The sequence below is a fragment of the Gopherus flavomarginatus genome, chromosome 4 (genome assembly GCF_025201925.1).
Source record: "Gopherus flavomarginatus isolate rGopFla2 chromosome 4, rGopFla2.mat.asm, whole genome shotgun sequence".
NCBI classification, from domain to species: Eukaryota; Metazoa; Chordata; order Testudines; family Testudinidae; genus Gopherus; species Gopherus flavomarginatus.
The window spans coordinates 108,658,321-108,730,409 of record NC_066620.1 but is presented as its reverse complement, the minus strand read 5'-3'; the positions used below and the strand labels follow the sequence as shown (position 1 = coordinate 108,730,409).

The 72,089-nt window shown below is 40.5% G+C and overlaps 2 protein-coding genes across 2 annotated transcripts; one reads left to right on the top strand and one right to left on the bottom strand.

The window, feature by feature from the left end:
- Positions 1–28,379: 28,379 nt before the first annotated feature.
- NMBR (neuromedin B receptor) lies at positions 28,380–53,311 on the bottom strand. Its single transcript, XM_050949798.1, has 3 exons — positions 52,271–53,311; positions 31,774–32,122; positions 28,380–29,038 (listed from the first exon to the last, which is right to left on the bottom strand). Exons 1-3 carry the CDS (start codon positions 52,696–52,698, stop codon positions 28,637–28,639), a joined length of 1,179 nt encoding a protein of 392 aa, XP_050805755.1. The 5' UTR covers positions 52,699–53,311; the 3' UTR covers positions 28,380–28,636.
- A 13,693-nt stretch (positions 53,312–67,004) lies between these two features.
- Positions 67,005–70,165, top strand: GJE1 (gap junction protein epsilon 1). The gene is made up of 3 exons (XM_050951605.1): positions 67,005–67,043; positions 67,791–67,973; positions 69,770–70,165. The coding sequence occupies exons 1-3, from the start codon at positions 67,005–67,007 to the stop codon at positions 70,163–70,165; spliced, it is 618 nt and encodes a 205-aa protein (XP_050807562.1).
- The last annotated feature ends 1,924 nt before the right edge of the window (positions 70,166–72,089 follow it).

Genomic DNA, 72,089 nt, shown 5'->3' with positions numbered 1-72,089 from the left:
TTAGACACTGTGTATGGTTTTCTACTGTAGTAATACGTCCCACCTCTTCAGTTCGAGGAATTGCATACACAAAAGTAATCAGACTTCTGTAAAAGCCTGTAAAGGAGAAGGAAGTGTGTGCTTCAACTAAAGAGATGATAACTGAAGCTCTCATGTCCCATGTAAGACGCCCACATATCTTTAAAGCAGGATGTTAGAGGGTGTTGTAGTGCTGAAGACACCCCCTTTCAGATGAGACTGAAAAGTGAGTCCTGACAGTTATCATTAAAAAGTTCCTTTTGTATTTTTCACAAAAGTAAAATAATTGTGTCTATGGCAGTTACCCCTAGGTGAGTGAAGATAGAATTGGGCCTATTCTCTCTGGTGTTCCAGCCAAATTCCAGTTTAAGTACTTCATATATATTCATAGGATTTAAAGCCAGGAGGGACCATTATGAGCATATATTCTGAACTCATGCACAACACAGACCATAGAATTTTATCCAATAATTCCTGCATCAAGTCCATATCTTATACAGTAACTCCTAATTTAACATTGTCCGAGTTAACGTTTTTTCAATGTTACATCCCTGCTCAATTAGGGAACATGTGCATTTAAAGTTGTGCAGTGCTCCCTTATAATGTTGTTTGGCTGCATGATTGTAAGATTCTGTGGAAGAACAACAACTTTACAAGGGAGCATTGCACAAGTTCCACTTCTCTGCCTCCTCCCCCTCCCTCTCAACACTTCCCCCACTGCCAAACAGCTGTTTGGTGGCACTTACGACTTTCTAGGAAAGAGGGGCAGGAGCAGAGACACGGCATTCCCCGCTTCTGCCCCTCCCTCCCAGAAAGTCCTAAGCACCGCCAAACAGCGGTGGGCCTGGAGCATTCCTAGCAAAATCCGAGCCTGTTCTCTGTGGAAGCTGCTGCTGCTGCTGCAGCAAAGGTGCTTCCTAGCATCCTTGCCTGCAGTGGGCTGTGCCTGTGGGGGGTAAGCCAGGGCACTTCCCAACCAGAGTACTGTACAGGATACAGTATAATGCATTTTGTCTGCCCCCCCAAAAAATTTCCTTGGAACCTAACTCCCCACATTTACATTAAATCTTATGGGACAATTGGATTCATTTAACATTGTTTCACTTATAAGTTGCATTTTTCAGGAACATAACTACAATGTTAAGTGAGGAGTTACTGTAGTTGAACAAGGAAATTATTTTTAGAAAGACAACCAAGACTGAAAGTGCGGAAGAATCCTGCATCCCTTGGTAAATTGTTCTAAGTACATTCCAATTTGCACATATTGTAACCACAGGGGAAACATGCCTAGTTAGGTGATGTTAGATGGTTGTTGCAGTGCATCCTGGAGGTGATTATAATATTGGTTATGAGCAGGTATGTGTCATGTAAGCCTTATTGTACCATGTTTCAGAGGAGCTATTTATTTTTGAGCCTGCCAGAAGTTTTTTAAACAAGTTATAGTCCAAATGTGAGACATGTCATGTGAGAACACCAAATGAAGGACACCAAACAATGATTAATTCGGGAAATTTAGAGTGCTGGGAGAATCCATCCTTTTAGTGTAAGGAACTTTTTCAATAACCTCACTGTTTTGGTTTTGTATTTCTGATATAGATAGTTTTCAACAATAATAGCAAGAGTGCACCAAATTTTCATGGAACACAGTCAACTATGGGACTAAAATGAATGAAATTAGGTGTTTCAGAGATATGGCTTTTGTTGCCAAGCTGCTGGCTGTTCCCAGTTAAGGGCACACTCTATGTAAGGGTGGTGTGACGGGGCCAGTCACCTCATGTGAGTGCCCCTGCTTGCCAGTGTGTCTGCACCTGCACTCTCAGGTTTGCTCCACCTGCAGTGACACCTGTTGATAAACTTCTCAAGCAGATTTTCAGTGACTCGGCCCCCTGAGTCACACACAGTTTGTAGGTGTACAAACAAAACAGCCCTTTTCCAGGGTACAAGTCCAATAGGGCCTCTCATGGTGCCCCTGTAATGTCTCAGTCCGTAGCTGTCCCTGCCTCAGTTCTCAGTCAGTCCAACAGGTCCTATCACAGCATCCTGTTTAGCCTCAACCCCTCCTAGGCTAGCTTCCAATGGTACCTTCTCTGTTATGGAGCAGTGCCTCTCCTTGGTGACTCTTCACTCTGTAGCAATCCTGCCTGACCCCAGCTCTCCAGCAGAGTCAGTAGTTCAGTTCAATCCCCTTCCAGGGTTAATGCAGATAAATTAAATGCTGACCGTCTTTGGGGTCTTCTGCCCCCTTCTCTGAATGTAGTCCTCTCTGCCTGTAGGTTGGGGGCGGGGGGAGATCTGGGCCTATCTACTATGACAGGTCCTAACCCAGGAACCCTATAAGTAGCAGGTGACAGCTGTTTCCCTTTAGCTACTTGCTGCTGCATTTCCCTGGACCACTTCCCTTCTTAGCCCCAGCACTTTCAACTTCACCCTTACCTCAGGGCTGAAGTCTTGCCTGCGTCCCAATCATCAGCAAGGAACAGACCGGTCAGCCTCACCTCAGTCCCTGGAAAAATCATGAAGCAAGTCCTCAAGGAATCCATTTTGAAGCACTTGGAGGAGAGGAAGGTGATCAGGAATAGTTAACATGGATTCACCAAGGGCAAGTCATGCCTGACCAGCCTGATTGCCTTCTATGATGAGATAATTGGCTCTGTGGATATGGTGAAAATGGTGGATGTCATTTATCTTGACTTTAGCAAAGCTTTTGATACCACCTCCCACAGTATTCTTGCCAGCAAGTTAAAAAAGTATGGATTGGATGAATGGACTATAAGGTGGATAGAAAGCTGGCTAGATTGTTGGGCTCAACATGTAGTGATCAATGGATCGATGTCTAGTTGGCAACTGGTATCAAACGGAGTGCCCCAGGGGTCGATCCTGGGGCTGGTTTTGTTCAACATCTTTATTAATGATCTGGATAATGGGATGGATTGCACCTTCAGCAAGTTCGCAGATGACACTAAGCTGGGGGGAGAGGTAGATATGCTGGAGGGTAGGGGTAGGATCCAAAGTGACCTAGACATATTGGATTGAGCCAAAAGAAATCTGATGAGGTTCAACAAGCACAAGTGCAGAGTCCTGCACTTAGGAAGGAAGAATCCCATGCAATGCTACAGGCTGGGGACTGACTGGCTAAGCAGCAGTTGTGCAGAAAAGAACCTGGGGATTACAGTTGATAAGAAGCGGTATATGAGTCAGCAGTGTGCCCTTGTTGCCAAGAAGGCTAACGGCATATTGGGCTGCATTAGTAGGAGCATTGCCAGCAGATCAAGGGAAGTGATTATTCCCCTCTATTCGGCACTGGTGGGACCACACCTGAAGTACTGTGTCCAGTTTTGGACCCCCCACTACAAAAAGGATGTGAACAAACTGGAGAGAGTCCAGCCAAGGGCAACAAAAATGATCAGGGGGCTGGGGCACATGACTTATGAGGAGAGGCTGAGGAAACTGGACTTGTTTAGTCTGCAGAAGAGACGAGTGACCGGGGATTTGATAGCAGCCTTCAATTACCTGAAGGGGGGTTCCAAAGAGGATGGAGCTTGGCTGTTCTCAGTGGTGGCAGATGACAGAACAAGAAGCAATGGTCTCAAGTTGCAGTGGGGGAGGTCTAGATTGGATATTACAAAAAGCTATTTCACTAGGAGGCTGATGAAGCACTGGAAGGGGTTATCTAAGGAAGTGGTAGAATCTCCATCCTTAGAGGTTTTTAAGGACCAGCTTGACAAAGCCCTGGCTGGGATGATTTAGTTGGTGTTGGTCCTGCTTTGAGCAGGGGGTTGCAGTAGATGACCTCCTGGGGTCTCTTCCAACCCCAATTTTCTATGATTATATGATTCTTACTCCTCTGGCTCTAGCCAACAACTGGTCTGTCCAGGTACTGCAACTCCCGTAACTAGCCAGGAGCACCAACCTTGCTCCCCTGGCTCCAGCCAGCAACTGATCTTCTCTGTTCAGCAGGTCCTTTTAAATGAGCCTGCTGGGCTCTGACTGGTTGTTCCATACAGCCTCTGTTTGATTGGCTGCTTCCTCACAGCCTCACTAGGCAGTGTTGAGGACCCAGTTCTACTGCTCTTTTCTGGGGCTGGGTGTGGTAGGACCATGAAGTCTCCAGCATTGGGCCTGATACACCCCATCACAGGTGGGTATGCATTCGAATATTTGTGTACAAGCTTTGGGATAGAGTAATGAGGGATGTAAAAATTTCAGATTGCCAACTCCACTCCTGGCTGCACTTCAGTGACTCCTTAGGAAATCAAATGTACTGCACTTTGGGACCCTTGTACATGAAAGATGCCAGCTAAGTCATGGTCAGCTTTGTTGGTTTCCCCTAAACTGTTTCTCTTCAGTTAAATTCAAGCTGATGAAATGTGAGTCTAATCACCTAAAAACCACTTCCAATAAAACTTGCTTTCGTAGAGTAACATCTAGGGGTGGAAAAACGCTCTGAAGTTTGCAATTTTGTTAACCACACCGATTATGTTTGAGAGTTGAAGTTCACAGCATTAAATCAAGTGTGCAAAACTTTCCTTCTTGTAATATACACATAGGCTCAAATCAGGCATAAATTGTCATAGCTCCATTGATACTGAAGAAGCTATGCTGATTTTCACCACTAAGAATCAGGCCATTATATATAGATTATTTCTCTCTCCCACTCAGTTCCTTTTTTCTACACAATCTCTCTCTCCCTCCCTGTGCTTTTTCATTCTGTTCACTCTCTGCAGTTACAATAACAATAATGTTGATATACTTAAGCTCTTTCGAATATGACTTGACTTGACTTATGCCTCTCTATTCCATGTGGAACATAGGGCTTTCACCACTGCTTTCCATCTTTGATAGCTTCTTGCTGTAGTCATTGCTTTTTCTAGTATCGTTTTGACACCTTTCAATTCTGCTTATACTGAGAATTTCCAGGTTATCCTTGGTCTACCTTGTCATCAAATATGGTGCAGTATTAATGTGACTAACAACATAATTAACAAAGCTGTTACAATATCTCGATTGTGCATAGGAAAAAAGTGTTTCTCTAAATACATTGTGCTGTGTTACTGTGCATAGAAATAACAATACTATATGGCAACTGTGTGGTATTAATATGCAGGAGATACAATGGAATAGAGTAGAATCAGCATTGTATTTAATGTGCCTGTGATTAGGGTTTGTTTTATTCCCAGCCAAAGAAATCAAATGCCCTTAATTTGATTACAAACCAATGTTCTGTTGAAAAGCCAATGGTTTTTGCAAATTCATCAAAGTGCTCCTACTTCTTTTGATCTAAATGAAAGATATTTCATTTAAAACCATGAAACATTTGTCCTTTGCTATAATTACATGTTCTGTAATCAGAAGTATTTGACTTCTTATTACATTACACAAAATGAGTTTACCTAACCCTTTTATCATCATTTATAAGTCATCTGGTGGAGGAAATAGGTTTCATTTCTCATGTTCAGGTTAGGAGTGACTCAGGCCTTGTCTTCACAGGGGAATAAGATGTATTTTTGCCTTGTACTAGCTAAGATGGAATAACTAACACAAGGTAAAATCCTAGTGAAGACAGAACTGCTGTAGTTTTCTCACAAGTTAACAGATCAAGGTAAACCCAAGACTTCTCTATAGTCTTTTTACCTTGACCGGCTGATATATGAAAAATACAAACTGCCTTTTCTTCGCTGGGGTTTTTCTAGGATTTAGTTATCATGTGATAGCTAATATGTGGCAAGAACACATCTTTTTTTGTTAGGGAAGATGCACTGAAAAAGCCATTAGTACCATATCCTGGTTCTTTGGTGGCCTACATGAAATAGATTGGGGGTTTTATTCTAAGTCCTCTGATATAAGAATCCACATTACAGGGGATGCTATCAAGGAATGAATGGGGCAAAACCCTTTTAACATTAGACGTGATTCCTCCAAGTTAGGGTTGAGAATCATTGAGAAGCTTGCACTGCCACTGCCCTGTGCTAGCCCTGGATGGAAATTTTCAGATAAAACAGTTTATTCTGAAAATGCCATCTCATTGAATCCAACATTTCTCATCAGACTCAAGTCAGGTTTGATGAACTCCGGCTGAATCACAGGCAGGGTTCCAGCCAAACCCTATTGATTTTCATGGTTCCATGCCTGCTTGCCTTGCAGCTGGTACTACTACTATCCAAATGATGTATACAACATACCATGTATTGTTTGTACGTATAGTATAAGACTTGATACTTTGTAACTGGTGACTGAACTCTCATAATTACTGTTCTGGCAATACATCTTGTGAACATCACATAGTTTTAATCAGATAATTGAAGCTTGCTAAACTGTGAGAATAATAGATTTTTATAATATTCTTAGTTTAAGAAACAGGAAGCAATTATTACTGGGCTGTTACCAGTATATATTTACTGTTTTAGTAACAATTATTCTTTGACACTTATAACACTTTAAGGGACAACATCTCCCCTGCACCAAGATCCACTCTTGCAGAAAGTGGGTATAGCATGCATCAGGGTGTTGCTTATGGCTACAGCTGGCCAGAAAATAGAATTTCCTTCCCCTGGAAAACTTAGATTTTTTTATTATTTTATTTTAATCAATCCCAAATCAAGTTAAAAAAGTAAAAATATTGAATGGAAAGGCTTGCTCCCAGCTGCTCGGATCCTTGGGCAGCTGTCTCCCAGGGCTGCCTGGATCCTCAGGGAGATGAAAGCCTGGAGACTTGGATGGACCCAGGAGGCACCAGTGAAGAAGTCAGAGAGATGGAGGAGACTGGGCTGTCAGAAAATCAGGCAAGGAGGTCTCAGCCTCACTGACATGGAAAGTTTTGACGGAATCAACACATTCTCATGGAAGGGCTTCCATTCCTTCCAACATTTTCTGGTGGAAAAGGGTAGCATTGGAAAATTTTCAGCTAGCTCTGCTTATGGGTCCCTTTTTCTGTGGGCTGATCTGTGCCAGCCCTAAGATCCCACACACCAGATAAGCACTGAGAGAGCAAAACTGTGCTCTCCTCCTAGCCCCAGCATGCCCCGCTACACCAACATGGGAGAGGAGGCTGGTTCTGGAGCTGGCTAGGCCAGCTTTATGCTAGCATATAGATCTCCTATGGGGGGGAATTATCAGCTAACTAGCAACAGTCAGCTTCTACTGAGCCATCTGAGCAAAAAGGTTTAAGCTAGACAAATTCAGCCAGGAAATAAGAACACACATTTTTAACAGTTTGTGTAATTGACCATTGGAACAACTTATCAAGGGTTGTGGTGGAGTCTCCATCACTGACAACTTTTAAAGCAAGTTATTAAAAATATATGCTAAGGTTCAAAAGGAATTATCTTGAGGACGTTCTGTGGCCTGTGGCATATTAGATGATCAGAGTGGTTCCTTCTGGCCTTGGAATCTATGAGCCTAGGAAATGGGCTGAATTGGAGTGGAGAATCTGACCCTAAATCTGCAAAGCACGGTACAAACCTAAACTAATCAGTCCTCACTTCATCTGTGAGGTGCTTATTGATCAGATACATTTATAAGGTGCTTGTTTCTCTGTAATAGCTAGATCAGGGATAGGCAACTTTTGCCATGCTGCTCACCAGGGTAAGCCCCCTGGCAGGTCAGGCTAGTTTGTTTACCTGCTGCATCCGCAGGTTCAGGCGATCACGGCTCCCACTGGCCACGGTTCACCGCTTCAAGCCAATGGGGCGGCAGGAAGCGGCACGGGCCAAGGGATGTGCTGGCCGCCACTTCCCACAGCCCCCATTGGCCTGGAGTGGCAAACTGCAGCCAGTGGGAGCCACGATCGGCCGAACCTGTGGACTTGGCAGGGAAACAAACCAGCCCGGCCAGCCAGGGTGCTTACCCTGGCAAGCGGCGTGCCAAAGGTTACTGATCCCTGAGCTAGATAAATATAACGTTATCATTGCTAAGAATGACTGAGCTACGGACCAGTGCAGGAAGGAGCTGCAGTATTGCCATACAGTGTTGTGTATATTAGGCCTTATGCATTCAGAATGGATTGTGCTAAACACTGTGCTATTATACACTTTCTTCTGTAATAAAGTCATGATTTGTAGGTATCCTCTGTTTTTTTTCTCTCTCATGTTTCTGGAATACTATTGGGTTTGGGGTTGCTGTATTTTGTTGTTTGTTTGTTTGTTTGTTAATGCTATTATATTGATAGCAACTTTCAAAATAATGCCAAGCACAAGTAACATATAAGAAATATTTCAGAATATTGTTGGTGCTTATACAATCCTGATTTAACAAGCTTTTCTTATCTGTTGGCCCTAGAATGATATTGAAGCAAAGGTGGGTGAGATAATATACCTTATTGGACCAGCTTCTGTTGGTGAAAGAGACAAACCTTTGAGCTTAGGTAAAGCTCTTCATCAGGTCTGGGAACTCTGTATAATCTCAAAGGCTTATCTTTTTCAACAATAGCAGTTGGTCCAATAAAATATTATCTCACCCACTTTGTCTATCTCATATCCTGGATCCACCACAGCTACAACAACACTGCAAATATCAATATCTTTGGGGCATTTAAGTATTTGAGTATGCATTGCAGACTTCATTTGGGATACATTTAATTAACCAAATGGATTTACTTAAAGGAAACAAGGATCTTTTATCTGTAGCCAGTGATTAAGAACTGTCTTTCTCTAGTCTTCCATCAGTGCGAAGACAGAGAGGGAGAGATTGGGATACATTTAATTAACCAAATGGACTTACTTAAAGGAAGCAAGGATCTTTAATCTGTAGCCAGTGATTAAGAACTGTCTTTCTCTAGTCTTCCATCAGTGCGGGGACAGAGAAGGAGAGATTGGGTAAGGCCTTCTGAAAACTGATGCCTCCCACTCTGTATCACTTAAAAAGTTGACTCCTTTAACTGCTTGCTAACATTTGCAGCACAAGATGAAATCTTGTGCATAATACTGCCATCTGGGAACAGCAGAGCTTTCATCCAACCTGTCACTTTCTCCTGTTTTAGCCTTGGCTCAAACTAATATTTCAGCATATCCCTTGACAAATTCCACTCTGGCATGCTTTTCTTTTGCCTATTGAAAGAGAGAAAGAAAGATCATGTGCCTAGTCCAGGGGTCAGCAACCTTTCAAAGTGGTGTGCCGAGTCTTCATTTATTCTCTCTAACTTAAGGTTTCACATGCCGGTAATACATTTTAACATTTTTAAATGGTCTCTTTCTCCAAGTCTATAATATATAACTAAACTATTGTTGTATGTAAAGTAAATAAGGTTTTTAAAATGTTTAAGAAGCTTCATTTAAAATTAAACTAAAATGCAGAGCCCCCCGGACCAGTGGCCAGGACCCAGGCAGTGAGTGCCACTGAAAATCATCTCACGTGCTGCCTTTGGCACATGTGCCATAGGTTGCCTACCCCTGGCCTAGTCCATTCTCTATTCAATTTGGCATGGATTAAAAACATCTTATTGCATCAAGCAAGATGCCCTCTTCATTGTTGCTTGTGAATCTGCAGCCTTTTCATTTCTTGAGTGATAGATTGTGGAACTCAACCCTGCAGTCATTATTACTTACAATCCTTCACATTTTGAATGTATACTGGTATCATCACAAAGCTCAGACAACAAGTGTATCCATCCTACCCAAGGAAGAGAAGTTCCTTCTGCCGCCACACTAAACTATAGAGCTCCAATTTTCCCTTTCAGGAAGCTTGAGTCTTCTCCATATTGACAGGAATTAACATGTTTAGCATAACAATTAGTCATGCCAGAGTAACAATCATGTTTCTGAAGTGAATCTGCAGGGAAGATTATTGAATGAATCCTCACCAAACTATCTTGTCAACTCTTTGGGGCAGGAACAATGTCATCTTTTGTGTTTGTACAGCACCTAGCACAATGGGGACCTGATCCTGGTTGGAGCTTCTGGGCACTGTCTGTCACAAAACAAATAATAGGTGAAGATGATCCTGATAAGACCACACCTGTGCCCTAACCTTCTTGAAAAAAAGAATGAATAACTGTATGTCAGTCTGTTATGTATGTTGTTAGAAGTAGTGCTGGAAAAGGGAGCAGCCAGAATGTAGGGCTGTCATGGTATAATTCCCCACTCTGAACCTTAGCATCCAAAAGATGGGGTACCAGCATGAATTCCTCTAAGCTCAATTACCAGCTTAGTACTTGTAGTGCTGCCACCAACCAGGAATTCCAGTGCCTGGTACATTCTGGTCCCCCCAAAACCTTGCCCGGGGACCCCCAAGACCCAGTCCCTCTGGATCTTAACACAAGGAAAGTAAACCCTTTCCCTCACCGTTGTCTCTCCCAGGCTTCCCCTTCCTGGGTTACCCTGGAAGATCACTGTGATTCAATCTCCTTGAATCTTAAAACAGAGAGGAAAATCCACCTTCCCCCCTCCTTCTCTCTCCCCCTCCCAGACTCTCCCTGAGAGAGAAAGTAATCCTGACACAGAGAGAAATTAACCTTTCTCTCCCCCTTCCCTCCTTTCTCCCGACCAATTCCCTGGTGAATCCAGACCCCATCTCCTGGGGTCTCACACCAGAATAAAAAAACAATCAGGTTCTTAAACAAGAAAAGCTTTTAATTAAAGAAAGAAAAAACAGCAAAAATTATCTTTGTAAATTTAAGATGGAATATGTACAGGGACTTTCAGCTACAGACACTGGGAATACCCTCCCAGCCTAAGTATACAAGTACAAAGTAAAATCCTTTCAGCAAAATACAAATTTGAACTCCTTCCAGCCAAATACACATTTGAACTCCTCCTAGCCAAATACACATTTGCAAATAAAGAAAACAAACATAAGCCTAACTCGCCTTATCACCTAGTACTTACTATTTTGAATCTATAAGAACCTGTATCAGGGAGATTGGAGAGAAATCTGGTTGCACATCTGGTCACTCTCAGAACCCAGAGGGAACAACAACCAAACACTAACAGCACACACAAAGACTTCCCTTCCTCAAGATTTGAAAGTATCCTGTCCCTTGATTGGTCCTCTGGTCAGGTGACCGCCAGGCTCACTGAACTTGTTAACCCTTTACAGGCAAAAGAAATATAAAGTACTTCTGTTCTATTAACTCTTACTTATCTGTTTATGACAAGGGCCAGATGCTCAGAGGATGTAAATCAGCACTGACTTCAGTGTAGCTCTGCTGCTATACACCAGCAAGGGATCTGGTCCATTATATTTCCTTATAGGAGAACATGAAGAGGATACACTGTTAAAGAATAGACTGTCACTAGGACTGCCATCATAATGGGCATTAATCAACACATCCCTGCTGGCAGCTGTTGCTGTTAAGTCACTGACTGACTGAGTATGAAATCTCGCAACCACAGAGCTGCTAACAACTTTCTGAACTGAATATTGCAATGCATACCCAGCTGTTGAATCTACAGATTATTTATTATATTGTTAGAATGGGAGGAGTGTAGAAATGTGCATATAGTAGTTATGTTTTTGGTATGTCATCTTCTTTTCCCAATATATATTTCATTTATACTGAAATGTTCTCATGCATGTCAGTTTCCTACTTCTCTGTACAGTGGTGATCTCAGCCAAATTAGATCATTTTAGATAAAGATATTGGGAAACTATGCACCACACTGGTTGCCTCTCTCATCAAAGAGGACAAGGACTGAATGGCCATGACTGGGCTACTCTACAGCCCAGAGATACACTTCCAGATCAAGAGTAAGGCACATTGCTGAGGCCAGCACTGTTCATTTTAAAAAGTCTCAATCCAAACTGCTTAACGAGATTAAATATAGGAAGTACAGTTAGAAAAATACCCGAGGCTATTTCTCATTGGAAAAGAACAAAATAAAGCAATGTGTATGAGTTAACAGTGTATCCATTCCTCTGAGAACTACTGCAGACAATAAATCTGAGTTTATAAAATATTGTCTTAGAAATAAACTGCAAGACCAGTAAACTCAGGCTCACACACCTCACTGTGGTATTGTCATGAATATTAGACCACTGAGACCCATAAAATACCCCAAATGTAGGCATTCTGCACACTAACTTTTACAGAGTAAAATACATTCAGAAAACACACACTTGGAGTAGGATGCAATGAAAACACCTGTCTCACAATATTAATCCCAGAATTCAGAAGTAGGTACCATTATTTATCTATTTATTTCTTATTTCAGAAGAGCCTAGAGGACCCCCACTGAGGCTTTGTCCATACATACAGTTCCTACCCCCAAAGAGTTTGCAGACTAAATAGATAAAACAGACAAAGTCAGGGAAATGAAACAGAGGCACTGAGCAGTGAAGTCACTTTCCTAAGGTCACATGACAGAGCCTGAAATAGCCCCTCCCAGTTGTGACTCCAAGTCCAGCATCCTATGAACTGGACCATACTGCTTCTCTATGGAAGATTGTATCTATATCCATAACCAAAACTTGCTAGAGGCTTGGGAGAATGCCTAACTGAGGTCAGGTTTCAGTGGTAGCCACATCAGTCTGTATCAGCAAAAAAAGACGAGGCGTCCTTGTGGCACCTTAGAGACTAACACATTTATTTGGGCTTAAGCTTTCATGGGCTAGAACTTACTTCATCAGCTGTATGAAGTAAAAAATACTGGAGTAGGTATAAATACTTGAAAGGATGGGGGTGCTTTACCAAGTGTGAGGTCAGTCTAATGAGATCAATCAAATAACAGCAGGATACCAAGGGAGAAAAACAACTTTTGAAGTGGTAAGAGAGTGGCCCATTACAGACAGTTGACAAGAAGATGTGAGTAACAGTAGGGAGAAATTAGAATTGGGGAAATTAAGTTTAGGTTTTGTAATAACCCAACCACTCCCAGTCTTTATTGGAGCATTTTTCTCACAACGTGCTATAACAATAAACACAATTTTTAAAAAATAGGGATTAAAACCTCATTAGATTAGAGCGAAATCCATCATTTTAACTGCTATGGCAGGCATTTAATATGGCTCAGGGTACTAAAATACCTGAATCTGAATTTTGGATTGAAAATCCCTAGTGCGACCACAGGGATGAACCTTGGAGATTTTTAAATGAGATCATTCTTTTGTACTGTTATTTACATAAATCTTTGCCTTCACATACAATATTTGTTATGGTTCCAGTGGAGATATTTGTCTTATTATGTCATCCCTGCTTTGTTTATATATGTAATTATTAAATCAGTAGGTTGTTATCAATTTATCTTTTATTTTTGGCATACAGCCTGATTGCTTGGCCTTGTCACTTGCATAGCATGTATAGCCCACAGGTGAATGTGTTTTATGAGTCCCCCGTCTGTGTCAATTCACACAGGAGATGAGTTGTTACAGCCCCCAGCTACAGAGGCTTGGTTCTTCAGTGCCATTTGTAGCAGCTCATGCTTTTAGCTCTGGAGGTCCCTAGTTCATCCCTAATGCACTGGCCAAAAGGGTAGCTACCACTTTAGCAATTTTATCTCCCATCTAAAAGGCAACACTTCCACTGGTAGTGTCCTTTATGTAGCTGGGGCACTACTTCAGTATTATCTCAGAAATTAGATTTATAGCTACTGCCTTCAGAACGTTACGTGTAGGGCCCTACCAAATTCATATCCATTTTGGTCAATTTCACAGTCATAAGATTTTAAAACCATAAATGTCTCGATTTCAGCTATTTAAATCTGAAATTTCACAGTGTTGTAATAGTAGGGTTCAAAGTGCAAAGGAAGTGCAAAGTGTGTACAGTGTTACAAAATCAGAATTCTCCACCCATTGACACCAGAAGCAACATTTTCCACTCACTAGGCAGGGGTGTAAATGATTATAGAAGGTGCAAGACATTGGAAGTTTATGTCTATGTTGTTCCCAGGTTCAAAAACTGTTCATGAACTGGGGCTGATTTTGGCACACAAAGAAGCACTCAAACTCACCCTGGTTTGAAATCAATTCCTGGTCCTATATGAAACCACATTACATTACGTCCAACAAGAATTACTGAAAGGTACTTGTGTAATGAGGAAACATCGTAAAGATTTGGATCTCTAGATATAGTTTAAAGTTGTATCCAAGTGCCACCTACTTGATATGTTCATACTTATGCCATTATCAAGGGAAATTGTTCTTTCCATTCAAAACTGACTCATAGCACTGCTATGTGGCAAGCTCTGCAAGCAAACTCAAAGGTTTTGATAGGTCTGTGTCCACTGAATTCACTTCTACGGTGTTCTTTGCAAGTAAGAATTAAAATTGGAATCAAAACAAAATTGTTTTTCTTTTGAATTGATTCAAGATGAAAATTTTAATTTCAAATTATCTGCAGAAATTTTTGAAAAAAATAGTTTTTTAAAATGTTGTTCAGATGTTTTCCTGGAAAAGAATTCCCATCTTTACAGACTATCCTACTGTAAACTCTGTACCCAGAGTAATACACCTGGCCTGGGATACCCTGGTTCCATTTTCAGATGCTATTTGTTGTAGCTGAACCAGATATGGGAATTCTAGCAGCCAAGTGGTATGAATCAATGGATTTTAAACAGATTTATGACAGCGAACATTTGCCAACATTAACTCATCTCAAAAAATAAAGCATCTAAAATTTAATTCTGTGAACATCCATTTTCCAAAAGCAAAATTTAATTAGAGCTTAATTATACAAAAATTGGCATCGCTGCTGAGGTAGTGCAATGAATACTTAATCCCATCTGGTCTGGTTTATTATCCACAGACACTATGAGATCACTTATTGTCCTCTCTGTATGTGCATGCAGCTCCTATTAATATTAATGAGAATTATGACTGTTTATGAAAAGAATACACGCTATTGTACTGTATGTTTATTTGAGAAGAATTTTAAATAGAGTAAGTTGTTGAAGAATCTTTGTTCTATTCCGTGTTCATTACAGCTATATGCACCCAAGAATGAACCTGCATAATTTACTGTTAAATGTCAGTGCTTCAAAGCTCACATTAATAAGTTCAATGGAAGAGGAAAGGAATCTGTTAGAAACAATAGCTTCTTTTTAGGTGTGCAGTACATATAGTTCTTCTTACAAAATTACAATATATAGGCCAAATTCTCTGCTCAGTTACAGCAGTGTGAATCCAAAGTAACTCTGCTGACTTCATGACTTCAGTGGAGTTACTCCAGTATTATGTTGGAATAATTGTATGTAGTTCCATGTAAGACCAAGCACAATCTTAGTTCCTGATTCTGCACTCATCAAGAGCAACAGTAATGTCGCCATGCAACATGGATAGCCACTTCCCTGACCGTTGATTATTCACATAAACTTATGCAAAGTGGGTGTAAGATATTATGGGACCTAAGCCTCTTCTCATGAAAATCAGATCTAACTCCATCAAACAGCAAATAAAATTATACCTAGGACTAGCTGGAAACAGTTTTCCCATCCTGCACATATTTTTGAGATCTCAAAAAATAAAAATCCCATCCTGAATCGGGACAAAAAGTCAATCTCAAAATTTTTCACAAATCAACAAACAAAAAAAATCAAACAAAACAGGACAATCAGAATGTTTCACCTGAGATGATTTTGAGATATTTTGTTTCTATTTCAACCTTTCTGGTTGTTTTAACCTTTTTTCAGTCTAAATATACTAAAATTTTGAAACAAAAAAATCATTCTCACTTGAGAAAACAGAACTTTTCCCCCCAAACATTTTTTTTAAGTTGGGCGACTTTTCAAAACTGATGTTTCATAAACAATTTTGACAAGTAAGCTTTTTGGGAGATGCAAAACAGTTAACTAACCAGCTTGAAGTATACTAGTGTCTTTTATTTTAATTTGATATATTTCACATCCACTTTACATTCACTTTGCATGGATGTAAATGAATCTGGGCCAATAGCAGCAGTACCCAAACTGTGGGTCATGACCCCAAATTGAATTGCACAATCAGAAGATGGAGTTGTGGTAATCCATAAGGTGTGGAGGATGCCATTTTGCTCTGTCCAGCATGACCTTGCATGTACAATGTATGCGAGGTCATGATGCCTGGAGGACACCATTTTACTTTACAAAATGGCATCTTAACACGGCATGACCTTGCACTCAGCATACATATGAGGTCACACAGTGCTCCGGATGCCATTTTGTAGAGCAAAATAGTGTCCTCTACACAACATGACCTCACACATATGGTGTGTGCAAGGTCACACTGTTCAGAGGACACTCATTTTGCTCTTCAGAATGGTGTCCACTGTCCTCTATGATGTCTGGGGTCCCAGCAGGAAATACTTTATTCAAATGGGGTCATACTGGCAAAAAGTTTGGGTATCCCTGCCCTATAGGAACAGGAATGGGCTTGTAGACAGAGTCCTTCTTGACACATGCTCAATACTGTTTTCATTGAAAGATGAGGTTAGAAGTAGCTGTCATTATTAATTCTTTCGCATTGAACAGACTGTTCTTCTTGTAAAGTTTATCCTTAAGAGATAAGAGTTTCTTATGAATAAATCAGTTTTGTTTGGCAGTCTTATGTTAGCTGTGCACTATTGAGATATTGTCTATGGAGAAGGTTGTCTTGTGTTTGTACATTTTGAAACAAGGTGAGTGAGGGAGGTATATCTAAAAACAAGCTAGTTTTATGTCAGTGGTCAGGCGACACAAGGAAGCAAGCTGGCAAGATGATATGTTTATGATATTAAATCTGTGTTTTGCCAAGATAACAGGTTCTAACAAAGCCCTTTACCTCTTGCTCTAGCTTTCTGGAGGTACATAGTCTTCTCCAAGAAATAAGACTCTTGAAAATGTACTTTTCATTTTATTCAGTTTTTCCAATTGCATCTCTAAGCACTGTCCTCTGAAGAGATACAGTATAGCTCAACAGAAATGATCATATCACACATACTCTGTGGGCCACACAACACTGCAGAATGCTAATGGATGCTCTTAATGAAAGATGGTATCATAGAGCTTCCCCATAAATCATTATTGACCTGGAGTGATGCATTCTTGATTAGAGCTTGTCAAAAACTAGAGCAGAAAAAAAATCGGTTTTTTTATCCTTTTTTAATCCAGGCCAAAATGTCATTGAAATTTGAATTGGTTTTATTAGCTCTATAGTCAGTTCAAAAATGAGAAGCACATGAGGGAGATTGCAAATACTGGTAAACTATGTGTCCTATGTTTTCCCATGTAGAAAAGACCAGAAGGTTCCAGTAGTGATACTGAAGTTGTCAGTATCAAAAGAGGTCTCCCTCTCCTCCCCATGTGTCCTTCCCCTCCCTTCTTCCAGGCAAGAAGAACCACACTTTGTGAATGTGCCTTTTTAGGGGGTTAATAATTTTACTACTTGGAAGTAGATCTCCTCAGTCTGTATTATCTGGTCTAAAATGAATGCTCACCTAGTGAGAGATTCTTTGCCATCACTGCTGAGTTCTGGCTGTGTATAAACTGGCTTGGAAATTTGAGTGTGTTGTTGGCATTGGCCAGCTTACTGGAATATGTCTTGACTTCTTGTGAAACAAGCAGTTTATCTGTGAGCCATCTTGCCTGAATAATGGCTAAAGGAACTGTGTGGTATAAATATCAATTGTAACAGTCAAAAATATATTAAAAGAATAGAATTTAGTGCAAAGTGAAGCACACAAAAGTTATCAAATGCCAGATTTACAGTTACCTATACAATCTTAATTCACTCCCATCTATACTGGACATGGAATAAATGGCAATCCTATGGATGCATCCACACAAAGAAACAGAATTAGAAGTTCATGAGCAACCATAAATCTATCATTTCCTAATGTCTGAGTGCTTAATTATGCAACATAAATAATGTTGTTTTAGCATAATTTTGATGTAATTTCCCAGCTATGTGTTTTTAAATGAAAAAGGTAAAAAAATTGTATTATGTGAAGAGGGGGTACAGGCCACTAGGGAAGTGTGCTGGGCCTGAAGTGGTGATATAGAGGAGCCTAACTTTTATCTTACTCTTGTATTAATGGTATTTGCAGTATTTTAAGCACCATGTGAAGCCCCCAAAGGAAGTAGGAATGGGCCAGTGGGTCCACATGCCTGGTCTGCAGGAATGCTTACAGAGGGAGCAGCCGGCCCATCACTTTCTCTCTCATATACCCCCACTCCCCAATGTGGTTCCCCCAGAATGGAAAATGGGCCTTCGGAGTCATGTGCCAGGTCGCATGATGAAGAGGGACTCCAGCCTAGCTTTCTTTTCCCCTTCTCCATCCACCTATTACAGCTGCTCCAGCAGCCCCCAGATGTTCTCAGAGGATGCTTCTGCTTTGACATCGGAGTCAGCTGGCCTTCAGAATTTTGGTGTGTTAAGTTGGTATTGTTTAGTTATTAATTGTCAAGCTGCCAAAATTTTCCCAAGGAGCACAAGCCAGAGAAGGGAAATAATTTTTAACAGTTTATATCTCAGCAAAAGTTGAATGGAATTTCCTGGGACAAAAAAAAAGGCACTCTTGTAGCCTGTGGTGTTCTCACTGCTGAATGTCAAAGCTTCTACTGCAAGCAGTGGAGGTGTGAGTGCTATTCAAAGAAAAGGTTGCAAGAATTCTTCACAATAGAAAATGTTAGACAAAGTAAGGGCTAGTCTACATTAGAGCTCTCCTGTTGGCATAATAAAATCACCTCCAGTAGAGGCGGTAGCTATGTTGGCGGGAAAAGTTCTCCCATTGACATACACTGTCCACACCAGCACTTAGATCTGTGTAACTTACATCGCTCAGGAAGTGGCTTATTGACACCAATGAGCAACATAAGTTATACCTATGTAAGTGGTAGTGTGTCCAAGTCTCACCCAGTTCCCAGCCCTGGAAGTTGTTTATCTGTCCAGGGCAATGTAGATCAGCTCTAAATAATTAACTATTGGAACAATTTACCAAGTGTCATGGTGGATTCGCCATCACTGACAACTTTTTAATCAAGATTGGATGTTTTTCTAAAAGATGTGGTCTATGTCTAGGAATTATTTTGAGGAGGTTCCATGGCCTGTGATATACAAGAGGTCAGACTGATCACAATGGTCCCTTCTGGCCTTGGAATCTATGACTCTGTTAGGCAATGTTAAGCTGTAACAGGGACTGGACTGCCCCAAAATATGAAAAGGTACAAAGGTGGCATAAAGCCACCTCTGCCTTTCCACACCATTCTTGTACAGAGAGGATTAATGTAGAATCTGGCACCCTGTTCCTTTGCTGAGAATGTAGAGAAATGTTAGTGGTAATTTATGGTGAATGTGTCTATTTTTGTCTGTTGAGTTAATGAAAACAAACAGTATCTAGACACGGGAAAACATCCAAGACAGCTTGGTGCACAATAAAGTATGTAATAATAACCTTTTCCAAATGGGGAATTTTATGCTGTTAATACAGTTGCTGTTATCAGCAGCACAGTAGCCTGTGGCTCTGGAATCAAGTCAGAGAAGCTGCTTTAGAATCACAGATATGTGCTCAACCGAAGACTCATTGCATTCTGCTGACGGGGCTGCTTAGATGTAGAAACCAGATGGTAACTATGCTCTCAGATCAGCAAAGCATCGTGAGCTGACAGCATTTGATTTGGAAATTACTTGACAGGTCACTTTGTGATGTTTTTAGTTCTGAACTGATGATCTCTTATACAGTCTTTATTTATCAGAATGTCTTCAAAAAGCCTATCCCTAGCTCAGAATGCCTTTACAATCATTAAAATATTTGTCACCTAAAGCAAAACAATTACGTAGGGCTGGTTTGCAATCCCACAGTCCAGCCTGAGTGAGGGGCAGTAACCAGACTGTGACAGTGTGAATCCCAGTCTGATACTTCCCCCTCTCTACCAGCTCCAGCCCTTTGGAGAACATGGGATTGGAGAGAGGGAAGAGGGAGAAGGGCCATGGCTCCACCCACTCCCTACCCCTATTTGCCTACTGTGTGGGATGGGGGAGTAGCAGCCCAGTAATGATTTTCCTCCATGTGCAGGCTCCAGCAATAGAAAGCCTGCTCAGGGAAGTAAGGGGGCTTCTAATGTCCCACTACTTTGCATGGTTGTGGAGAAAAGCTGAAATATATCTGAGTATATCCTAAAAACTCTCAAGACAAATAAAAATGATCCACAATCATTGTTTTTAAAATCTCATGATTTTTGAACCAATCGCATGCTTTGGGGGTCTGACTCATAACTTTTGAATGCTTGGGGTTGGCAATATTGCACTGTAGGCTCCTGCTCCCTCCCCTCCAGGGAATGCAAATTCTGTGTGGCAGCTCTTTGTGAGCCTTAAGCGTGTGCATAAAATTAAGCACATGCTTGTGAGTTTTGTTGACTAGAGATGGGATTATTCACACACTTACAATTAAACAAGAGCATAAGTGCTTTGGTAAATCAGGGCTATGATGCAGCCAAACCTATCTGGCTTAAAATAACCTCTTTTGTTTTATGCTTTAACTCCAGAGCTTTTCTGTGTTATTGCTGGAAATTCCATGCAAACAACCTTGCAGTAAAAGCACTACTGGAACACCTTCGCAGACAGAGTTAACTCTAGATCTAACCCTTCAGCAGCTGAAGGTTAGGTAATCAGGCAGAGTTGCTAGTGAACTCATAAAGACCAATCAGGTGCTCAAAGTTAAAGCTGGGAGCTCTATAAAGGCAATTTATGGAAACCAGAAGTGGAGAGTTTCAGGTGTGTTAGGGAAAATGAGAGACCTAATCTTGTTCTCAGGGATTCTGATTAAAGAAGGGCTGGGCCTTAGGTTTGTAGTCTGAACTGGCATTCCATTTTGCCTGGTTGGCTCATATAAAAACCTTTTATTGTGGTTACAACCTGTGAACCCTCAAACCCAGAAATAGAACCTGTTTGGGAAGGGGGCACTTGTGTAGAAGAACTTTGGGTTGGTATTGGATAGCTTGGTGCACAGTAGTATTGAGAGGTCCATGAAAGACACTAAACCAAAAGCTAACAGCTCTTTGATCCTCAGGGGCATTGTAGGTTCAGTTTTGATTTGACTTTGGACAAAGGCTTGAGTTCGGTCTTAACTTATCTTGCTTGCCCATCCCTAAAGGCAACTAAGATTGATGGTAACAAAAGTTGTTAAAGAGCATAATTAAGTAGCAAAACTGCACAGGACTTTTTGGTGTCCATTCATTATTACTAAATCGACCAGCTGCTATACAAATTTCTAATGCTACTGAGTTCAATGAGCTCCAGGGTTAGCTTATTGATATATTGCTGCTTTAAAAACAAACCATGATATGCATTCTGAGAGCAGTACTGTGTCCCAGGGAAGAGAGATGATGTCAGAAACCCCAGATAAACTACAAATGAATCAAGAAGCAAAAGCAGGGAGATGTCTTGATATTAAGACTTAATTGTCTGTCTGTATGACAGACAAATGGCTCTGTCTGTTTAACAAGTGAACCAGCAAACAGTGTCTCCTTTTAGACTAAAATATCTCCATTTTTAGAGTCACTATAAAGCAGTTGAGTTAATTACTTACTGCTGTGGCTGATACTCTGTGTTACACCAGAGCCTGCTGTGATGGGGCAAGGCCAGATGGCTACAGTAAAGTACTGAGAAACAGGTATGTTAGCCCCAGGCTAAACAAATCCCTAGGACCCTGGTAACCAAATGGCAGTTGCTTCAGGTTAATCAAGGCACCTGGGGCCAATTAAGATCTTTCTAGAAGGCAGTGGAGATAGCTACTTTAATTAGCAGGCTAATCAAGGCACCTGGGTTTAAAAAGGAGCTCACTCCAGTCAGGCAGGGAGGAGCTGGGAGCAAAAGGGCAAGGAGCTGAGAGTGAGAGAGTGTACTGCTGGAGGATTGAGGAGGACAAGCATTATCAGACATGAGGAGGAAGGTCCTGTGGTGAGGATAAAGAAGGTGTTTGGAGGAGGCCATGGGGAAGTAGCCTAGGGAGTTGTAGCTGTCATGCAGCTGTTACAGGAGGCACTATAGACAGCTGTGATCCACAGGGCCCTGGGCTGGAACCCGGAGTAGAGTGTGGGCCCAGGTTCCCCCCCAAACCTCCTAACTCCTGATCAGACACAGGAGGAGCTGACCCAGACTGTGGGTTCCACAACAGGGGAAGATCATTGAGGTGAGCAAATCTGCCAATAAGCACAGGACCCACCAAGGTAGAGGAGGAATTTTGTCACACTGCACAAAAGCAATATTACAGCACTTGCTAGCTCAATTATGCCACATTCTAGTACTGAATCCAGAGCTGTCAAATCTATTAAACTTCTTATCTGTAACAATGATGCCTAACTGTATCCAGTTAAAGAGAAAATCCTAAATTTAATAAATGCTTGCAATTTCTGCCTTTTTATTCTGATATTTCTTCTGATCGCTTAGGTTTTATATGCAAGCAACACTGTGTCATATTCTCGCTCTCTAAGAGAAGTCAAAGTAACAGAGGAAATTAACTATTCACCTTACTTGGCTGGAGCAAACAGACTCCTTTAGCACCACTGCTATTTAAGGACAATCCCAGCCCTATGCTCAATGCATTAGACCGGTGATATTCAGATCACAGTGGTTCAGGAGTCAAATTAGCGATGAACATTACCCAAAAGAGGCACCGTAGTGTGATTGGTTAACAACACAATAAAAGCATCCTGATTGGTTAATAACTTAGATTAATTATTAATCAAATATTTTAATGTCATGTGCTGCAAAGAACTGCAGGAGACCCATTAAAGAGCCCCTTGCGGCTTGCGAGCCTCAGTCTGAGTATATCTGCATTACACTGTGTGATTATCACTAGTCACAGGCCCAGTGGTTTTTGAGCAAAAGGGGCTTTTCTTTCTGTTTCACAAGCACCCAGAGAGTGAGAGGTAGTAGACACTGACATTTGCTTAAAGGCTCCAGACATTGAAAACCATCTTGCCAAATGCTGTGAATTTGTTCCAGTAACACAAATTCCATAACAAGCAAATGTCATTTTTAAAAAAATCTTTTTTGAGAAGAATATTTTACACAGCTCTCTCCATGAGCTATCCTCTCCTGTCTGCTCCATCTCGCATAGTTGAAGTGCTACATCCTGCCTTTCTCAGATTGGAGCACTGAGACTCGATGCAATGGGAGTAATTAGGGAGATTCTATAGAATCCTCTTTACTCCTTCCCAAAAGAACAGTACAACTGCTATAGGTAACATTCAGGCAAAGATTTTCAGAAGTGACTAGTGATTTTGTGTGCCTCTATTTTTGAGTGCCCAATTTCAGACACTGGTAAAGGGCCTAATTTTCAGAAGGTAGGTGCTCACCATTTTCTGAAAATCAAGCCACTTAAGGTTACCTCAAGTTGTGCCTCCAAAACCAAAGTGATCCAAAATCAATAGTCATGTGTAAAAAACTTCAGTTTACCATATATGCAACTTTTCTGAACAATTAAAAGAATATTCTGGTCTCCTCCCTGTGTTTACAATCTCCAGGAGTCCATTTCAATAGAGTCTGGAGAAAAAAGGATAATTGGGTTGGGTAGGACCTCAAAAAGAGTTATCTTTCTGCATTGTGGCAATGATGGTATTCACTGAAGAGCAAATTGCCCTATAAAATATAAGATTAAACAGAATACACTGTTTGGTGTGATTGTTGAGAGCTCAGAAGTGTCAAGGATTCAATGTAATTCTTTCTGTTACTGGCACAATGGGATGACAGAGTGCTGTAAAGACTGCTTTTGCACAGGCTCCATTGTGGCAGAGAAAGTGTTCTCCACAGAAGGATATGTAACCAATTCTGCTCTGTCATTTCTCAGGAACGGTGAAATAGCAGCGCTTTTCTTAAGCGTTTAGAACAATACTGTTCCAAGTAACCACTCAAAGCTCTAGTGAGCCAGAAAAAAAAAATCCTTCTGAAACAGAAAAGAACTGTTTCCACTACAGAAATAAAGGAGTCGAATAGATATCCTTTAAGAAGTGTTTCAACATTGACCTCAGGTATTATCCGATGACAATTTCATTCCGAACAGAGGCACTCTCTATTACATTTTTTCTCTTTTTTTCCCATGTGGTTTAGAAGAGAATACTCCATACACAGCATTCTGTAATGGTCATTTTAATTATTACAATAGCAAGCCACATGGAAATAGCACAAAACACATAATTATACATGTTTACAATGTTTATTGAAGCACAGGAATAGAAACAATCAAAATACTTTTGTGCGGTACATCTTGCCATAGCAAAAAACCTAGCAAAGCTTGAAGAGAGTCAAATAACTCTCTATGGCTACATAGAGAGAATGGCCAAGGAGAACCTGCTGGTTTATTCGTCAAGCTTTGAGCACTAAGTCTGAGGAATATGAGCTGAAGATCTGCTTTTCTTCTGTCAGTAAGGAGCTGCGTGTTGTCCCAGTGTGCCTTCTCCACACAACTGAAACCGCAAGGCTGTAGCTTGGTGTTTTACCCAAAAGCAAGGTTCATGCTGCCTATGCCACACAAAGCAATTTAAAGCAGTTACATGGAAAAGAATACAAGTCAAATGTAAGTGTCAAATAATCCATTATAAAGCAGGCTGTTCCTTTGCAGTAGGATAGTGGTGTCATTAAGTAATCTCTGCACCAGAAGAGTGCTGCTACAGATTAATAAGTGTGATACACTTCAACGGTCCGTGAAATGCTATGCTGTACAGTGACACTGTCTAGCTTAGATGAGAAAGGCTAAATAGGTGCACTAGTAAAGGAGGCTAAATAGATGCACTGGAAAAGCTGAGAGAGGACCAAGGCCAGTGATGGGCACTGGAGATAGAAAAGGGGGCCCTGGGAGTTAAAATGAAGTGTTCATCTTTTGGCATGGTGGGGTGAGATGGTAGGGGTGGACAAAAATATGAGACTAATGGAAGAAGCCAGGCTATCATTGGTATTTGGGAGTAATTAGCATAAAGTTATAAGAGAGGAGGTGAAGTCACCCAGGGATGGAGGATGTAGGGAGACAAGGAGAGGACTCAGGAGAGGGAACATTAACAGAACACAGGAGAGGAGAGTAGAATGAGCTGCAATGGGAGAAAGAAGACTTGCAGTTGAGGAGGTAGGATAAGACAGAATAAAGAATTTGGAGTTCTGTCTGTGAAGATGATAGTTCTTTACAGAATAAAGAAGGAGACATAGTTCTGTCATACATTCCTACTGGATCAGAATTCCTCTGGCTCAATCATTCCAGTAGTCTGTAAATGGCCAAATACGTACCTCCCAAAGAGCTACTGTAGACACCTGGGATAGGCAGTCATTCCCAGTGCTGCCACTGATCCACAATTTTGCTTAACTTCGTGAGTTTCTCAGTTTGAATCAGGGTATAATTGTACCTATCTCAGAGGGGTGTTGAGTTTCAGGTAACCTTTGTAGTGATACTTGGACTGAAGGTACTGAGGGAAAATTCTTTCTTTTTTCTTTTCTTTCTACTTGGATACCCAGACCTCTTTTACACATTTCAATGCATCTCTCAATACAATTATTTTATATATAAACTCCAGATGTGAAATCCTGTCCCCACCGAAGTGAATGGTAAAATCCCATCGACTTCAAAGGAGCTAAGATTTCACTTTAAGTTTCTAATCGTACTGCTGCCTACTTTCTCCTGGGTAAATCCTCTCTCTCTCTCTAGCACAGCTGCCCCTATGTGGGAAATAGGGATACAATTTTTACCTCCTCATTCCTTCAGAGTGGTAAGTATACACCCCAATACATTGGCCCTGCTCCAGCAGAGCACTTAGGCATTGAAATCAGTTGGACTACTCACGTGGTTGGCTACACATATGCTGCGGTCTTTAGAACCAGGATCTAAATCACCATGTTATTTAGTACAATAATCTGATAACTAAAAGAGAAGTAGTGTTACATTTCTTTGGGTATGTGAACAGAAGATTGCTTCTTCAGTCCTCATGAAAGCAATTTTCTTCTTGCTGTAGGAGCATGTTAAGTATCAAGTGTTCAGCCCAAAAGAGACAGTTAAAACAAGGACATATTTCTCTTTGTTCATTGCTCTTGGTTTTAATTAACATCAGTTTGTTATTTTAATTATTGCACACTAAAGAGTTGGGTTCTGATGATTTTAGATAAATAGCTTAATCTAATAATACATTTGAACTACATTTCATTCTAAAAAGTTTGAGAGATTTGAAAATATGATCAATTGCAGGGTTGTATTAAAATATCTCCAATGCTTTTAAAAGTGGAGGGAACTATTGTTGTGCCTTGATGATCAGAGACTGGGAAAGGGAATTGTAGTTTGATGCTTTAACTGGTTCTACCGACCCACAAGTAGCTTGTACTTAATTGTAGCACAACCGTAACAGTAGCTTAAAGGAACTGTAACACAGAGGCATTGGTTCCTTTGAAATTATGAGCGACCCTAAATATGAGGACTTGATTTAGATTGTGTTGTGTTATTGATTCATTAAGTGTAAGATGGCCTACTTCTACAAATGTCTGCATGTGCAGTCCTGAGAGGCTTTGTGGCTGGTCCACTGAGTCCTGGCTGGTCACATGGTACTGTTCATCTTTTGCCGTTAATTGCACTAAAATAAGTACAAAGTTTTAAAATCCCTGCTTGAGGGATTTAAGGTAAAATCTTCAAGAGTGCATCAGTGACTTAGGTCCCACTGACTTTCAGTGAGAGAGTGAGACTTCTATGTGTCTAAGACACTTTTGAAAATAGGATTTGGCTCCTACCTCTCTTAGGGATCTTTGAAAACATTTTCCTTAATCTTGCCATACTGCATGTTCAAAATTTCCATTAACATTTATAGTAGTTTTAAGCCAACAATGGCAGTTGGTAGTAGGAAATGAGAAGTGAAATATAATGAGCAATAGATACAGTAGAAACCACTGAATACATCTACACTGTAATTAAACACCTGTGGCTGGCCCATGTCAGCTGACTCAGGCTCATAGGGCTCAGGCTGCAGGGTTGTAAAATTCCAATGTATGTGTTAAGGCTTGGGCTGGAGCCCAAGCTCTGGGATCCCATGACGGGGGTGGGGCCCAGAGCTCAGAATCCAGCCTGAGTCCTAACACCACACTGCAAATGTGTAGCCCCACCAGGGCCGGCTCCAGGCCACAGCGCGCCAAGCGCATGCTTGGGGGGGCACGCTGCGGGGGGTGGTCTGCCGGTCACCGGGAGGGCGGCAGACTGCTCCGGTGGATCTCCTGCAGGCGTGCCTGTGGAGGGTCCGCTGGTCCCGCGGCTTCGGTGGAGCATCCATAGGCACGCCTGCGGCAGGTCCACTGGAGCCGCGGGACCACCAGACCCCCCGCAGGAAAGCCTGCAGGAGGTCCACCAGAGCCACAGGACCGGCGAGAGGCAGAGCGCCCCCCGCGGCATGCTGCCGTGCTTGGGGAGGCGAAATTGCTAGAGCCAGCCCTGAGCCCCACAGTCCAAGTCCGGTTGGACTGAGTCAGCTGACACAGGCCAGAGGCAGGTATTTAATTGCAAGGTAGACATACCCAGTGGGGTTACAGGCTTCACAAAACCATAGAATTTTATTTTGAAATTTTGGTTTCTGAGAAACTTTTGCGTTTCAGAAAATGCTTTTTCCCCTGACATTAGCTAACTAATTTTCAAAGGAACTGTCATTTTCAAAATTCTAACTAAATGGAATTCTGTGCTATGCAAGTGACAAAGATTCTGGCTGCCTAGTAATTCTTGCCTTGCTTCTAGGACTATAATACAGAGGAATAACATTTTAAAAATGTAGCCTCCCAGAACTCATGGTCTGCCAGAGCCAAACAGAGCTTGGATTTCAAAAAACAAACTTATATTTGTCGTTAATTGCTGTAGGTCCATTCATGTGAATGGAACTACATAGATTTGCACAACTGCAGATCCAGCCTTCACAACATTTTGATTACTCTTCTGAATCTAGAACTTATGGCTTTGGAAAAACCACCTCTCCCAGCTCTAATGAACAAAGTGTGTGCATCATTTTTAGTTGTGTTCCTCATACACTCTATTAGAACAAGACAAGAGCAATGAGCAATAGTCATAAAATGTCACCTATCATCAGAAGTGGAAGTGGGCCGATATGGCGTACCAGTAAGAAGTGGCCACTGGTACCACCCTGTACACAGTAGACGTTAAAGCACTGCCACGGCAGCACTTTAAGGACCTTCAGTAAAGTGCTGCTCCGGCAGCACTTAAACATCGCTGCCCCTTTTGGGACAGCTGCCCGGGCCTGGTGATTTAAAAGAGCCTAGAGCTCCTGGCCACTTCTGCTGTAGCAGTGGCCAGAGCCCCAGGCAACAGGCCAGGCAGCATGGAAGGGCTGGCTGGGAGAGGCTGACCCTCACTCCTTCCACCCAAAGCCCTGCCCCCTCCAGGGGCCCGGATCAGGGCTCCATACCAGTAAGTAATTTATCTTACTTTCATCGCTACCTACCGTAAATTGTTCAGCTAAGTGAATCAATTTCTTTTTTAAATAACATCAGATGAGTTACACCACTATTAACACCATACCTTTGTTATCCTGTATATTAAGTGCACAGAATTGTGCCCCTTAACAAATAGTCTTAGAAACACTCATTCTTTTTTTCTCACTCAGTAATATCATTCATTTCTGTCTGAAAGTAATTAGAAGTTAGATATGCAATAGTCCCAAACTGAGAGACTGTTTCAAGGACTCTGTTTCAAGGACTAGTGAAAGCATCTTAAGCTATTGGCATAGCTGTGAAATAAAGGCCCAGATTTATTCCCAGGTAAAGTGCTGCACTGATGAAATCATAATGACATTTCCTGTTTTAGGTTGTGCCCATTCAGTAGAGTCAAGGTAGTCACGGTGTTCTTGGCATTGCTTTTCAGAGAAGTCATTCGTATGGCAGAGGAGCTGAGCAGATAACTGGTGGATTTCTCTCGATGAGATTTCCTCCTGCAGCAAAGTTGACTGTTGAAATGTCTCCTAAAGCTCTCACTCAGAAAATACAGTGCAAATGGGTTGACGCAGGAGTTGCAGAAACTCAATACTCGGGCCACTAAGGTAATGATCATATGTCCTAGCGATGGGTCGATCTCACTGTAATTAAAGGACCGGTACATGTACAATACATGGTTAGGGAACCAGCAGATGGCAAAACAGCCAACGAAGACCAGAACAATTTTTGCCAGACGCTTTCGAGTTTCCATCTAAAATGATAAATCAACAGAACCCAAATTAACAACACAGAATAGAACTAATCCATATAACAGACTTAACTAAAACATGTGACATTTCACTATAATAACTCTAACAATGAATTCAGATAAGATCAGTAAAATTACTCCCTTTAAGGACTAAATTACTTTTGCTATCTCATTTGCTTTCATTTCTCATTTACAGTTCATTTTCATTAACCAATCCTTAGCTGCTGGCAGCTACAGTAGATAGACTGGCCTTTATATTTGGGTCTGTTACATAGATAAGTACACCGAGATGGACTTAGATTCCAAGTATACATTGTCTTTCAGTCACCATAGTAAGCTGGTAAAATAGTTTCCTTTGGAATATATCTCAACACTTGGCTAATTTGAAAAAAGGTTTGAAATTCAGAGACATTATTAGTCTGATGCATGGAGTTTTAGTTCTGCAATGGTACTTACATCCCATTATTTCCCTCTGAGGTTGAAATGCCACAGTTTGTACCATTCTCTTAGGAAATCCCCAGAATAGGTGCTCTTAGCACATAGTGGTGTCTCAGATACATACTGAGGTAAAAGATCTGGCAAAGCATCCAAAGTAACACTAGAGAAGCAGTTCCCAATTGCATTGCTGTAGGATAGTGGGAGTTGCAGCCCACCTCTTCCTCCAAAGACATTTACAGGGCTTAATGTGGGGGAATATGGCCTACATACTGGTCCTCACAAAAAACAGGATGAGGGGAACAGGCCAGATGGTCAACCCCTGAAAACAGTGAAGATAGAAAGCCACTGTGTGTTCCCTTCATTGTAGGAAGAGCCAGGGCCTGCTGTGGGGAGGAGGGCTTATGCGGAGGATTCATGCTTTCTGGCTCTATTTTTTACTAGAAAAACTCAAATGAACTTGGGGGTGTTGGAGGGTTGCAAAACCCTGTGAACTAAACCAGTAAATATAGTTCATCACTACCTATCCAAACCCAAACCAGTAGGCTTCCCACAGCCGTAGAGAGCAGGCTGTTTTCTGTCTCTGCAAAGTTTGTGCCATGAGAGGCACACACTCTAGGACTATGGATCTCTTCCTGCTTCTACTCAGACTGATTCTCCACTGCCTTACCCTTATGCAACCATGTACACTTGTGCAAAATGAGTTGGAAATTGGCTATAAATGCCACCATTCTGATCTTGCAGGATTTTACACCCATTTTGCATTCACTGTTCATAGCTGTAAATTGCAAAGATAGCAGAAAATATGAGATGCGTATGTTCCCCGTCTATACTCTTTCTTAGAGAAACTCTGGTTGGCATCAGGAAGCTGAATCCTTTACCATTTGTCAAGTGATATGTACATTGGTCAGGCTGTCCTCCCCTTTTTAATCTAATTTAACTCAACAAATAATGAAAGCAAAAATCTGTTTTGTTTTTTAAAGAATCTCTAACAGTTTAGGAAATGTGATGTAAATTAGCTTTACTTTCATTGAGGTCAGACAAATGGCTCTTTACATTTCACAGAATAAGAAAATGGTCCATGCAGTGCTGGTAAGTGTGTGTTTTTAATAAGAAACAGGCTAGAATAGGAACAAAATGTTGAGTAGAGAGGACACCAGGAAATGTTTTCATTATTCTGTTAAATGATTTGCCATCTAAAAATATGTTTCTCTCTTATCAGGGGGTGAACAGGTAACAGTCTAAAATATGGCAGCAAATACCCTACCTAATTCTTTTCATCAGCATTGGTCTTTTATTAAGCAATCTAAGTTGCTGTAAAGTGGATGTATGATTTTGAGGCACTTTCCCTCAGAAAGATTTACTTTATTGAACAGTAAAACTGTTGTGTCATTTACATTGATGAGTCGGCTTCTGATATGGCCTGCTGATATGTCACACTAATTTGAGTTGGCTGTTAAAATGCTCTGGCTCAAAGATTTGTAGCATATTGTAATATACAGGATGCCAAGAAGGCTGGTACTACTAAATTTGGATTGTGGAGAACCTTGGTAGATTCAGCATTTCTAGTCAGAGAAATACCCTCAGAATTTGACTGCTTATCCAAGCCATATTTTTCTAGAAACAAGGAGAAACCCTTACAATTACAAGTTTTCTCAAGGGATTTTTAGTACTTCATGGTTTCAGCTAGACTAGATATCATACAAGAACTGCCTTTTCTGATGTATTTCAATACTTAGTTTCCAGTCACAAGGTTTTTTTACACCTTTGATGAATCTGGCCCTTTATCGTTTGTTTCCACAGATTAATCTGTAATGCACTGGATTTCTTTCAGGAAGAGATGAGTATATAGAGGTCAGAAAGCTACAACTGGTTGCCCCAGCAAATGCTGCTTCTTAACATATACAAAAGTGATTGCTAAATCAACAACACATGCAAATACTCAAGTCACCAATACCATACATCAGTATAAATAGTAATTCATATCATCAGTTGAATCATTTTTGTTTCTTACTAAAAGGCTAAGACAGAAAAGAAATAAACTTACTCTTCGGCTTGTTTTCCTTTGTATTTCTTATGTAACAGAGTAAAAATACTCATTCCAAACTAGTCTTAGAGCTGATGTAAAATAAGATTTAAAACAGGGAGTTTTTTGATGTAATACTAGACCTGGGTCCATGCCTATGAATATTTTAATATAATCCTACGCCTATACTAGTTATGTTATAGCTTTTGTGCTTTTATTTTAAAATGTGTACAGCAGACAAATCTTTCACCATACAAGTGCACTGCAAATAGCTTACCTGTCTTTTAGAATGCTCACTATATTCTCCAGGGATATTGTGTGCACTCTTAATTAAAGTCTTAGCAATATGATAGTAGTAGATACTAATGATAGTGAGAGGGATAAGGAAATATACTAAGAATATCAGCACAGAGTGGATCTTCGGGTGCATGTCATCTGTCTTGGGATACGGTATGCATGCCCTGAAACTGACATTATCTGTGCCATTGATGTGGGCCACTTCAGAGAAAACTGCTTCAGGAACTGCTAACATCATGGAGATTATCCAGATGGCAAAAGCTTTAAAACACGTCCACAGAACTGCATTTGATGTTTGGATATCCATGGGATTTACAATTGCTTTGTACCTGGAGAGGGGCAAAAATTATTAATTAATACTAATAAACATTCTATGTCTGATGGAAAAAGGCAATACAAGCCTCTGATTAAAGTAACATATAACACTTCAATTTTTCTGATGTGATGTGTCAAGATTTACATATAATCTATTTTTATTACAATATACTATATTTAGTAATGTATATTACTTTTGCCAGGATTGATAATTTAACAAACAATATAGGATACAAAAGGCAAGCACTTATAAAAGAACACAAATATCATTCCACAGTAAAGTAAAATAAAAGAAAGAGAAATACAGCTGGTCAGGATTGTTTTTCACAAAACTGGTTCATCAAAACCAAATTTTTTGGCTGGAAAGGGTCGGTTTGAATAAATTTCTCAACTCATAGACTCATAGACTCATAGACTCATAGGTCAGAAGGGACCAATCTGATCATCTAGTCTGACCTCCTGCACAAGGCAGGCCACAGAACCCCACCCATCCAATTTTATACAACCCCTATCCCAGGACCGAGTTATTGAAATCCTCAAAAATGGTTTGAAGAACTCAAACATTTTTGAAAAAACAACACATTTTTGAACTTGTTGAAATGTTTCAGTTCTACATTATCAAAATGAAAAAAATCTAGTTTTCTGGTTCATAACAACCTTACGTTAATTATAGTAAAAAAATTAAGAAACAACAAATATTCAAAAGCAAAACAAAACTTCAGAAATTATTGAAATGAAATGGTTTGATTGACTCAAACTGATTTTTTTTCCAGATTTTTAGGTTTTGACATTTTGAATTTGTCCCAATTCAGGATGGGAATTTCTTTTTTTTTTTAAATCTTGAAAATTCTCACAGGATGTTTCCCACTCAGCTCTAAGCAGAAGTCAACATACAGCTAAGTGGATACCAAGGGCTGGTTTGTGGCTGCATCTAACTCAGCCACACAAGGGAGTAGAGTGGAGTGAAGCTGTGATCCAGTGGCAGATTAGCCACCGGGCTAAGGGGCAGGGGCTGCTCTAGACATTACGCCACCCCAAGCATGGTGGCATGCCGCTGGGGGTGCTCTGCCGATCACCGGTCCCACAGCTCCGGTGGACCTCCCGCAGGCATGCCTGCGGAGGATCCGCTGGTCCCGCGGCTCCACAGAGCGACCGGCAGAGCGCCCCCCATGGCATGCCACCCCAAGCACGCGCTTGGCGTGCTGGGGCCTGGAGCCACCCCTGCCAAGGGGTCTCATGCCCTGGGGTCCCAGCCAATTGTGAGGCCCTGGAAAAATGGGCTCCCCTGCGCCCCAACCAGCTCAGCAAACCAGTGTTCCTGCTGTGGGGGGAGAGGGATCAGGACCCAGGGGCTTGCCCCACTCTGCCTGCCTGTCCAGCACTCCTGCCGGGAAGCAGGGGAAGACCCTGCACCCTGACCATGCTCTCCCCCCAGCAGGAGCACCAGTAAGGTGGGGTGGAGCAAGCTCCCGTGCTCTGACCCTGTTCCCTCCAGCAGAAGGGGTTGGGAGGGGCCCCCTATTATTCTAGCACCCAGCACCACATGGCTGCATTAGATGTCCCTAAACTGCAGACACAGGCACAGAAGGGAAAGCAGGAGCTAAACATCCAATGTTCTCCAGCACTGTGAGTGAGTGGAGAAGGAAAAGTTGAGAGCTGTCTCCACTCCCCTATGTGCCAACCTTCAGAGCTGGCTGGAAATCAAGGGAGGAGTATGTTATGCCATGTATTATTATTATTTTATTAATCATGTTTATTATGGTAATGCCTAAGGGCCAATCAAGAGTAAGTTCTCATTGTGCTACACTCACTTAACAAACAAAATAGTAGACACTATCTGCCCTGCAGAGCTTACAATCTATATAGTGCTGCAGCAGATTCCTAAGCCAATGCAAGAGAGAAGCACTGGAGGTACTGCTCTTTAGAGGAAAGTTTCTAGGGCACAGTGTTTCCTGAAGCAGCTCCTGTGTTTGGAAACCTTCTTGTTCTAAACAGAATTTTTCTTTCTCCATCATGATAACATAAAGGATTTCCATTAACCTGAGTCCCAAATTGTCAAAGGTTTTGAAGCTTCTAACTTCAGTGGGATGCCTTTGAGGGTCTGGGCATCAGGCTTAATGGAAATCTTTTATGCTATCATGATGGAGACAGCAAAATCCTGTGCAGAACATGAAGGCTTCCAAACACAAATTGTGACCTTATTAGTCAACAGTATCTTTCTTAGTTCTTTCTTCCTTGATTTCATTATACGAAAACAAATGATATGTTTCATTTTATGATTTGACTGAACAGACGTTGGGTCATTACATCTGCCAATATTTTAAAAAACATTACATTTTTTTTCTGTGAAAACCATGTATTGTATTAAGAAAATCAATTCTCTACCTCTCTCCCTCTTTCATGACAGGACATTGAATTATTATAGCTGCAGCCACACCACCTGGTACTGTGGTCTTGGCAGCTCTCATCAGTTAAGCAGTGTTGGGCCTGAACCAGAAATTGATGTTGGTGATTCAGTAGATGGCACACTTTCACCTGAGCCATCACTGAGTCAGTGTTAGAGGGTACTGTGCTGTTGGTGGTGTCCTCTTAAAGATGAGACATAAAGTTACTGATCACTTGTGATAACAAAAGAACCCCTGGCTTCGGTTCTGAAGAATATGGGTGGTCAGCCTGCAAAATTTCATCAGTGTGTCCTGTCTACTTAAATTCCCCAGGCATTTTCAAAGAGACACATTATTCTTCACTCCTTGTCCTAGGGCCCAATCCTGTGAGGTGCAGAGTGCCCTGATCTCCAGCTGAAGTTAGTGGGAGTAGAACTCAGCACCTGTCAGGAGGCATTCATCATGTTGCAGAATCTGGCCCATTGTTTATACCTATGAAGAGACATGGCATAGGAAATGGTAAGTAACAGACTACAGATGAAATCAAACATAAATGATGCATTCTGACATTAATTAAAGGTAATTATGCAAAATTGGCACAGATGTAGATAATAGAACAATCTGAAATCTATGAGCTGCTAGATTTCTATAAACAAATCTGACAAATTTGGCTAGGTTTTATTAACATTTGGAAGTAAACCTAAGTAAGGAATGTTATTTATTTAAATTAGCAAGGAAAGCCAAGTTTCCATTAACCTCTTTGATGAACCCAATGCATTGTACATTGCCAGTCAGGTCATGTAGTTATTATAAGTGAGTCTCCAGTTTTAATTAAGTCTTCCCTAAAATTCTATCTGCCCCCTTCTCTAACATTACCACCAATGGGAAGGGTGCTTCATTGTAGGAAATATTTTTATAATAAATTTCTTTCTCTGGAGCTTAGGCATTCTGCTTATAAATACATTCACACACTCACTTGAAGCTCCCACTGCGAATATCTGAACCTGCCTAGTGGATATGTTACAGAGCTTCTTATTGTTAGCATGGAAGAAACTCCCTCCATTGTCCTCACCCCTCACCCCCTCAACACACAAACTAAATGTCTTAGTGATGGAATGAAAGATTTTTTTTAAAGAAATTTTTGTTGGAGTCACATGGTCTCAAACCCTAATGTTGATTATATCATCTGTGATGATTATTTTAAAGAAACTGATATAATTGCTGCTTCAAGAGAGAAAAAGCCACTCATGTGCTAGATACTGTCATCTTCCATTGCACCTAATACTGTGGGAAAGAGCATTCTTGTGATTTGTCTGTTTAAATAATAAAATACCATGAATCAGGACAATAATTTACTATAAATATTCATTTTATGAATGAAACAGCAAAGCACCATTCTCAATGTTTGTACTTCTGTGACTGCACTAATGTCATTCAAGGGACTGAGACCTCAAGCCTCTAAAGTATTTAGGCACCTAAATACCTTTGAGAACCTGAAGCTTGCTGAGTACCCTCTGCTTGCGCTGTTTTCAGTATTGTATTCTTTCCTTCCTGCCTACAGCATATGCATGCACAGGAAGACATATGAAAGTTCAGATATTATCAAAATATGACTCTGGTACTGGGAGTAGATCTGAATGCTAAAAAATGTTTCACTTCCTTCTGACTATTTTCCTTCTCTTCCCCAATAACTTCATCGTTCTCACTGAAGCTGGTTGGGGAAAATATTTTTTAAAACAATTAACCAAATTCAGTGTTTGGATGTGCATATAGGACTCCCATGAACCCAAGTGCAGAATTTAGACTGGTGTTCAGTCCTTTTCCAGTGCTATGAAAGTATGGGAGGTTATTGAAAAGTGTCTTCATGAAATGATTGAAATTTGGAAGGGTCAGAATGGATTTATGCCATATTTGCTCTATGAGTACACAAGTTCAGAGAAAAGAGACAGCAACTGAGTGAGGTCGTTATGGACTTGGAGATGGTGTATGATCATGTACCACAAGAATTAGTTTGGCAGACTTTGTGACAGAAAGATGTGCTGGAAGGATATGTGCTTCTTGTTTAGGATATATATGATGGAGTGACTATCATAATCAAAACCAAACATTGCTACAGCTGAGAATTTCCAGTAAATGTTGGCCTGCATCAAGGTCAGTGTTGAGACCTTTTTTGTTTTTGTTTCTTGGATATGATAAGTGAGAATATATGAAGGGAGTCACCTTGGAATACGCTGTTTGCTGATGACTTAGTGATATATGCAGAAGACTGTGAGATCCTGCAACCAACTTTGAACAGTGGCAACACAGTTTAGAGTGAATGTTGGTAAGACTGAGGCTGTAACAACTGATAGGGGAGGACCTGCCATATTACAAGCAAAGAGCTTAAAGTGAAATAATTTAAATACCTAGGATCAATGGTTGCTGACAATGGTACCTTCCTGAGTGATGCCTGAGATCATACCAAAGCTGCTTGGTGCAAATGGTGAGAGATGCCCCCAGTTTTTTGTGATAAAAAAGATACCAACAAAGTTAAAAGCTAAAGTGTATAAAACTGCAATTCAACCCATCCTAATGTATGGAACAGAGACTTGACCAGCAACAAGAAAAGAAATCAGTACGCGCTCCACCATGGAAATGAAGCTGTCAAGATGGTCAGTTCCATGATAGAAAATGAAATGAGGCTGTGAGAGGCCTAATGCAGGTTGCTCTAACTGAAGACAATTTGAGGGAGGTGAAGTTATGTTGGTATGGCTATGTCCAGTGGAGACCTGAAAGTTATGTTGGTAGGATGGCTTTTTCAATGATTGTGGATGGAAAATGATTGAGGGGGTTGCCAAAGACTCAGAACATGGACTGGATATCAGCAGAACTTATAACAATTTTCATGACAGTCAGGAGTATAACCATGAGTTTTGGAAGAAGGCTTTAGAAGTTGCTAAACTGGAATAGGAAAGTAGCAAGAAAAAAGAAGTGTCTAGTCCTCACAGCTATACCACCACTACAGGCATCAGACTTCCTGACCACGACTGTGCTGCTCTACACTACACTGAGTCCACTTCCTGCCCCACACACTGTACCCTGAAATAAAGCATGTCTAAATGCCTTTTGGGTATAGCTTCACAGCTGGACTAGGTTTTTCTCTTACAAAGCCATCAAATCCACCACTTTCAGGCAACTTGTCAGCCATGAGGAAAAGCAGTTTTCAAGGTAGCAACCACAATGAGAAAACAGAAATATCCCTTTCACTTTTCTGCAAATTTGCAGTGTTTCTTTCCTGGTCTGTTTGCCACCAGCAGGGCCGGCTTCAGGCACCAGCATTCCAAGCAGTTGCTTGGGGCGGCAATCTGCAAGGGGCGGCAGTCCCTGTTGTTTTGCCCCCAAGCAGTGCACCGATTTGCTGCCGCAGGCAGCGGGGGCAGTCCCTGTGCCCTTAGGGCGGCAGGCGCGTTTCCGCGGTGAAGGCAATTCGGCGGCAGCTTCTATGTTTAGCTGTCCTGGGTGGCTTCAGCTAAACATAGAAGCTGCTGCCAAATTGCCGTGGCCACGGAAACGCGCCTGCCGCCCTAAGGGCACACGGCCTGCCCCCGCCTCTCCCCCCCAGCGGCAATTCAGTCCGCTGCTTGGGGCGGTGAAAACTGTAGAACCGGCCCTGGCCACCGGGGAGATCTGTTTCATGGACCTGTAGCACTAACAAGCAGCCTTGTCCAAAACATGATGCAAGATTTTCTCAATACTTCTAACACTGAGATGACTTATTTGCTTAGGCTTTTATCCTACACCTTTGAAGTCAGGGGGTGTTTTACTGTGCAGGATTAGGGCCTTAAAACTACACCATGTAATCTGCACAGAAATCAGTTGAAACGAGGACCAACGAAGTAGTCAAAGGAGAGTGATCCTCACATCAGAAACATCCAGTTCAGGGTTATGTTTTAGAGACAAACTCCATGCACACAAACTGTTCAACAGCAGTCTGAGAAGTGTAATGAAAACCATTTGTCTGTTCCTTACAAAAGAAAATCCATTCAAGCTCTTCACAAAGAACCGTCATTAATAATGTTCAGAAATATGGAACTACAGGGATTTACTTTTATTAACAATGCTGTGGACTATATAAGTAAGCTCCTGTAGAAAAGCCAAACAGTTATGTGCAATGTCCTATGTAAATGGGACACATAGGCTCTCACGACTTACATATACACAGTGCTAACACACCACATCCTCAGCTGGTGTAAATCAGCATAACTTCATTTGTTGTTTGTAGTGATGTTAGTTCCAGGATTTTAGAGGCAGTGTGTGAGGTAATATCTTTTTCTGGATCAACTTCTGTTGGTGAAAGACAAGCTCAGAAGATATCACCTCAGCCCCCTTGTCTCCATAATTTCATTGACGTCATTGGGGCTATGCCTCTTTATAACAGCTGAGGACCTCTAGCCCAAATTAAGGTGTTACAAATTTATTTATTTCTACAAAGGCAAGCGCTGATACTGCCCTGCAGTTACAGAGACAGCTGGATCCCCCAGTTATGAAAAGAATAAATGTTTTTGCAATTTGAAGGCGTTTGTGAAAACATAGATGACGCAGAAGTTATATCTGATTACATTGCATTCCTGCTGCTTTTGAAACAGATTGAAATGCAGATTGCATTTATCTGAGAATTTCAGAGATGTTAATGGGGCCAACTACTGACTCGAAAAGAAAAGGTGTTGATCACTGAGATGTAATTTAAAGCTGAGTATTGCAAATTGTTGTCATATTACTCTGATTTGTATTGGATTATGTTTTAAGGCTATTGGGGAAGTTTTCTGGTACAACTGACTTAGCCACATAGCTTCCATTTTAAGATAACAGGGCTAGTGCTTAGCCCACAGGTAATCCCCCAAAATGCCATCTGCCATGCTCATCTCTCTACTGGCATTTTACTTTGAGTATGATTATGTTAGGTTTGAAATATAAGAAGACATTGTTTAGCTTGACAATATAAATGGTTGTCAGGAGTCTAAATACAGAATGAAGGTGCTGTAATGCAGCACTTTTTACAAAGAATCAGTGTCCAGTAGTAGATCATGCAGAGAAATTTTATACCAGGAGAGTGAAAAGTAAACCCTCTAAAGCAAATATTGCTTTCCTTACATGAGCAACTGCATTGACTTAATGAGTCTATTTGCCTGAGTAAGATGTGCAGAATTTGACTATTCAGTACAGGAGAAAATGACCTTATTCATATGATGGTCTAGTGTCCTGGGAAGTTCTTTCAGAACACCTGCAGTTTCCTAGTTTTTCATAGTATCAGTCTATCCATTTGGTGCTGTTTGTTTTTTAACAAATATAAAATGCTTGTTCAAGACATATCCCTTTGCTGAGTAGAACTGGTTCTGCATTTACCAGTGGAATAATCATTCAATATGATGATAAGCATTAGGAGTGAAGAGAAATTGAATGGGTGAGTGGAAACATGATTAAAACTGTTCATATGCTCAAAGCGAATGTCAGTGACATGTGTTCAGTGTTTCATGATAAGTTTCTGGGGAAACAAATTCTGCCACTCCAAGAAATTGGTCCTGTTGAGCCCAAAACCAGCAACAGCAATAGCCTAGTATGACACTTTTTAAAATGATACTCTTGTCTTTTGTATGATGATTTCTCCACCCTAAAAGGTGTCACCTTAAAAATTTCCAAGTTTTTTATTTTGAAAATATGATCACCTTGCAGGTGGGAAGTACAATTCTATCCTACTCAAACTCCCCCTGGCCCCCCATATCTGGAGTTTCACAGAAAGATGGGAACATTTCTCTGCCTTTTCTTTTTCTCTTGCCTCTGCCTCCACCTCTCATCTAAAATAAACCTAGTGTACTTCTTACAGGCTAACAGGCCCTTGCAGCAAGAGGCCAACTCGCAGATCCATGGAGAGCCGTAGCCTCTTACTGCCACTGGCCTGAATCTATTTACCTGGTATTGCACAGCCTTTCACTGACTGATAAAAGACATCTTTATCTATTTGCTCAAGCCTACTTCTGAGGAGTGTGATGGTGAAAGAATTAATGGAGAATTTTCAATATTCTCTATTGTAATGATATTAAAGCATATACACGCCTCCAAAAATTCACTGATGGGCACCTTTTATACAACTTAATGTCCCATAACAGGTTCAGTTCAATATGGAACATGGTCAGAAAGGCTAGCAGTGACTGCAAAAACAGCAAAAACTAAGCACCTGATTCTTCATTCCATGACACTTTTTACACCCCTGTCTAGTCTAGTAATAGACTAGAAGATCAGGCTATAAAACTTTTTAGCTCCTATGAGTCTTGTCTCCTGGAGGTTTGAATGGGCAAGGCATTTGAAAGGAGTGAAGCATTTGGGGTTTTATTCTTCTCCCTCTTGTCCTCACTATAGGCCTGATCAAAAGCCCATTGAAGTCAAGGTCCTTAGTGAAGTAATGATTTCCAGTAACTTCCCAGTATATTGGAACAGGTTGGTTTCACAAAACTGGGGACAGTGAAACAACTTTTTAAAAAAAATGGAGATATACCTATCTCATAGAACTGGAAGGGACTCTGAAAGGTCATTGAGTCCAGCCCCCACTAGCAGGACTAAGGAGTGGTTTTGCACCAGATCCCTAAGTGGCCCCCTTAAAGATTGAACTTACAACTCTGAATTTAGCAGGCTAGTGCTCAAACCACTGAGCTATCCCTCAACATAGTGTGTTTATAATAACATTCTCACTAATACATAATTTATATAAACATCATTTCAAGGTGTGTATATATACCCATCTCGATATAACATACTGTATGGCTATTGCTACTGCACATTCTTAGGCAGTGGATCAAGAAGAACACTATTGCTTTGCACATACCTGAATAGAGAAAATCAATTTTCATCTCCTAAAGGTACCACTACCAGAGGAGACGGTCAATAAAATGTATTTGTTGCACAGAAGCTTAAATGTCTAGAGGTAGAAGCCTATGGTGTAAAATCTGTTCAATTACAGTTTACCCTTTTAAAACTATAACTGTCATAAACCATTCCCCACATTTCCTTTCTAAATTCAGAAATAGCCTGTGCCAGTGATGGGCAGAATAATTAAAGAGCAGCTATAGGATAACATGTCCCCCTGATTTTCAGAAATGTTATGGCCAATACTCAGGCAGTGTAAATGAGCACAGCTCTGTTGACGTCAGAGTCATGTCCATTTACAGCAGCTCAGGATCTGGCCTTACATTTTAAAATCCTGAATAAAAGGAAACTGTTGCCTCATCCACCTTTTCAGCTATTTCATACCAGTTGCCTCATTCTCCCCTTTTCAGCATATCTGATTCCATTTCATTTGCATCTTCTGCAGAAGCTTTGCATTGCAGCAACACAGAGACATCCACTTAGATTTTTATGTATTTGTTTATTGTACTTAATAAAAGGATCAAAGACACAAAAGTGCATTTAACAAAAATAAAGAAGGTAAGGAGAGAAAGCAAAAATACACAATTAAAGAGCTGAATGTGTAAATGAAGTATTGAAAAATAAAACAAAAGGTAGAATATTAATGTGGAAAAAACAATGGATAATACAAAAGGAACAACACACACACAAAATTAAGAAATAGACAGAGGAGGAAAATTGAAAAATGATATACAAAAAAATTAACCCCCCCAAAACCATAAAGCCTGAAAGAACGGATGTTTCTATAACAAAACACACATTAGAAATATTCTGTTCCTGATGCAATTCTGCAATCTAAAGCAATATGCAACATAAATATACATTTTGAGTAAGATATATATAAAAATCAATCACTCGTGTGTGTGTGTGTGTATGTATGTATATATATATATATATACACACATACAGATAGAGAAGATACTTCTCTCATATATATACACACACACACACACCTCTACCCTGATATAACACAATCCGATATAACATGAATCCAGATATAATGCAGTAAAGCAGCACTCCGAGGGGGTGGGCCTGTGCGCTCCGATGGATTCAAAGCAAGTTCGATATAATGCGGTTTCACCTATAACACGGTAAGATTTTTTGGCTCCTGAGGACAGCGTTATACCAGGGTAGAGGTGTATTTATTTATAGAATAAATAGTGAACATACTTATATATATGAGCTAAGTATCTTCACTATTTATTATATAAATATATATATAAGAATATAAGAGTTAAGTATCTTCACTATTTATTCTATAAATAAATATATATATATATATATATATATATATATATATATATATATATATATATATATAAGAGCTAAGTATATTCATTATTTTTTCTATAAATAAATCTCATCATCAGTATGCTCAGTAAGAAATGTTTACCCCCTGGATAGCATTGCCCAGAGAGCTATGTGGACTAGGTTTCCTTTTTCACCTTACTTTGGAGCACTGCTAGGGGCAGAGTACTGATCTTGATAGTATGATCCAATAGAGTACATCCCATGTTCTTAACCTAGAAGAAATGGATATTTGCTAACAAGGGCTTCTCAGCATACTAGAGCAGCTCATTCAGCACATGGTCTTGAGGGACATGTTGAACAAAACTGATTGAGAAAGAAAGAGTAGAACCAGCAAAGAGAAGTTGTATTTTATCTGCATTGCATTATTTGTACTTAACTTGCAAATGTTTCAGATTAGGTGACTTCTCAGTCTGTTCCAAAGATCAATTTTCATACTGATGTTCTTCCTTGAATAATTCTCCCATACATTTAGTAAAGCTGTGTAAAAGGGTTAAAACTCAAAAACAAACTGGAAGATTTGGGGCTTTACATACTGTAAATAAGTGACATTCTGATCTTCACTTGAAGAGAGAAGATACATTCAATGCATATAATACACAATGCCCCTTTTCTGGGGTTTGCCTTTACTGTTAACTTACATAACAACAGCAGAACGTAAAACTCATCATAAGCTATCTCCCTGCAGAACCTCCTCTGGCCTAGACCCTAGTTCTCAGAGAACTAGCTCCAACCCCTCTCATTTCCTGATTAGAGTTGTTTATATCCATCTTCTAGACTGATTTAGCAAAAATACATCTGCATCTCTGCATGGAGTTCAAGTTCTTGACACCAAGATGCCTGAGCAGAAAAGCCTTGCATCCCAAAGCAAGATCCTAGAATCTGGTGCCTGGGTAAATATCTATTCTTTTGTGATGTGACTACTTTGGGCATGCCAGCTGCTTTGTATGTCCTAAAATAGTTTTTCAACTAGAAAAAAAGAGTCGTGTGTGGTGATCAGCACTATATTTTTTAGAGAGCTGAGCCCACAAGAAAATACCCATATAAATCTGGGGATCAGGATCAAACCTGGTGCCCCATGTTTCATCTCTAGCTCCCTCATGGATTAATGTGGTGTCTTGTGACATCCTCCCAGCCCAGGGTCTGCCAAGCACAGAATTATGTGATGCAGTGAACTGCACCTCCCATCAGCCAGATGTGATGTAGAATCAGTAAATACTGTTCAACAAGCAGGTGCTTGAACAAAGGTCATCCACATGACAAGGCAGAACAGTTCCCAAAACAGTATGACTGACACCTGACACACTGGCATCCCGTTGATCTATTGTAGTAGTCTAGTCCTATCTGTGAACCTTGCAAGGAGAGATGGGGCCAAGGGCCCAGACCCAGCCCTACATCCCTCCTCCCTGACACAACACACTGAGTGACCTAAGAACCCTGCAAGCTAGCCATTTCCAGGCATAGCTAGTTTAGGTATTTTGACAGCTACAAATACACACTGACTCCTACAAATACATGGAGTATTTTCTAGCTAAATTAACAAAAAGCTACCTACATACCAAGGGCCCAGTTCAGCAAGGTGCTTCAGCATGTGCCTAACTTTAAATAAACATGGGAGAAATCCCACTGAAGTATCTTACTGAATCAGGGCTACAGTTCCAGCAAAAGTCTTTCTAGCACAGGGGTTTTGGAGAGGATTCCCAACAGAAATGTCTCCCATATGCTTTTCCTGTGGGAATCCACTGACTATATATAATTGCAGTTTGGGACTGGGCAAGTACAAAACCAATAAAATGTTGGCTAAACCTGATCTGTACAAAAAGAACATTACCTGAAGAGAAACAATTCCATGTATATGCTCTGAGTTCCAGCCTCCGACTCAATTAACAAACCTTTTGCCAAGCCCTACTACTGATCTGTGATTCTACTTGCCTTCCATCTCTTGAAATTTTGTTACCTGACTGTAACGATTAGTACCCAGAGTACAAATATATATGTAGCTTTGAAGATATTTTCATATGTAAAAAAAGAATAGCAAACGCCTATACCAGACTCTAGGCACCTTTGATATAAATTTGAAAGAGCAACTACATAAGATCTACAACAGTTTCTCTTGTCCTAAGCCAGAAAATAACCATAAGGAAGGGAAATACACCGCCTAGTTTATGTTATCCATGAATGAAAAGAAAATGTTTGTTGCTCCAAGTCTAGCAAAATGTTCTTCAGTACACATCTAATCCAGCTGGCTTTCAGAAAGTCTGCAGGTACTTTGCACGACATGTTTGAAAATTTAAATAAAATATCAAATAAAAGACTGGCCTGACAAAAAGAAAGAGAGGAAAAGGATCACCCCTTTATCCTTTGGTTTTCTCTGTGTTGCAATTTATCAAACACTGAATCATATTTCTATGATCTATTATATGAAAATCACTTGGACTATTTTCTTGAAATTATCTTAGTGAACAAGCCAATTCAATATATTAACCTTTAGGATCCTGTTCTCCCTTCTTGGAACTAACAGGCTAATGCAGTTCTTCTGACTACATTTCTCCTCCCTCCCCCTTCCCTTTCTTTTTCTATCTACTATATGCAGTCGAGTCAGTTTCCCCTTTTTAGTCTGATTGGTTTTATGTTTTCTGTTATTTTACCTTTGGTTTAAACCTGTTCTTGGTTTCTTTCAAGTTACTTTAGGTGTGCTGTTTATTGCTGCTTATTTATTTCTGAGAGTTTGTTTTAGGGTATATGCAACTTAAGTACTTTTCTACTATCCTATATGTGTATTCACTAAGCCACTCACCCTCTTCACTTGCTCCACTACAGGGAAGAAATGAGAACTTTGGGCGGCTCTTAACACATTTGACACAGTAGGAGCAGTCAGGATATTCAATGACTTTCAAATTCATCCCTCGACTTGTGTGGTGCAGTGGACTAATATTAGGCGATTATCCAATACAAGGGCCATAGGAACCTTGCCTGTTTAAGAAGAAAACAGATAGGGCTTTACAAACTTAGAGTACAATCTTCAGAAGTGCTTGGCATTGACCGTACTCTGCTCCCATGGAAGTCAGTGAGAGTTTTGAAAACCCCACCCTTGACTTTTAACTCAGTCTCCTATTCAACTATCCATTGCCAATACACTAAGATGGATGTATCTGAGTGTTTGAACTTATTTCATGCCAAGGAAAGATTTCATATGGAATTCCAAACTACACCATTTTCCTTCCCTAAGCATATTGGGACGGAGATATAGGGTCTGATTCTCTGCTCACATCAGGGTAAACCCAGAGTAACATCATTGGAGTTCATAGCATTACCAGTGTAAGGAGAGCAGAATCAGGCCCAGTGTACTCAGAAACCAGTGCTGGGCACATTAAAAATACCTAGATAGAGAGACTGATAGGAATTCACTTATTTTGCTCTCTTATTCAGTCTCTCTCCTTCCAATTCTTTTAAAATGTCCTTCCTGAGTTAATGAAGAGAACCCAAGATGGCAGATTGCAGTCTTCTTGACCCTTGATGTCAGTCCTGGTATAAGGAGGTTAGGATGGCAGATACACCACTCAGTATTTGGTTGACTACACCTGTTGGATGGTTTAAATTTCTTCAAACCCCTCCATCACACACTCAGTGTGCCAAGGGAGTTTAGCACCAAAACAGTGTAGCAAATAATTACTTTTTGCCTCCAGTCCATGTTTTTAAGAGAGACAGGCTTGTTTAGGAGAATGTGGATACCTCTGAACACAGACTTCTAGTCAAGGTAAATCTTTTACTATTAGTTCCCACTTATAAAAAACCAATGTTTTATGTACCAATGTTTTATGGGATACAGTCCATAAGACAATATTACTTGTAATGATGTTTCAGCTCTACAAATGCTGATACTGTGACATGACATTACTCATGAAACTACCACTTTCTGTGGCTCATTAAATGACCTCATGGTCTGGTGTGTATGCAAATATTTAAGGATACAAACCCAGTACCTGCTATGTCAGAGCTTCTCAGACTTTTGTATTGGTGACCCCTTTCGCACAGCAAGCCTCTGAATACCACCTCCCTTATACATTAAAAACACTTTTTCATATATTTAACACCATTATAAATGCTGGAGGCAAAGCAAGGTTTGGGGTGGAGGCTGACAGCTCACAACCCCACATGTAATAACCTCATGGCCCCTTGAAGGGTCCCGACCCCCAGTTTGAGAACCCCTGTGCTATTTTGGTGCCCACCACACTCTAGTAAGGGACTTTAACACCACTGCTGAAAGACCTCATCCAATTTTTCAATTGGGTATCTGACAATGTAGGAAATAATAGAGGTATAAACTGACTCAACAAGCATTTTGTTTTCTATTATAAAGTCAGAAACCAGCACTGAACTCATATATTTTCAAGGTTATATAGAACTGTAGTTGTCTTTCTCTCCATTTCTACAGCTGCTTATGCATAGTTCCAAGAAATGCTACTTGAAGCCATAGAAGATTAAAAGTAATATTGTATTGAATAGCTGAGCTATTCAAATCTCAATAATGATGTAAGGTGCTGATCCAGTAAAGCACTAAAGCAGGGCTCTTAACTGTAAGCATGTACTTAAATGCATTTGGATTGGGACCAAAATGATGATGGAGCTTTGCTATTAAAATGTAGGAGTTAAAATGCTGGCTCTAGTGTAGTCAATGACAAAACTCTTATTAACTTCAGTGGAGTCTGATTTCAACCATGACCATTACTCAATTATCCTAATACCCATCTAATTAGTGCTTTCTTTCGGTCATGCTTTTAAACAAGAAGAATAAGTCACTCTGTATGTATGATGATAGAACCCAATTTAATCTTGGTCTAATCCCATTGATTTCAATGGAGTTACACAAGGGCTGCATTTGACCCTCTGCACTTTAAGCATTTATTAAAAAGAGAAATAAATCTAGAGAAAACAGCAGAATTGTATTTGATCACAATATTAGAAAAATGTAACTATGCAAAAAAGTATGAACTATAAACAGTAGCTCATGGTATTGTTAAAGGAAGCTGAAAACGCTGGGCTGAATCTTTAGCTGGTATAAATCAGCATAGCTCCGTTTACACTTCCTGAAAATCTGGTCCATTATCCTGACCTAATTGACTAACCTAATTGCCTTCTATGAGGAGATAACTGGCTCTGTGGATGAGGGGAAAGCAGTGGAAGTGTTATTCCTTGATTTTAGCAAAGCTTTTGATACTGTCTCCCACAGTATTCTTGCTAGCAAGTTAAAGCAGTATGGGCTGGATGAATAGATTATAAGGTGGATAGAAAGCTGGCTAGATCATCGGGCTCAATGGGTAGTGATCAATGGCTCCATGTCTAGTTGGCAGCCGGTTTCAAGTGGAGTGCTCCAAGGGTCAGTCCTGGGGCCAGTTTTGTTCAATATCTTCCTTAATGATCTGGAGGATGGTGTGGACTGCACCCTCAGCAAGTTTGCAGATAACACTAAACTGGGAGGAGTGGTAGATACACTGGAGAGTAGGGATATGATACAGAGGGACCTACATAAATTAGAGGATTGGACCAAAAGAAATCTGATGAGGTTCAACAAGAACAAGTGCAGGGTCCTGCACTTAAGTCGGAAGAATCCCATGCACTGTTACAGATTAGGAACCAAATGGTTAGGCAGCAGTTCTGCAGAAAAGGACCTAGGGATTACAGTGGACGAGAAGCTGGATATGAGTCGACAGTGTGCCCTTGTTGCCAAAAAGGCTAACTGCATTTTGGGCTGTATAAGTAGGGGCATTGCAGCAGATCAAGGGATGTGATCATTCCCTTCTATTCGACTTTGGTGAGGCCTCATCTGGAGTAGTGTGTCCTGTTTTGGGACCCACACTACAAGAAGGATGAGGAAAAATTGGAAAGAGTCCAGCAGAGGGCAACAAAAATGATTAGGGGGCTGGAGCACATGACTTATGAGGATAGACTAAGGGAACTGGGATTGTTTAATCTGCAGAAGAGAAGAATGAGAGGGGATTTGATAGCTGCTTTCAACTATCTAAAAGGGGGTTCCAAAAAGGATGGATCTAGACTGTTCTCAGCGATACCAGATGACAGAAAAGGAGCAATGGTCTCAAGTTGAAGTGGAGGAGGGTTAGGTTGGATATTAGGAAACACTTTTTCACTGGGAGGGTAGTAAAGCACTGGAATGGGTTACCTAGAGAGCTGGTGGAATCTCCTTCCTTAGAGGTTTTTAAGGTCAGGCTTGACAAAGCCCTGGCTGGTATGGTTTAGTTGGGGATTGGTCCTGCTTTGAGCTGGGGGTTGGACTAGATGACCTCCTGAGGTCCCTTCCAACCCTGATATTCTATGATTCTATGATAGAATCCAGACACATTGAAACTTGTTTTCTAGGCATTTTGCAGATATAATTGTTTCTAATCATCATCAACTTCAGGAAGTTTACATGGAGAAAGATCATGGGAGCCCAGTATTCTACAAGGGACAAGATACACATTTGTTTCACTAAAAGGAAGAGGTCACCAGTTTTCTGAAGAAAATATTTATCTGTAACAGAAAGGTCAAATGAAATACAAAGCACAGTTAGAATAGATCAGTGGTCCCCAACCTTTTCATCTAGCGGGCACCAGACAAAGGACCATGGCGGCGGTGGAGCATCTGCCGAAATGCCGCCGAATTTCTGCGTCATTTAGGCGGCGACGCCTCTCGATGATGTCACTTGTTGGCAACAAGCAGCGTCATCAAGAGGCGTTGCAGCCAAAATGACACAGAAATTCGGCGGCATTTCAGCGGATGCTCCACTGCCAGCCAGGATGCGGGTGCATTTAGATGTCCCCGTGGGTACCAAGGCGCCCATGGGCACCGCATTGGGGACCCCTGGAATAGATGTATATGCAATGAGTACCATTGTAATATCCAAACAAGGATATTAATTGACCCCTATCCACAACAAGTCTCAATACTCAAATATCATACTGTTCAGTCCATGGAGACTTATGAAGTCAACCCTTGTAACATTTTATTTTCAGAAATCACCATTACTGTAGCACATGTCATTTGACACAGGGAATTTCCAAACTTATGATTACTATTAATTCCACTATGAGAATATTTGCACCCTCCCTTTTGCTCCTCATTCCAGTTTCTCCCAACTCCTTTTATACAATCCAAATAGTAAATGTAGGCATACTGTTTAAAAAAACTCTGAATATTTTATATGTCTTACTTTGTATGTTTAACCCCACTGAAGTTTAAAGGGACAAATTTGATCCCTTTTTCCTCCTAAAGCTAAAAAAAGACAAATTCACAAATCTCTCCTTAGGTCTGTCTGAGTCTTTTCTTTTGATTCTCATGGCAATGATAGACCAAAAAAACTTTTAGTTACAATGTAGTAAAAAGTACAAGTACTTTAAAGGATATCTGTGAAAAGAATATGTTTACTATGCACCAAACTAACCACTGTAGTAAACAGTGGGGCTCCTGTAACTTCTTTGGAGATCAGTCCAGCATTCCTTCAGTATGAATGCCTTCCATTTAGTTCAATGGGAGCTGAAGGTCTACAAAATTGCAGGATAGAGTTGAAAGAGACATCTCCAACTCCCATTAAGTCAAGACTCTCATTGACTTTAATGAAAGTTGGACTGTGTCCAAAAGTAATAACGACTCAGTCAACTGAAGTCTATGGAAGTTTTTGCTAAGTAAAGACTGATGGATTGAGATTGGTAATTATTTACTAAGTGAATAAATCCATGGTAAATTAAAAGATAATCTACTTTGCTAAGTAAAGACTGATGGATTGAGATTGGTAATTATTTACTAAATGAATAAATCCATGGTAAATTAAAAGATAATCTACTTTGCTAAGTAAAGACTGATGGATTGAGATTGGTAATTATTTACTAAGTGAATAAATCCACGGTAAATTAAAAGATAATCTACAGAAGAAAAGAAGAAACACAGTTGTCAAATAATATGCTTGACTTTCTCAGGGAAATCACTCCCACTTCTACTATGCAAAATACAATACAAACCTCTAAAATATTAAAGGAACCTCCTGTAATAAAAATATTTTATGCAGTCAAGACATCATGTGTATTGCTGTTTTCTAGGATGTCAACACTAAAATATATACAGTCATCATGACTTCAGCATTATTATATAACAAGGAAACAAAACTATATGTAAAATAATACTGAATTTATGTTGACTCAGAAGTTGTATCTCAAAAGTAAAATAAATGAAACTTGAACCACTGTATCACCTCCACCATATTTCACTGGTGATTTTACAAATCTCTGATTTGCAAATACATTTCTTACATATCAGATAGATTATCACAATAGCACTTTTTAAAATGAAAGAATATTTTGCATGTCCACTTTTATATGCAAGGCAGTTTGAGGTAAATTCCTGAACTGATGAAATCAGAGTGTTAAAACATTTCCCTTTAAGGATCTTTCACAAGTTGCAGTCAAAGATACAAAACATGAATATAGACTGAATGCTTTATACAGAAGTAATAATATAGGGCCTGATTCAAAGCCCACTAAAGTTAATCTGACTTTGAGGGGCTTTTGGATCAAGCTCTTAGATGAAATTAGACTCTTTCGTAAACTGGCTGAAAACCTGAAATAAAATTGTTTTATACCCTGAAGGAAAAAGTTAAAACAAAAACAAAACAAAAAACAACAACAAAAAAGTGTGTTAAAGCTAAAGATACATTTTCCAACACAAACCTTTCTCAGTGTTATACATTTCAAGCCATTCATACATGCACATGCGCAGGTAAAACTCCCACAGAAGTCAGTGAGAACTTTGCCAGAAGGAGTTCAAAAACTTTCATCTGAAGCTGAAGAAAAGTGTTCAAAACAGGAAAGAAAAAAAGACAATGATAATTTAAAGGATGCAGTCAGTTATTTTGCAACACATTTGTCATTTAGAGCCTGAGCCTGCAATCCCTTCCTTATTCAAGCAAATACTACACCTGGGAACAGTCCCAGTGGAGTCAATAGGGCTACTCACATGAATAATCACTACCACTGTGAGTAAGAATTGTCAGACTAGGACATGAGGGATGGTAGAAAGAAAAAGTGTATTTTTCTTTATCTGCTATTCCTCTACAAAAGTTTGAAAGTGTTAATGGAGCTGATCCAGTAGCCTTGAATTCCTTGAATGGTTCTCTTTAAATCATTTAGCAGAAAGAGATGCAGGAATAAGCCCTTTCCTCTTTATGTGCTGGGGGAAAGAGTGAGGGAATTTGTTTGTTGTTTTTTCTGTATGTTTGGAATGGAGGTGAAATGGGTGTAGCTGTTTTGGGCAACAAAATCAAGATATAATTCAAGGGCATGTCAAAACAGAACATTCTGTTGCACCAGCATCCCTGTGGTACCAGAATAGGTCTGGTGCTAATATCTGGCAGCTAGTTGCTCCTGTGGAGCAGAAATTTCTCTCTCTCTCTCTCTCTCTCTCTCTCTCTCTCTCTCTCACACACACACACACACACACACACACACACACACACACACACGATCTCTAGGCGTATTGCCATTTTACCTGTCTGCACTCAGGGCGGTGAGAGTGAAGACGGACACGCCCACCGAGGTGAGCTGGATGGCCGGGATGAGTTTGCACCCCACCTTCCCGAACATCCATTCCTCGAAGAGGTAGCTGCAGGCATCCACCGGCATGCAGGTCACCAGCAGCAAGAGGTCTCCGGCGGCCAGGCTGGAGATGAAGATATTGGGCACGCTTCTCATAGCGCTGTTGGAAATGAAGATCTTCACCAGGGTGATGTTGCCTAGCAAGCCCACGGTGATGATGAGCAGGTAAAGCGAAGGGATCACACAGCGGACGATAAACATCGCCGTGCCCCAGGAAGGGGCCAGGAGGTCTGTCTTCAGTACCACCCCTGGCACCAAAGCATTGCTGACATTTCCTCCTGCGGGCTGCACGGTAAGGTTGAGGGAGAGCTCCCCAGCCATCCTCCCAGCTCCGGAGACACCGACTGCAGTGGGAAAGAGCAAAAGGATTTGTCTCTGAGTCAGCAAAGAAAATGTTCTTTCTTTCTTCCAAGTTTTTTCCCACCAAAACCGCAAAGGAGGGATTGTCTGCGGGCAAACGCTGAAGAGTTAAAAGAGAGAGACCGTCAGTTGTGTCATTTCTCTACCCAGAGCCACTTCTTCGGAGTCAGAACAGTCTCTTGCACAATGGGAAGCTGAGGGGAACTAAACCAGATCCAGAACGAAACTTTCTTTTTGACTTAATCATAATCTTCGGGGTGCTTCTGTTCTGAAGGGAGCATCCCGAAGTCCTTTCTCACAGCTGCTCACACGGGAATAGTGATGGGACTGGCATAGCTTCCTAGCTGGGTCGTCATTGCTTTGGCAAGAGAAGAGAGTGCAGCCCTCCAGGGTCAGTGGAACTGTGCAGCTCCTTCCTCAGGCTTTGATGGTCCTCAACCTCTTCCCGTGCTGTGTTTCAGTCTCTTTCTGACAGAGCCAAGCTGATGGGCTGGAGGCAGGCTGGGTCTTCTCCTGCCTCAGTCCTTCCATTTTTACATTCGCCCAGCTCCGCCTCCGCTGGGAGTAGCCGCCAAGCCTATTGGGTGGTATGCGTGAAGTTTGGTCCGTTGTGGTTGTGGAGGAGCTCTTCATCTCCAGAGGAAGGAACGTTTGACTCGGAGACCGCTAGGAGAAGCGACAGTGAGCACCCTCCACACCTATCCTGCTCCGAATTGTTATAATTTCCAGCGGGAGCTCAAATCAGAGTGATAAAACAACCACCTAGGAATGCTGCTAACTGGGTAGTTCTGCCTTTGGCCCAGGGAACTGCCCAGTCCGTGTTACTGGCTCTAATACCCATGCATCGCGCGGGCGGGGGGTAGAGCTGTTCAGCATTTAGTGCTGAAAACACGTAAACTCTCCTTAGGAAACAAAACTTCTTTAGTCCCGGACACTTTCCAGAGGCTCTTGAAACCTACTAGCTTTAAAGGTCGGGAGGCGGGGGGGGGGGGGAGCGGATGAACCTATATTCAAACATCTTATCCAACTGTGTTTGTTTTGTCGAGTTCAAAGAGCGTTTGGCCAACAGACTAAGAATGTTTTGCCTTGAGTTTTTGGTTTGTAATAGTTCACCTAAAATTCGTCTGGATTAGGGAAATGGGAAAAGCTGAGATGCATCTGTGCTGTAATATGCCAATGGCAAATCAATATATATTGTAAGTGACGAATGGGTCTGTGCAGGGTAGGGTCTATCACCAGAGCGCCTTGCTCTTCCATTAAACAACATACTTGACATCTTTCTTGCAACACTGGGTCTCCCGAAAATTCTTAGACTACAGTATGGTGGTGGGTGTGGTTTGGATGTTTTTGTCATAAAAGACTCACGTTTGGTTTCCTAATCGTACTGTACATTTTCAGTGGGATCCATTCGTTTAATGAGACGCACCTGTACAAATACCGTACAATGGAGAAACATCTAGGAGAGTTTAAGTTTCCAGTGTCAAGAGCCGGTTATAGCAATACAGTGAAATATCGCTAGTTGCCAAAAGTACTGTCTGAAATTGACCCCATCTTTATTTTTTCTGAATGTTACCAAAAGGCATGGAACAAACTTGCGGCATTCACATTATTAAAACAATAATCATGGTGTATCTGGCATGCAGGATTGAAAGATTGTGGAATATGGAAAAACAACGTAATGAATGAACACATGCAGAAAGTGGTGAAGTGACAAAAGGAAACTAATATCCTAACAAAGTCTGTCACCTGTATGAGATAATACATATCCGGTCAACGGTGCATTATCCAGTAAAGAAACTGGAATTATAAGGGAGACTGGTTTATCTTTAATACATCTTTATATATATAAAAAGATAAAAATACATATGTTTAACACACTATTGCTTCTCAAGAGTAACACCATCAACACATTAATTCCTGGGTTGTATTCCTGGCTCTGCCATTGATTGGCCTGCTGAGTGACCCTGGGCATGTCATTTCACTTCTCCGTGCCTCAGTTTCCCCATCTGTAAAACGAGGAAAGTGATGCCAACCTCCCTTGTAAAATGCATTGAGGTTTACTGATAAAAAGTGCTATAACAGCTATGTTGTTATTTTGTTACTGTTGTTTTAAAAATATATAATTTTTCTAATCTCCTGGAATGTATAGTTTATTACGGTATTGTAGATTACTGATTCACGTACTGCAGAGTACTGTTTTACAGAACACAGTAAATCGTACCGAAAACAACCTGTGCTACAATTCAGAAACATCTGACATCCATACTGCAAGTTTGCCACTAAGTGTTTGCTATAAAAACTCACAGCTGTCATGTGACGAGTACACTTGTTTACCTATTGGATTTATATCCACACTTAAGCAAATCAAATTGGAGCTCTACTGAGATAGCCTGGAACACATTCTTGCCTTGAGTAGTTCTCTAAATTACTGATTTATTATTGATAGAATAAACTTAATTGAGTTTATTTTAACTCTGTAAAGGTCATTGCTCACGATACTGATATTAAATTACCTCGAACGTTTTCTAACCACTATTCATTCTTCCTCCTATTGTAAGGTGTCTACTGATTGAGAAAGACAGAATGAATTAGTAAAAGTTATTCTAACCCCTAAATGTAGAAATGGCTTCCCTAGTGACTTTTTTGAGAATGCATTTTACTTGTGGTTTGGGATGATGGCTTGTTATTGTTTATGTATTTCACTACAGATTTATGTGGGTGATCACATGTGAAAATGAGAAGGAAGTTGGCCTTGGTTAGAAATTCACTCCTTGTACCAGGGAATGGGGAAATTCGAAAACCTTAGTCCTCTTGAACCAGTCAAATCTGAAACGCCAGCTGAGCATCAAAAGCAACACATCTGAAAGGGCTTTTACTTGGTATTTTATCCTGCATTCTTGGTTTGTGTGCTAACTCCTGAATCTAGCCAAGCAGCCCCTAGCCTCTTGACTCAACTAGAGCGAATCTATGTGAAATTGCCATTCTGACACTGATATATTAAAGAATTCTTATCCTGGCAAATTGTAACATGTTCTTCAAATTCAAGAGTGAATTTTCAAAAGCGCCTGGGTGATTTAAGAGCACAGGTCAATGCTCCTAAATCACACAAGTGCTTTTGAATCCCACCCTGAATCACACAGGTGCCTTTGAAAATCCCCCTCTAAAAATCCTGCTTTAATTCCTTTAAGTTTTACCTATATCACATTTTCAAAGCTCAGCACAGAAATTAGTATGGTCTGACATCTGTAATTTACACGTTGGAAACAGAATGATAGATCTTGCCTCCAGTGCCTTTCAAAGGATAAACACATAGACCACAAATATCAAGAATCTAATTTCCTTGGGGGACAGAGTGGAAGCAATCAAGGAACTCAGATCTTGATGTTCAAACTATCTAGCATTTACTGTTGAAATAAAGGAATTAATCCATATCTTCTGATACTGTTGTTTATTTCAGATAATAGCCTACGGGCACACAAGAAAAAATGGATACGTTAGTTTCAGAGCAACGAGAGCGAAGGAAAGGAGTGAGAGAGATTGCAACAAGTTAGTAACTCCGGTGAGAAAGAAAGTAAGGGAGGGCTGAAACTTACTTTTCATTCATAACAGTATATATTGGAAATTTAAAATCACGGTGTGGCGGGGAGATTAATCTTTGAAAACACTTACTATGCTGTACCGCTCCCCAAAGGGGAAAAGGCAAATCGGCCCATTCATTAAGATAAAAAGCCTTTTTACAGGACTGAATAACAAGTCAACACGGGAAAGAAGCTGATAGACTGGCTCCACGCGTGTCTCAAGCGCCATCTACTGAGCACTGTTCAAAATAGGGAATGAGTTCAGCTCCCATCTACTCGTTTTACTTAGTATTTGTGGAACAGGTACTTGTGCATATCAGCGGATTTAGATCTGTAGCTGTTGTGACCAACTTAACATAGCTCCAAATCGTCGTTTCTGTCCTGCAAGTCTGACCGCAAACTCCACTCAAGGCAGAGGTTCGCACAGGCGATTAAATCATACCTTGCAGTCTGAACATTAAAAACTAGGTCCACGTGATAATCTCACTCCTTTAATGCACAGGAGATTTTGATGATTGAAAGCATGAGGCTTATATCTTCATGTAAAAAATAACAACAACAATATTATTTAATCACAAATGCACAACTTCCCATTCTTCTAGAGGAATAATTTGAAAGATGCCCTTTTCTCTCATACTACTTGAATGTGTTATCTCTCAAATATCCACCATTCTGGGTGAAATATATTTTAGAAAGACATAGCTCTCCAGATAAGGAAAGTAATAATCATCTAATATAAGAAGAGACTCCAAGTGTGAATATTAAAGCAAAATAGGTTAAACAATGCCCTGTACTCTGAAAGGGACATGGGCTACAAAATCCTTGATGTAGAAATCATCAAAACAATGTCAATTTAACAATAGGTTACTTTGTATCAGAGAATAAATGGAAATGTTTAAAAAGATGCTGAAACAAGTAAAGTTGCTTGTTTTATGTTCTTCTAATCTTACATGGAATGTCAGTTTAGCTACCCTTTAACCCAATTCAAAAGAAAGAAAGAAAGAAAGAAAGAAAGAAAGAAAGAAAATTCTTAAATCTTAAAATGGAATTTCTGATAGGGAAACTAGATACCAGGCCTCTCTAACAGTAAAGCAGAATGGACTTTTGATGAGACATGAAGCCCCAGAGGTGTCACCCAGAGCAGAGCAGATTCAGATAAACCATTTCTGCTTTATCCAAGGCAGAACATACTATTTTTGTGACAACTATCAGTATTTAAAGATCAATAACTGGTTTATAGCCAAAAGAGAAAAAAGCTGAAGGTCAGAGCCAGTATTGTGGAGTTCTTGGAAGCCTGATAAAGAGAATGACAAACTCCAGATAATCAGAAGTACTAGTAACAGCTGGAAAAAATAAATACAGAAAAAAAAATCCTGACCCCTTGAAGTCAATGGGAAAACTCCAACTGACTTCTGTATTGGCATCCAAGTCATCTGCCCTACTTTTCTACTACTCTATTGAAAAATGATGCATAAAGCATGCCTTCTATGTTGATTTGTCAAGGATATTTTATGGAAGAAGAAGTGGAGGGCACTCCAAATCTGAATAAAATAGCCTAAGCAGCCCCATGTCTGTCTTCCTTTCTTAAGGTAAAGAATATTTTGACATTGAGTAACTGAGGAATTCAGTGAGACAGCCCATGTACATAACCAGTTGGAAAGAGTCCAGAGGAGAGCAACAAGAGTGATCAGAGGTTTGAAAAACATGACCTGTGAGGTAAGGTTGAAAGAATTGGGCATGCTTAATCTAAGAAAAAGACTAGGGTGAGAACCTGAAAACAATCTTCAACTATGTAAAAGCATGTTATAAAGAACATGGTAATCAATTGTTCTCCATGTCTACTGAGGTTAGGACAAGAAGTAATCAGCTTAGATTGCAGCAATGGATATTTCGGTTAGATATTAGACAAATGTTCTAATTCTAAAAATAGTTAAGCACTGGAAGAAGTTACTGTGATACGACATACCATGTACCACCTCATACCTACATCCCCATGTCTTAGTGGAATACTGCCAAATACATAGCTGGAATCAGTCTGGCTCACTTTTGTGTTAGTATTGTTAAAATACATATTAGAAGTATCAGAATGTGTTTAGTGTTTAGACTTTATTTAATGCTTGTGAGTAGCTGCATGCATTAATCTCATTCATAACATCTGTGTCCCCTGTTGTAAGGGGATATTTGAGCATTTGTATTGCGAGTCCCTGTTACTGTGTAAATCACCAGACAGGAGAGAGAACAAGAGTACTTGTGGCACCTTAGAGACTAACAAATTTATTTCAGCATGAGCTTTCGTGAGCTACAGCTCACTTCTTCAGATGCACAGAATGGAACACACAGACAGGAGATATTTATACATACAGAGAACATGAAAAGATGGAAGTATGCATACCAACAGGAAGAGTCTAGTCAATTGAGATGAGCTATCGTCAGCTGGGGAAAAAAAACTTTTGAAGTGATAATTAAGATGACCCATAGAAGGTGTGAGGAGAACTTAACATAGGGAAACAGATTCAATTAGTGTTATGACCCAGCCATTCCTAGTCTCTGTTAAGGTCTGAGTTAATTGTGTCTAATTTGCATATTAATTCGAGTTCAGCAGTCTCTCTTTGGAGTCTGTTTCTGAAGTTTTTTTGTTGCAAAACTGCCACCTTCAAGTCTGTCACTGAGTGGGTAGAGAGGTTGAAGTGTTCTCCCTTTAGTTTTGAATGTTATGATTCCTGATGTCAGATTTGTGTCCATTTATTCTTTTGCGAAGAGGCTGTTCGGTTTGGCCAATGTACATGGGCAGAGGGGCATTGCTGGCACATGATGGCATATATCACATTGGTAGATGTGCAGGTGAACGAACCCCTGATGGTGCGGCTGATGTGATTAGGTCCTATGATGGTGTCACTTGAATCAATATGTGGACAGAGCTGGCATCGGGCTTTGTTGCAAGGATAGGTTCCTGGGTTAGTGTTTATGTTGTATGGTGTGCAGCTGCTGGTGAGTATTTGTTTCAGGTTGGGAGGCTGTCTATAAGTGAGGACTGGCCTGTCTCCCAGAATCTGTGAGAGTGAGGGATCATCTTTAAGGATAGGTTGTAGAACTTTGATGATGCGCTGGAGAGGTTTTAGTAGGGGGCTGGAGGTGATGGCTAGTGGCGTTCTGTTATTTTCTTTGTTGGGCCTGTCCTGTAGTAGGTGGCTTCTGGGTACTCTTCTGGCTCTGTCAATCTGTTTTTTTACTTCAGTAGGTGGGTATTGTAGTTTTAAGAATGCTTGATAGAAATCTTGTAGGTGTTTCTCTCTGTCTGAGGGATTGGAGCAAATACCGTTGTATCTTAGAGCTTGGCTATAGACAATGGATCGTGTGGTGTGTCCTGGATGGAAGCTGGAGGCTTGTAGGTAAGTATAGTGGTCTGTGGGTTTCTGGTATAGGGTGGTGTTTATGTGACCATCGCTTATTAGCACAGTAGTGTCTAGGAAATGGACCACTTGTGTGGATTGATCTAGGCTGAGGTTGATGGTGAGATGGAAATTGTTAAAATCACGGTGGAATTCCTCGAGGGCTTCTTTGCCATGAGTCCAGATGATGAAGATGTCATCAATGTAGCGCAAGTAGAGTAGGGGCGTTAGGGAACGAGAGCTAAGGAAGCGTTGTTCTAAGTCAGCCACAGTATGCCAACATCTTTATGGCTGACTTAGAACAACGCTTCCTTAGCTCTCATTCCCTAATGCCCCTACTCTACTTGCGCTACATTGATGACATCTTCATCATCTGGACTCATGGAAAAGAAGCCCTCGAGGAATTCCACTGTGTGGAGTGGGGTGAGAGTGAGGGTGGCAAGTGATAGCCCATATGCAAAACTGGGGGATTACTGTTGAGTGGATCCTTCAGTTCTCTCCCTGCTGAGGGCTGCAAAAGGTACTACAAAGGCTACTGTGGTCACTGGATTGGTGTAACCTCTGTGTAATACAGCTCAGTAGCCTTTGTGGAAGAGGAAAGCTACTCCTCATCATGATGCTAGCCTAGGTACCTGAGCTGTGTGTTAAGATCTAGTTTTGGGTTGAAACACATGTGAAAAACATATCCATGGTTGTGTGCTCTCTTACTAGAGTGTCATTTTCAAATGGCTAATTATATGCCTATTTATCCTTCTGCATGACTTGTGTATGCAATTGTAGTGCTAGTGCCAATTTGTGGGCCTATACTTTTTGAAAATGTTATATTTCCATGTTGGGTATATGTGACACAGTGGTCCATTAATGGCTCACTACCCTATGTCAACACCTCTTGTCAGGCCTGGCATACTCACTACACATTGTTGTCATAATCTGTATATAAAAGGTGTCATATAAGATATCTTTGGAAAACTTAAGTCTGATCATTAATTTTATTCCATGGTATATGTACCGGATTGCACAAAGAGTTATGGATATATATTAGAATTATATTCTTAAAAAGAGCTGGGCAAGCATAAACCCAATCTGCCCTGGACAAAGGAATGTGTATTTGTTTGTCTGACCCACCTGGTCGTCAGACAGAGGCAGTGAAGGTAAATTTACATAAAAGGTAAACAAAGCCATCAACCTAGCATGTGGAGGAGATAGTCTGTTGCTGGGTCTGAACCTCAGATGGTAAATAATTGTATCAACTGATTGTATACAATATTACTAAATTATGCAAGTGTATCAAGTAAGGTATTTTATGAAATTAATGACACCCTGTTGATTAATACCATTGTGAAATGTATACATTAACACTATATGAGGAATTATGGATACTCACTCATTATGAAACACGGATTCAGGACTTGGAATGTGTCAGACCCTATCATTTTTTGCACCCAAGCCCCCAAATTCTACTACCTGAATACAGACCATGTCCAGCAACTCCTATCACACCAAATTTTGCAGACACTGGTATAGACCAGTGTCACAAAACCTAGAGCTGGAAGATTCATTTTGCCAATTTTGGCACCTACCCTCTCCTCCCACACACACACACATTCCACTGTATAAATAGAGCATGCATCCAGCTGCGTCTGCTGCACCAAATAAACTTGGATCCAAATATGTTGCGTTGCCATAGAGCTGCCAAAATCTATATCCAAGGTATGTATCATGCAAGATCCTGCCTATTTTTGCTCACAAGGCTTCATATTTCACTGCCTCAGTAAAGAACATATCCAGCCACTCCTAGTGAGCCAGCAAATCCTGGGACTGATGCTCCATAAATGGGGTTATAGGATTCACTTTCAGGGAGCATAGACCAGAGGCACCAGGGGGACTAGTACTGGCAGACACATAGAAGCCACCAATGGGCCTCTTGATTGACTTTTAAACGGTCTGTATTAAGCTGATATGTGTAGGGGAATCCAAAAGCTGGGCGGCATGTGCATGGAACATGGAAAGAGTGAACCAATGGCAATATGTGCAGGGAAGAGCAGGACCTGGGGTCAGGAAAGCATGCACAGCAGGGATATATAAGAACGTAAGCAGGGGACTGTGCAGCAGAGAAGAGTGTGAGAGGAGATGCATTGCAAACAGAGCATACATTTTTCAAGAGGCAGGGGACAGGCAAGTTTCAATGAAGGAAGAAATGTCGAAGGGGCAAAACATATCATGATTGTGAATTATGGGGTGTTTATTACTGACAGATGGACTAGAAATATTGAATAGTGCAATGTTTATAATGGGATTGCGATAAATTTGTTTCAAAGGGGTGTGTGGAGTATGGGATCAGGTTGGAATGGAATGGCCTATGGCAGGCATATGGGTGATGCCTAAGTTGGGTAATATGGCACTAGAAGAAGAAGTATGAGAGTAAAAATTCAAATGGGAACCCGTACTTGAAAAAGAGACCTCAGGGGAACCTGTACTAAGGTGCTGGGGGAACAGTCTGAATTCTACCTTCAGATGATAGACAGAATCTAGAGGAAAAAGGAAAAGGCTGCTTGGTAAAGAATGAGTAGTGGAGAAGACACAGCATTCAGGGCCCAGAAGAAAAGTTCAAGTGGTCTGGTGAGAGAAGTTATGAATCCAAAGAAGAAATGTCAACATAAACAGCAGTAAGCAACTGCATCGATATAGCAACAATATTGGAGTGCTGAATCAAGACTAACATCCTGTCATGAGAGCAATTGGTGATTGATGGGGAGGGCCTCACTTACCAGTGACCCTCAGCAACAGGCCTGCAGAATGTTTATGGAATCTCTGGATCTACAGAATGATTTTGTTACTATAAGAGAGCTATTCCTCTTACAGTGGGAGAGATATATAACTGTTCTGAGGGTCCGAAATAAGTTACTGATCCACCGTATAGACTTTCCCCAGAAGATAATGACTAGTGGTTGTGATAAGTATTCTTGCATTAACTGGTACATCTTTGGATAAAATTACATCTTAAACTATGGAAATTTTAGCACAGAATCAAAAATTAAGTAAAAAACAGGAACATTTGTTACACACAGTTTTCATAAATTCAGAAATTTTAAGGCAAAAGGGACCACTGTGATCATCTAGTTTTACCTCATGCATAGTACAGGTCAGACGACTTTAAGTCTAATAGCTGTGGCTGAACTAGAGCATGTCTTTAAGTAGAACTGGTTAGAAATTTTGCCATTTTGACTAACACAAGTTTTTTTCATGAAATCATATCAATTATGACAAAATAGATATTGTAAACTAGAATACCAGAATCACAAGAAATATTTATGAATGCTTCCATGCAGTTCTAAAACAGCAGTCTGAATGAACAGAAATATCAATGGAAGAAATGATACTACAAGCGTACTGTCTACAAAAAAGTTACTGGAGATAACTGTTACGTGAACTTTGACATATAGGAGATTACCACTGATGCTCACAATTCATCAAACATGTAACAATCCCTGAAATAAGTTTTGATCATAGGATAATATAGTATAAGAGTATAATGCTTATGATCTACCACCAGGCAGGGGAGCTCATGAAAAAGACAATTTACATGACCAAAAAAGAGGGAACCTATAAGTCACATTCTGTTGTCCAAAAATGCTGGCCAATATAAGATAGAGAAATTAGCTGCTCTGTGGTTACAATGGTACAATTTTCCCATTCAGTTACTACTTAATATAGACACTGGTGCTATAAAGAGTGTCAAAACAAAGCACAAAATATTGCATAAAGCACAACAGCCTACAAAAAGACAATTTGCTGATTCCTCTTAATGAGAGATGTTCACTGGATACTGATTATTACCATTAGGAAGACAAAAATGCTTTACCTAGACTCAAACTATGGACAGAATATGGACTAGATGTATGGAAGTGGAACAGTTTTAGGGAATCTTCTTATGGAGACTAGAAAGTCATCATCTTGAGTCATTTTTTGTTGCAGCAGCCAACATAATCCAAGCAAAATAATTTTAATGACTGTGCTGTGTTTCTGTGCACATCATTGTAACAGCCCGGAAGTTACATTATACCCAGAATAATATCACTTGCTACTTCTACATCTGGAGCAGAGGGTGTGATTCCCAGCTCCTGTAGACATACCCCAGCTACCTCTCAGAGCTACTCTGCTAAAAATAATAGTGTAGCCAGTAGCACTGGGACCTGGGGTGAGGGCTAACCACAGGGAGTACAAACCAGCCAGGACCCCTTTGGATGCATTGGACTTCATTAATCTTTGCTACCGCTGCTACACTACTATAAAGCTAGCTGGAGGAGAGCTAGCACCTGTATATCTATGCCAACTGGGAATCACACTCCTAGCTCCTAGTGTAGATGTAGCCAATACAGGCTGGATTGCAATGATATTAATAAAATGTGATGGAAAAATATATTATTTGTGAGGTAGCTAGTCTTCTAAAAATGAACCAAGAACATAAAAGTTTCCAGAGATTGTTCTGATGGCCTTTGAGGATTCTCAGGTTTTTCTCCAATTTTAATTTCTTTGACAGATATTAGACATGGTGTTTTCTGGAAAAGAAATGCCTTAGGCTAAACTTGAACATGAAAATGGTGTTTTGTAAAGGAAACTGTAAGGCCTGGTAGCATTGCCGTTGCTTGGAAATTGAGATAACAACAAAAAATCCTCCCCAGGGTTATTTCCCCATTTGTGAAAATTAAGAGCAAATCTAGATCAGTCAAGTAGTGCCTGCTTTGATCACTAATACTTAGTGAGTGGGTGAATATATTTTATGGAGAGAGATAGATTTAAGGGGAAAGGGTTGAAGGAGACTAAACGAAGGGATTTGGCAGAGAGGGAGGGGAAAGTGAAGGGACAGAGGGATATCCAGAAAAACACGGGGCTTGGTTCTTCCCTGCCCTGCAGCTTGTGTCATTATCTGCACCTCCGCAGAGTGAGTGTAAAGCAGGCGTGATAACACTTTTACATCAGCTCAGCATGTAAGTGTTCATTGATCGAGATGTCAAAACTGGAAGACGATAAACATCCCATACTCATTTAAGTGACAGAAAAATGCGGTACTCCTATTTTAAAACATCTAGTTCTGAAGTCTGTGATCACCTTCTTCCAACTCTCATTGTGTTAATTCTGCTCTTCCTTCCTCTGGCTTCTGATCTCCTTCTCACCCTCTTTACTTCTGACCTTAAAACTTCGGATTCCTTGTTTCCTGCTCTTCAAAATTCACTAGTTAGGATATGTAAAAATGTTTGATCACGAGTTATATCTTATACGTAAAACTGTGAACCGTTCAGGGGCTGTTCCACGTCCTTCCGATGCTCTTTAAACTATGCAGTACACTTGAGGTGCTATGCAAATAATAAATAATGCTACTTATACTTAGTAATTATTCAAGGACTTATAGTTTTTGTGTAATTGAATTTAAGGTCTTAGATCTGAAGCTTTTTGCCATGTATCATTTCAAATGTGGGTTTATTTACAAGTTCCTGTTATGTTTCACTCTCCTATTTAAAAAATTAAGTTATTAGGCTATAAATGTTGTCATGTAAATCAAACTAATAAGCCATCAGCCCGGCTCAATGTGAATTTAAGTAATGCGGAAATGTATTTATAATATGGGAACGGGCAGAGATGTGTAACTTTTCTTTTTATATTAAAACTCTTCGCTGCAGCCTGCCAGGATTGTCCTGACTGCCACTCAAACATAATTTCTGTTCAGCACGGGACTTCATTAATTCTATTTCTATCTGATAAGAAAATTATGACCTAATCTTGAATGAGAAAAAGGAGATGCACATTGTACAGATATTTGAGTGTGACAAACAGATGCGTGAAACAGCAACACTATTACCTATATTTAGTCTAAATAATTACAACAAAGCGCTAGAAACAATTATTTGATCAGAGACGTTTCGTAAATAGGGAGAGGTTGCAATAGGTTGTATAAGGACTTGCCGAGTTCCAATTCAGCCTGAGTGGCTGAAAGACAAAGTGGTCTCTATTGAAGCCGCGGAAAGTGGGACACTTGGAGGCAGAAATCGGCAGGTAGATCCAGCTTTCTCCTTTTCCCCTAGAGCAATTTGAGCTTGAAGGCACTAGCCCCTGCTGACTGAGGTGGGGGCGAGGTAGGGAGGAGCGACTCATCGAGCTGTGGGTGATTACTGGAGCGCTGACAACAGATGGCTCTCTCTCCCTCCCTGGTGTGTGCGCACTGGGCGGGCGAGGCACTGCTGGCAGGACAGCAGTTTTCTTCCAGGATGGTCCCTGCTTCTCTCCCTGGACGGACCCAGCTGGCTGCGGCGGAGAAGCGGGATCCAACAGCACCTCCTGACTTGAGCGCCAAGTGAATGGGGCGCCTCAACAACACAACGCCGGGGCTGCGGCTGGTGTGTACTACACCGTCATTGCGTTTTTTGCTACTTTCCACTAGGTCCAGGTCTGCAGAAAAGTTGGTTTCCATTCCAGAAGGAGGGGAAAGTCCCGCAAGCCTCTGCGTCCTCCGGCTGCTGTGCAGCCCGGAAAATACATCTTGCGCTGCTTTTCCTAGCGCCCCTCCACCCCTTGAAATCGCTGGATGTGTCAGGCTAGAGGGGAAAGCTGGAAAGGTGAAATATAGTGGGGGGGGGGGCTGTAAGGAGGACTGGGAGGGTCGTGTTAGCAAATGGGGTGGATCTTGTTAGTGACTCTCAGAAGGACCAGCCTAACTCCTGTTTGCGAGTGAGCAGAAAGACAGATGTAAGAAGTAATCTTGCCAAGAATGCCTTGCCCACCCCAGGATTTCACTTTAGAAGGGAGTCGCTTTGCCAGGCAGATCCCTGTGCGTGAGACGCTTCAATGTTTCCTAAGTTTTCACTGATTTCACTTGTGAGAATGACGTGAGCACAAAGATTGAGTATCTCATGGGAGCCCACCAGGATTGAAACCCCTAAGGGGCACTTTTTTGTATGTTACTTTACTTCTCAAGTAGTATAGTGGTGTTGGGAGCTCATTGCCACTTGTTCCCGTCTATTGTGTGACTGTATTATGGTGTTGGACGTTTCTGCTGACTGCGTTCATGCGGGATTATTAGGCAAACCACATGCACCCTGCTTTTGTTTGGGCTCTTTTTTTTTATCCTGAAAGAGTAAGGTTGATTGGGGCCCCAGAGATAAAAAGTGAAATGTGCAGTGACAAGTGTTTTGCACAGCAAGGGTCATGAGAGAGCAATAGCATCAGACTGAGTCTGATGACAGCAAATTGGCAATGAAGGGCATGACTTATGCCACAATTGCACTAGCATAACATCTTCCAAGACATGTCTTTAAATTACATCAAGAACTTCTATGAAGGATGTGTGAGTATTAAGTGAATAATGAAAGGAGAGGTACTGGGGAAATAAATAATTTGCTTTCTTTCTCATGACAGATACACATGGGTGGAGATGAAAGTTCTGATAATCAAATATGGAGAACAAAACAGCATTCTCTGCAAAGGCAGACTTTAAAAACTATATAACCCATGCTTTCCTAACAGAAAATAAAGATGTAGCACTACTACTCAAAGTAATAGTGCAAACAGGTAACATTTCCTAGCCTAGTTCCTAGCAAGGCCACTTTTGAGAAGTCTGCGGGTTTAATTTCTGACACTAAATATTAAATGATCTTAGTTTAATCAATAGTATAACAAAAATTGATTGACTCTTTATTGAAGGATTCCTTTTCAATCTGCCTGACATGTCTGTAGTTGTAGAATACTGAGTATTATGAATGTAGCTGATATGTAAAGCCACTACTGAAATCAGAGAACCCTAGTTGTTAAGCAGAATAACTGACAGACACAATACAAATTAGAGTGTACTAGAAACAGTAAGTAAAATCAGTCCCTAACAATAACAAGGGCTTTGATTATATTTCAAGCCACTATTTGGTTTAAAGTACACAACACTCTTTGTATAATAGTTATTTTAAAAGGGAAAAAAAGGAGTGAGAAGGGTGTTTTAAAACCTGAAATAAATGTTCTAGGTAACCTGAAACTGGAAGAATAACTTTTTGTTCATCTTTGCCTTTGTCTTTCCTGCTGCATAATCCTGTGACTGTTACAGCTCAGGCCTCCAACAGTGATTGGTCAGTTCCATACCCTTTTCTTTGGCTCAGTTCGAATGTTTTTCCTTGGTGTTTTGGGCTTTGCAGTTTATGGAAATGAGGCCTTGCACTTCAGCTGTGAGCCAGACAAGAGGAAGGTTAATCTCTTCTGTTACAATCAGTTCAGGCCTATAACTCCTCAGGTAAATTTTCTTTTAATTGAAACAACCAATTATTTAGAAAATAGATAAAAGGGTCATAAAATGAAAGCAAATTCATTCCCCCATTTTACATAACGAGTAGTAATTAAACAGCATGTGGTGGTAGTTTAAACCAGTATTTTTCAACAACCGGTCTGTGGACTGGTGCCAGTCCCTGAGATCTCCCTGACACAGTTTAAGAAGGCAGCAGGCCAGTCCCTGGTATCAAAAAGATTGAGAAACACTGGTATTTGACTATCAATGCAGCACAGTCTTCTGTAATAAACTTCCATTTGTGACAAAGTAAGGGGCTGATCTTTTAGCCTTTATTCACATGAGCCATCGTTACTCTTGCAAGTAGCCAGACTGATTTCGACTCGTGAATAAAGGTTGCAGGATCAGCACATAAATGTACTATAAATAGCATTCTCTGACTTGGAAATATTTGTAGACAATAAGGGCCAGATTCTGTAACCCTTTATGCATGCAAGTCTCCCTTGTTCACCTAGATCATTCCAGTAACTATAAAACAAACAGGAAAGTTGGCCTAGTAGATAGGGCACTAGGTTGATACTCAAAAGACCTGTGTTTTATTCCTGGTTCAGCTATAGATTTTCTGTATGACCTTCAGCAGGTCCCCTCATCTGCCTTAGTGCCCCCACCTGTGAAAGAAAAGAGAGCGAACATTTAACTTACTCACCGTGTGTTAAAGCAGCAAAGAGTCCTGTGGCACCTTATAGACTAACAGACGTTTTGGAGCATGAGCTTTCGTGGGTGAATACCCACTTCTTCAGATGCTTGTGGTGGAAATATCCAGGGGCAGGTATATATATGCTAGCAAGCAAGCTAGAGATAACGAGGTCAGTTCAATCAGGGAGGATGAGGCCCTGTTCTAGCAGTTGAGGTGTGAAAACCAAGAGAGGAGAAACTGGTTCTGTAGTTGGCAAGCCATTCACAGTCTTTGTTCAATCCTGAGCTGATGGTGTCAAATTTGCAGATGAATTGCTCAGGATTGAACAAAGACTGTGAATGGCTTGCCAACTACAGAACCAGTTTCTCCTCTCTTGGTTTTCACACCTCAACTGCTAGAACAGGGCCTCATCCTCCCTGATTGAACTGACCTCGTTATCTCTAGCTTGCTTGCTAGCATATATATACCTGCCCCTGGATATTTCCACCACATGCATCTGAAGAAGTGGGTATTCACCCACGAAAGCTCATGCTCCAAAACGTCTGTTAGTCTATAAGGTGCCACAGGACTCTTTGCTGCTTTTACAGATCTAGACTAACACGGCTACCCCTCTGATACTTGTCACCGTGTGTTGTGAGTATAAAATCCCTCAGTGATTGTGAAGCACTCAGGCTGAGATCCGCAAAGTCTCTTAATTTATGCTTACTTCCTGAGACCCACTGAACTCAGTGGAAGTTAGGAGCCTAAACACCTTTGAAGATCTGGGCCTCATACTTTGGTGATATGGGCCATATAAGTGTCTATAGCTAGAATTATACAGACAAATAAGGACTGCTCATGTGAATAAGGGTATATAGGCCCAAGATTTATTGACTGTAACTTACTTTATTCATACCATTCTTCAATTAGGAGAATGTTTACATGTAAATGAACTGTAAAACTGGAACAATATGTAACAGTGATTGTAATATTAAATGATCTTTAATTGTTTTTAATGTATATTATAAATATAAAAAATCTTCTCATAAGAACTTTGGATGTGTGCCTGTTTTAACTGGCACAAGGCAGTTGTACATGATCTGACAGCAAAGTCTCTGCTATACTTTAGGTATTCTGGGCATTACAGCTAGTGACGGTTCTGGTACCTGGAGCAATGTTTCATCTTTATGCTGCATGTAGAAACATCGATCAGGAAGATATCCTCCAAAAGCCCATCTATGCTGTTTTTTATATCCTCTCTGTTCTGTCAAGGATTGTCCTTGAAGTTGTGGCGTTTTGGCTTCAGAGTCATCTCTTTGGCTTCCAAGTGAACCCACTCTACAGGTGTGATGCAGGAGCCCTTGACAAAAAGTTTAATATTACCAGATGCATGGTGCCAGAACACTTTGAAAAGACAATTTTCCTCATTGCTATGTACACTTTTACTGTGATTACATTGGTGTTGTGTGTTGCTGAGATTTTTGAGATCTTATGTAGGAGGCTGGGTTTTTTAAATAATCAGTGACCCTGTTGTCACATTGAACTACTCCTGTTTATGTGCCATCTGTTCTGACTGTTGTGTGTGGTGGATTTTTTTATGTACAATGGAGATCTCAGTGTGAAACAAAGACCATTTTTTGTGCACCTCTGCAATTTTGTATAGGAACTTCCCTTACGTAAGCTTTTTGTATATTACTGTTGTCAAATACATAAGTAAGGGCCAGATCCAAAAGACGTTTACTGGTGTGCATAATCCTTACTCACATATATAGATTGAAGTCAATGAAACTACACATGTGAATGAATGCCACTTCAGTGCCATTTAAAGCGATTTGGTGGGAGATAGGGGGAATGAGGTTTTTATTTTTTTACACTTACCCCTTGTTGGAACCTGCTACTTAACTGCACACATGCATTTGGAACAAGTTTATTTTTAAAATGAGTGATTATTAATCTGCAGGGGGAAAGCCATTCCAAACTACATAAATGCTCTCATGATTAACCTTTGGTTCAGTGAATTTTAATGCTCATGAAGTGAGCTTTAATGCTTAGGTAATGCCTGACATGGTACAAAAAAATGCTCTAAAATGTTCCCAAGCAGCTCTACCATTGCAACCTGATTCCTGAACAACCATATCCCTGGCCTTCACTAAGACTCCTGGTTGTGCTGTGATTTTAATATTTTAATATGAACCAATGTCTAAACCTAGCTTGCAACAGCCAAATCTATTTTAACTGTGTCCAATGCTAGATGTAAATTCCCTTTTAAAAAACAAAAGCTAGCTTGTGCTTCCTTGAATCCCCCACCGTGCTCATCTTTATATTTAAAATAAAACTTAGCCTCTCTTCCTTTTTTTTGTAATGAATCAGAGCTTATATTTATGACTTATATTTACTTATGAAGTAAAAAGTGTACAGATCCCAAACTTGCCTCAGATATGTAGCATTTAACAATTCATACATATTCATTATATGGTGAGGTGAGGAACAGGCCCTTTGAGTTAATTTTTGAATAGAAAATTTCAAAAGAGCTGTCAAGATGACACTGCTGCTTGTGGGCCCAGTCGTGCATTGATTTCAATGAGAGTTTTGCCTGAATATGGCCTGAAGGACAGGATCTTGTAAGGTTTTTTTGTTTTTGCCATGCCACTTCTGCTCATCCATGGCACTATATACTACTGTTAAATAAAAATAATCATAAATATTCTGTGCATTAAAAATATTCCCTGAATTAAGTATATTTTTATAATTTACACTTAGACTTTTTAGAAAATATATCATATCTTCTCTTGCACTCCAGTTTCCATCTCATAATTAATGGAAATTTTAACATGAAAATTAATCTTGTTCCTTGGAGACTGGACAGAAAGAAAGGGGTAGTTTTCCTTTTAAAATGTTTACAGTTAGAATGCTAATAATCACCTAGGTTTTTTTGTTTGTTGGAGATTTTTACCCCTCTTCTGATTTCTAAAAGTTAAGCTCTCTTGCCTACTTCATCATTGTTCATAGGAACTAAATAAAAAAAAAGCCCCTCAATTTCATATTGTGCCTACTTTCGATGAAGTGTCAACAAGAAAACAAGAGACTTTCTGACACATTCTCTTGAATTAAATTGACCTTAGGGCTTGGTCCAGTGCCCACTGAAGTCAATGGGAGTCCTTTCATTGTTTTCTGTGGGCACTGGATGAGGCTCATAGCACTGAGAATAAAGTGAGGGGGAAAATCTTAACTTATTTAAGAAACTTAACTTATTTTAAAAAGACAGTTACACTAAAAGTTAATAAATAAGAACAGACAAAAAGTTGCTGTAAAACATACAGGCTTAAGGGTCTTTTAAAGTTAATTTATCTTTGAATACTCTGTGGGGAATCAGAATACAACTTTTACAGTAAGCTGAGGCCAAATCCTGTTCACTGTATTCATGTGAGTTGTCCCAACAGGCCCAGTTC

Bases quoted from the DNA above. Each gene is read 5' to 3' on its own strand.
- GJE1 (XM_050951605.1), top strand. From the start codon at position 67,005: ATGTCTTTAAATTACATCAAGAACTTCTATGAAGGATGT. The intron at 67,044-67,790 runs GTGAGTATTAAG...TGACTGTTACAG, and splicing joins AGAACTTCTATGAAGGATGT to CTCAGGCCTCCAACAGTGAT. The intron at 67,974-69,769 runs GTAAATTTTCTT...GCTATACTTTAG, and splicing joins TCAGGCCTATAACTCCTCAG to GTATTCTGGGCATTACAGCT.
- NMBR (XM_050949798.1), bottom strand. From the start codon at position 52,698: ATGGCTGGGGAGCTCTCCCTCAACCTTACCGTGCAGCCCGCAGGAGGA. The intron at 32,123-52,270 runs GTAAAATGGCAA...GCCCCTCTCCAG, and splicing joins ACCGCCCTGAGTGCAGACAG to GTACAAAGCAATTGTAAATC. The intron at 29,039-31,773 runs GTAAGCTATTTG...TTATCATTTTAG, and splicing joins GTGAGCATTCTAAAAGACAG to ATGGAAACTCGAAAGCGTCT.